We start from the raw sequence: 72,089 nt of genomic DNA, 5'->3' as shown, positions 1-72,089 counted from the left end.
TGGGGTCACTCCAGGCCCCCAGCTTTGGTTTCTGATTTGTTGAGCAGCTGTTTGTGAAGGAACATTTTCATCTCCACCCAAACATACAGTTGAAACTCTTTTTTTTTTTTTTTTTTTTTTTACCAAATCAGCAAGGGCTGCAGAGTGACAACCCCACTTCGTCACCCCTCCACACCTGCTTCCCCAGACCCAACTCTCAGATTCTGACTTCTGGTTAATGGTCACTTGTTCATGTAGGGTGGGTTTCTTAGAACAAAGGCACTATCAGCTCCTAAAGGGTGATTTGAGTCTCTACCTCTCAACCGCGTGCAGCATTAAGAAGCTTCTGCCAGCTTCATCTCAGTTTAAATGATCTTTGGTGTTTCACCACGGCTTCCTACATGGTTTTAGTGTAGCACACTTTCTTCTGGATTTAGCGATGGAACACAGCAACGAGGTCATGATTTGTCCAAATCTCAAGATTCATATTTACGTGATTAGATCTGAGGCTGTCATTATGCTGGTACCATGAATATGGCCCCAGTAATACTTTAGGCTTTGTGCCATGAACAGTCATTTTGGAGTTCAGTTCATTCTCCCCTGTGGCAGGCGAGGAGGAGTGGGAGGTGGAAGGGGAGCAGGTTGTCACAAGCCTGTGAAGTTTCCCGAGACTAACGGGGCACGGAGAAGAGATAATTCTTCCTCTGTCTTTCCCTCCCAGGTAAGGCAGGCTCCAGAGGCTCCCCTTGGGAAAGGGGTATCTGGGGTGCAGTAGACCATCCTGTGCATATAAAGGTCCCACCAGCTACACAGAGAGTGCCCCAGCAGACTCTCTGGGCTGACTTTGGAAGGGCAAACCAAATTTTGCCAGCAGCTGCATTAAGCTGCTTGCACACCCCACTTTATTTTCCATGTAAGCTGGAATAATAGAAGTGGTTCCTTCCTTCTTTCTTTTTACATGTAAAATACTAATAGCTAAGACTTATTGAGTTGCTTATGCATGCCACAGGCTGTGAGATGTTCTGTGTGTTCGCTCATTCAAACCTCACCACCTCTGAGATGTGTCATTATCATCACCCCCAGTGTAACAGGGAGAAAGCTGAGGCCTGCTGAGGAAGGGCAGGGCAGGGACTCCAGCTCAGGCAAGCCCGTCCTGAGCTCATTTCCCTCCCACCGCCGTAAACTGCTCGGACAAAGCCTGCTTATTCTCTGAGTCTTCTTGTCTAAAACAAGACAGTCGATGTTGAAGGGGTCAGCTTCTCATGGCTAAGCTGGCCCTTCCTGAGAGAAGCAGGCAAAGGCAGAGTGGGAAAGGAACCATTTTAAAGCCCCCCCCCCTTTTTCTTTAACCATTTTACCAATTTACCATTGTAACCATTTTTTTAACAGTCCAGTGACATTAAGTACTTTCTCGTTACACAGCCTTCACCACATCCATCTTCCAGAACTCTGTCATCGTCCCAAACTGAAAGTCTGTACTCCTTAAACACGAACTCCACATTCTCCCTCCCACAACCCTGGCAGCCACGATTCCACTTTCTGTCTCTATGAATTTGACTCTCTGGGTTCCTCATATAAGTGAAATCGTACTGTTACTTGTTCTTATGTGACTGGCTGATTTCACTGAGCATGATGTCCTGAGGTTTCATCCATGTTGCAGGATGTGTCAGAATCTCCTTCTTTTCTTTTTCTTTTCTTTATAGACAGAGTCTCACTCTGTCGCCCAGGCTGGAGTGCAATGGCGTGATCTCTGCTCACTGCAACCTCTGCCTCCCGGGTTGAAGTGATTCTCCTGCCTCAGCCTCCCGAGTAGCTGGGACTACAAGTGTGTGCCACCACGCCCAGCTAATTTTTGTATTTTTAGTAGAGACGGCGTTTTGCCATGTTGTCCAGGCTGATTTGGAACTCCTGACCTCAGGGGATCTGCCTGCCACGGCTTCCCAAAGTGCTGGGATTACAGGCGTGAGCCACCGCGCCCAGCCAGAATCTCCTTTTTAAGGCTGAATAATATTCCATTGTATGTGGAGCGCATATTGTTTGTTCCTGCTTTCATTAGTGGACATGTAGGTTACTCCTTCCTTTCACTATTGTGAATAGTGCTGCTGTGAATATGGGTGCACAAGTATCTCTTTGACACCCTGCTTTCAATTCTTTCAGGCGTATCCTCCGAAGTGGAACATACTCACATGGCAATTCTATTCTTAACTTTTTGAGAAACCACCATGTGATTTTCCACAACAGCTGCACCATTTTGCATTCCCACCAATAGGGTACAAAGGTTCCAGTTTCTCCACATCCTTGCCAACACTTGTTGCTTTCTATTTTGTTTTGTTTATTATAATAGCCATCCTAATGGGTGTAAGGGTGGGTCCCATCACTTTTGAGTCCCATGTGGCCCACTAGCGCAGTATGGGGCTTGCATTTGTAAAAATTTCTGTTTTTCAAATTAAAAATTAATAACCTACCATTTTCACTGATTTATGCGTAAAGTCATGGGAGGATGTGATTGTCACATCACAGATGAGGAAACCAAGGCTCAGAGAAATGAGGCGATTTCACTGCCTTTCAGACGTCCAAGATGAAAGAACGTCTAAGAGGCAGTGGTGGGGCCAGTACCAGGACACTCGGGCCACCCTGGCAGGGCGTGTTACTTCCTATGTGCCAGGCAGGGGTCAGCCATTTACTGAGTTGTCCCATCGATTCCTCACACCAGCCTGGGAAACTAGGCATTCACGCCCTCACTTTACAGGCTAGAAACAGAAAGGGAGGTTACGAGGAGGTCAGCCTCTCCCACAGGGAGAGCAGGGCTGGCTGGCTCATCCAGCCCTGGTCCTGGGAGCACTTCCAAGGTTTCCTTCCCAGCTGGGATCCAGCTGCTCACTGAAAGTCAAGCAGGATGAAGAAAATCAAGTGTTACTCACTGAACAGCAGTGAGAAGCGTAAGGGACAAAGGAAGGCCACCGAGTCGGGAATATCCCACTGCTATTAGCCAGGTCTCAGTGGTCTGTCCCAGAGGGAAGAAATGTAACCTCTGAGTCTTGTTTTCTTTGTTTTCAAGCCAAGGAAGCCAATTGCCCACCTCCCAGGTGGTCCAGAGGATTTAATGTAAGTCGCCTAGTACAGGGCCTGGCTCAGGCAAACATTGCTTTCCTTCTCCTTCCCCTTAACAGGGGCTGAGGGGATCCCGGCCGTGTCTGTTCAACCCCAGAGAGAAGCAGCATCCCAGCCTGGGAAGGGAGGAGAAGGGCCACAAAGTGTGGACTCATGAGAGGATGATTTAGGGGCAGCAGCAGTGTTCTCGGTGTCACTTGGCATGCCATCATTAGTCAGCTTCCACCAAGTGCCAGGGCCCTATAAATAGCTGCAAGGGTGACATTGCTAAGGCTTCTGCCTTAGAAACTCTCTGCAAAGGACGCTGGATCACCCAGGAAAGTGTATTTGTATTCTAGGCAGATATAGAAGTTATGCCACTGAAAATAAAGATTTTATGTATTTGTACATATCTATCCTATAAATAAAATTTATATCCACCTTCCAGGGGTCCAGTCCCACCAGCTCAGTCCTCATTTAATCTGTATGGTGGTTATTAACAGTGTCTGGGAATGAACTGTAGGCCTCTCTGAAATATCATCCTTGTCAGTCCCAGGCCTTTTGAGCAGAGCGAGATCTCCTTACTGCGGAATTATGGCGTTCATATTAGCACGCCTGCTAAGAAGTTCTTATGCTGCGATACACACTTCCCTGAAGTGTTTCATGGAAATTAGATTTCGGGAGAACAAAATCACAGAGGGCTCCAAGGCTGCAGAAGGCGGGGATCCCTCTTTGTTACTGGTTTGCCCAGTAATTAATTTCTTCCCCAGCTCAATTTGAAGGAAAAGATTGTGCTCATTAATTTATCGTCCACCTGTTCCTGAGGATTATTTTGATTGCTTTTTAACAGGAGACTTTGTATTCAGTAGGGAGATTTAATATCATCCCAAGAGCTGGCATCTGAGTGCAGCGAGCCATGTTATTCTGAGTGATTTCCACCCAAACAAAAACAAGCGCACTCGGTGACTTTCACAGCAAGGCCCTGAGTCATTTGAACCCTCTGTGCAGAATCTCACGGGGCACCTCCCTTGGTGCACTTTGCCCTGCCTCGCTCCCTTCTGTGGAGTTTAGGAAGATATTTTGGGGTATCTGGCTCATCCCAGATCCCCTGTTTCCCCCACCCCTCTTTTGTACCAAAGACACGTGAGTCATAAACATCTAGAATATTTTGTAAAAGAACCAGGCCAGGCTGGGCATGGTGGCTCATGCCTATAATCTCAGCATTTTAAGAGGCTGAGGTGGGCGGATCACTTGAGGCTAGGAGTTTGAGGCCAGCCTGGGCAACACGGTGAGACCCGTCCCTATTAAAAAAAAAAAAAAAGCCACTTGTGGTGGATGTGGTGGTGCATTCCTGTAGTCCCAGCTACTTGGGAGGCTGAGGCAGAAGGATCACTTGCCCCAGATTCAAGGCTGCAGTGAGCTTTAATTGTGCCACTGCACTCCAGCCTGGGCAAGACCCTGTCTCAAAAAAAAACAAAACAAAAACAAAAAAAAAGTGGGCCAATATCAAGCACAAGTAAAGAAAGCACACAAATACTTTCTGTGGCAAATCCAATTATCTGTATCAAATTCAGAGGGCTTCAACCACCAAATGAAATCTCACCCATCACCTCATTTTAAACTGTTGGCTATTTTTATTTAGACACAGGAATTATAGCTTGATAGCTTTCAGAAAATTATATTTAACCCTCATTTAGATTCAATCTGAATCAATTTAATGAAACGTGAATACTTTTCTAGATTTACAGAGAGAATAAAAAGAAATTTAGACCAGAAAGAAAAACATTTGATGTCTTTTCTATACCCAGGAGATATAATACCAGGCTCTTTTGCTGGTTACTAAGGCTATTTTCCTCAATGGTAATGGAGGAGAAAAGCCTAGAATCCCAGGAAAACATAGGTTGGGATTCAGGAGAGGCATGGGTCCTGCCATCCAATTATTTCCCCCACAGATACCAATGGCCCAGGCGCTGTGCCAGCCCGGGAAGAGCCAGCAGCAAGCAGACCTTATTCCTTCCTCCTGCAGCTTCTAGTCTAGTGAGAGGCTGATGTTAGCTGAATTATCACAACAGATATGAAACTACAAGGTACTACAGGGTGTAAGACAGAATTTTGCCCTAACCTAAGAAAGTAGGGAAAGCTTCAGCAGCAGAAACCAGAAGGACGAATGGTGTGGACTAGAAGAAAGTGGGTGGGGATGACTGCCTCAAGCAGAGAACAACATGTGCAAAGGCACTGTGGCCAGTACAAAGGTGAATGTGGCTAAGATGGAAGGGGGTTTGGGCTCAGTCTGTCAAATTCCTGGAGAGGTGAGTGGGGTTGGACTGTGCGGGATTTTGATTCGGCCAAGTGGTTAATTTGATTTTAACCTTGAACATCTTGTAATCTGGAGCCAGGCTGCCTGGGCGTGAACCCTGGCTCTGCCACACACTCTCTAAGAGAACTTGAGCATGCCCTTTCAACCCCCCTGGGCCTCCGGGCCCTCAAATGTGAAGCAGGGGTAATAATACCACCTCTTCTGATGGTTGGTGTGAGGATTAAATTAGTTAATATATGGAAAGGGCTTACAACAGTCCATGGAACATACTATACATTATTATTTTCTTTCATTATTATCTTTAACTCAGCAGTTCTCACCAAGTCACCTCTAAGTGCTTTTTGGCTCTGATGTTTCAGATTTCTAAGAACCTTTTTTGAAATATTCATAGTACAGTTGACCTTTGAGCAACATGGGTTTGAACTGCCCAGGTCCACTTATATAGGGATTATTTTTCCACCTCTGCTACCTCTGAGACAGCAAGACCAGCTCTTCCTCTCCTTCCTCCTCCTCAGCCTACTCAACATGAACACAATGAGGATGAAGACCTTTACAATGCTCCACTTCCGCTTAATAAAAAATGTATTTTCTCTTCCTTATGATTTTCTTAATAGTATTTTCTTTTCTCTAGATTACTTTATTATAAGAACACAGTATATAACACACAAAACGTACAAAATATGTGTTAATTTACTGTTTATGTTATCAGTAAGGCTTCTGGTCAACAGTACCCCGTTAGTAGTTAAGCTTTTGGGGAGTTAAAATTTATACGTGGATTTTTTACTGCACGGGGTTGGCATCCCCGAGCTCCCGCATTGTACGAGGGTCAACAGTAACTCTCATCCTGGAGAAATGCAAAGGAGACAATGTCACTCATTATGTACAGTGCAGAGTGAAGCCACGGGCTGGGATGAAGGGGCCCAGGGGAAGTGCGTGCAGTAGGAGGAGAGGGAGGTGGAGGGAGCCTCTCAGAATGACCCAAAGTGAGGGAGCAGAAAGGAGAGAAACCAGTAGCAGAGATGGGGAAGAATCAGCCCAACATTACTGGATACTTGTAACTCTAAAACTCAGGAGGATGTAGTGTTGAGGGGGGCAGATGCTGGTGACAACTCCATTGGATGAGGACAGAGGGTTGGGCCATGGCTCTGGGGATCTGGAGTTCACTGTGCTCGGGCCCTTCCAGCAGCTTCATACAAACTAGAAAGAGACACTCTCCTCAGAAGCCTCATGTTCCACTGGTGCGGAATCATTATAATCCAGTGAGGTAATTGGAACTGGACCCCCTACAGCCATCTGTCTGGCCACTGGTGTGGGAAATATACACATGTGCACAGCTCTGCTGTGACCGTCATCCCTTAGCCTTGGTGCTCCCAGCTGGGGGCAACCAACCCACAGACGAACTCTGAGAAAACAGTTTTGGAACCAATTTGACTCAGGGAGATCACGATGGGAGGCGAGGAAGCAGAGGAGAGGTGAATTCAGATCACTCTGTCAAAAACTCAGGCAGGGAAGAAAGAAAGCAGCCGAGTGCTAGTTTGAGACTGAAGCTGGACTGAGGCTGTAGAAATCGTATGCATATTTGTAGACTGAACAACAGGAGCCTGTGGAGAGGTGGAGAAAGAGAATTGAGAGCCAGAGAAGAATGTTCAGTGGTAAGGACTGCAGCCCACAGAGAGGTTCTCAGTTATGGGGCCTCTGCCACCAAGAGAGCTGCAAGACAGCTGTGCAGAGGGGAGGGGTCTCTGCAGAACACGCTCTCATTATTTGCTTTTAGTATGTCTGCCTTGAAATGAAACTCCAAGGATCTGACTGAGACATGGAGAAAGGGCTCTGGGCAAGTAAGTTGAAAAGGAAATCAGAGAGAGTGTGGTCCTCATAAATCTGTCCATCAGCAAACACTTATTCAGTACTTGGGATGCTGTTTTCAAAGTGAGATCCTGAACCATTTGCATGAAAGTCTCTTGGACTCCCAGGGCAGATTCACATTTCTGGACCTCACCTGGAACTTGGTGAAGGCAGAATTTCCCCCATCTCCCTGGATGATTCTCAATCAGCCTGCAATTTGGGATTCACTGATTAGGTAAGGCAGGACACTGCATGGCAGAGGCACAAAGGACCTGGCCTCTGACGGAGAAAACAGTGATTGATACGAAAAGGGAACTTGTGACTCTGTATACTAGAAAATTCAGGAGGGATTCTCAGAGATGGCACTGTTTTCACTGGGTGCCAAGTCTAGTCAACAGAGGGTATCTGGAGGTTAAGGAGACAGCAGTCAGCCAGGAGACCCGGAGGGCCCATGGATGGGGAGCACACAAACTTGACTTTGAGACCTGGGAGGAATTCAGGGAACAGAAAGGGAGGGAGAACAAAGGGCAGAGGTGGAAATTAGAGGGTTCATCTCAAGGAATACTAAAGAGTTTCGCTTGGCATGACAGTTTGTAATGAAAATGGGAGACAAAGTGAAAAAGTGAGTTCATGCTAAATCATGACAGGCTTTGAAGGCCAATTGAAGGAGTGGCTTGATGTATCTTGGCAGGCCTTTTTGAGTGCGCTCTCTGGGCTGGCACAGGGCTGGCTGTTGTCCAGTAGTGGAGACAGATGTATACACAGGTAATTGTTATTCTAAGCATGAGCAAAGGAATTACAGGCCAAGGTGGAGGAAGGAGTTGTGGACCCTCTGTGGGCTTGGGGCAGCTTCCCAGGCAGGGCACAATTCCTATCCCTGAGTTTCCAAATGGAAACAAACACCACACATATAACACTACATGCATGCGCAAAACACACATATACACATACACACAACACACACAACATATACAACGTACACATAAACACAAGTGCCACACATGACACATACAACACACACTACCTACATGCAACACAACATACATATACATACAACACACACACCACACAACACATACACATAACACAACACACATATATACACAACACACAGAACACAGAACACATACACATAACACAACATACATACGCATACAATACACGTAACACAATATACATAAACATAACACAGAACACATACACATAACACAACACATGTATACATACAATACACGTGACATGCAACACACAACATACACAACACACACAGCACACACAACACAATACATATGCCTACCACACACACCTGCACACATAACGCAGGTGAAACACATGCAAACACATGTACACTCAACACACATAACACAAACACACACAACACACATGAACACATAACACATACCACACATACACGCACACATATACACAAACACACATATACATAATACACATACACATGACACACACATGCACACACATATATAACACATAGCGTACACAGCACTCCCAAACACACACACACACACATCCCACACACACATTTTCCCTGTAGGGCCATGCATGGAGTTTGTAGAGAGGAAGGATGCCAACCGAGTGAGTGATGGTGGGTTTCCCATCGCAGCTCTTCCACTATCTTGTGCCCTTCTTGGGCGCTCTGGACAGCCCTGGCCCTCCCCTCCTGGGAGAAGAGGATAGAGCTTGCCCCAGTGGTGTAGATGGCATAGCCCTTGCCATTTCTAGGCTTCTGAGTCAGTGTGTCTATGAGAAGAGTGAAACACGATCCACTGCCAGCCATCTGAGGAGGCTTTGCCTAAAAGTTTGCTCAAACCTGGCTTCCTGGTTTCACGCCTCTGGAGCACCTGTTCCCAGTGCTCTGATGGACAAGGGCTGGCCTCTCCCTGCACAGATATGGGAGGCACGTGACTTCTTTAAAGGGCAGGTTTTCTCTAGGGCACAACACCTTAGTTGGACCTCAGAGTCAGCTGGAAGCCACAGGTAACTTCTTGGCAGCAAGAGATAGTGGCGGAGTGGGAATTCTTCCTGGACTGGAGCAGGGCCATTCCTCACTGGGCACCACGAAACAGGAAGAGGGGGCACTCATGTGCCAGCGTCACATAGGAAACTTCCCCGGGGAGTTGGAGGGGAGCTCTGGCTTGACAGTCAGCATCCTCTCCACCCAATGCTATCTGGAGGTTCCAGCTCTCCATATTAATTCAGCCAACAATTGTGCTATGCTAGCTGCTCCCTTCTATAAATATTTACCAGCAGCCCCTGGGAGCTGTCCCCATCCATATATTTCCCGCCCATTACTGTGGCAACTATTCTCTGTGTGGCGTCATAGAATGCTGTGGTAGGATGCCTTCTTGTAGGATAAATGTACGATGCTAAATGGTTTCAGTGAAGAGGACTTTATGGGAAAGCACGGGAGGCAGAGTGTTGTCTGAGCAAATTCATTTGTCACTTTACCTGGAGGAGGAATGCTTTGCTCAAAGGAGCCTATGAGACAGCTCTGCAGTCCTTCATCTTTGTCCCTCACCACCTTAGCAGATATGACACAAATGCTCTTGTTGCTTTGAAAGAACCAATTTCATTTACTCCTTTCGCTCATTCTTTAAGCAAAGCATGCAAGATGTGGAGCATACATCAGCCTGGTCTCTGCTCGTGGAGCTCAGCCTAGTGAGGGAAGCGGGTTGGTGTCATAAGGGCATGAGCAAGTTGCTTTATGAGTAAATATGTAGAGGTAGTCATCCCTGGAGAAGGTGGGCTTGGATCCAGGCATAGAAGTGGGGAGACATTCTGCCTGAGACTCTCCAAGGAAGGTGGAACACAGCCTCCCTGTGGGACAGGTCAAGGTGAGCTGATGTTGATGTTCTGGTGGTAGGAGAGATACCATGTCTCATCTTTAGAGGATGGGGACTGCGCAGAAGCTCTTCCTCCTGGGAGAGTAGAGCAGGCTGAGCACAAGCAAGAAGTGACCTGTGCAGAGTTATTGCCTGGGCCCCACCACCTGCGTTCTACCCATGGCATGGTCTCACCTGCCTCAAGCATCCTGAGAACCTGTGCCATCTGTCTCAGCTCTTCTCACCATCCAAATCCATGACCACTATGGAGCCGAGAAATGTGCACTCACTAAGGTGTGGGTGAGCAATCCCCCCTTCACCGATCACCGTGAGATAGTTTGCTCTTCTCTGGTTGCAGGGAGCCCATGAGAATACCTAGGCAGCAGGGAAGGGGCTGTAGGGCACTCCTAGAGCCTAGAGTGGCTATCTGTGAACTGTCCTGATCCAAATCACAGTGACAACTCAGCCACATAAAGCTCCAGGTCTCTTCCCAAGTGACCAAGGGAAAGGGTAGGAGAAACTAATAGTTTTTGAGGATTTACTCTGAATTTGGCTCCTTAATAAACATCTCCTCATCACCATTCATTCTTCGATTTATTCTTTTACTTGTTCATTTATTTATTCACTCATTCATTTGACACATTTTTTACTGAGCAGTTACTTTGTGTGCTGGGCACCGATCTAGGCAGTCACCTTCCCTTGAGGTTCCCCCATGGAAGGTTGATATTGTTTGGATCTGGGTCCCTGCCCAAATCTCAAGTTGAATTGTAATCCCCAATGCTGAAGGTGGGGTCTCGTGGCAGGTGTTTGGGTCATGGGGGCAGATCCCGGGCTTGGTGCTGTGTTTGTGATAGTGAATTCTCACGAAATCTGGTCATTTAAAAGTGTGTGGCACCTCCCCCACCCCCATTCTCTCAATTGGTCCCGCTTTCACCGTGTGACTTGCAAGCTCCTGCTTTGCCTTCCACCAAGAGTAAAAACTTCCTGAGGCCTCCCCAGAAGCCATGTTTCCCGTACAGCCTGCAGAACCGTAAGCCAATTAAACCTCTTTTCTTTATAAATTAGTCTCAGGTATTTCTGCATAGCAATGCAAGAACGGGCCAATACAAAGGTCATTCCCATTCTGTGCCTGCCATATTTGCTCAGCATCCAAAGGCCCCCTGGCTTTAGGTGGTCACCACTTACAGACAGTGTTGAATAACCAGACAAAACTTCCTGCCCTCCCCAAACTTATTCTCCAGAGGAGAGAGACAGACAGTAAATCTGTCTACCACTACAGAAGGTCAGTAGTGGTAAGTGTTAGCAGGAAAATAAGCAAGGAATGAAACAGTGAGATGTGGGTGTGATGGGGAGTTTTAGATTGGGTAGCCAAAAGGTGAATTTTGGGAAAAGATGGGAAGTGATGAGGGAGAAAGCCACGGGACCAGCTGGTGGGAGAGCAACTGGGGCAGAGCTAACAGCAGGTGCACAGGCCTGAGGCAGAGAGCACCTGGCATGTGCCTGGAGGAAGCCAGGGTGCCTGGAGTGGAATGAAAGTGCTGGGGATGTGAATGAGTTCAAGGAAGCAATGGGGGTGAGGGGCACAGACTCAAAGGGGATCAATTTCATAGGAATTTAGGCCATTATAAGTGCAGGCATTTTCTCTCTAAGTGAGATGGAGACCCAGTGCAGCGACTACACCCCGGCAGAATCCCTCTCCTGCGGGTTGTGATAGGCTGGGTGTTGCGAGGGCGGCCTGATGGGAAGGGCAGAAGTGGGGAGACCACTTAGGGAGTTCTTGCAATGATCCAAGAGGCTTGCTTCCAGATGGTGGTAGTGGTCGAATTTTGGATATATTCTAAAGGTGGAGTTCTCTGGCCATACAGATGGACCAGATGTGAGGAATGACTCAAAGAGAAGTATCAAGAATGGCTCCACAGGTTTTGCTGAGTCACTGGAAGAGCTGAGTTAACAGAGAAAAGAAAGGCTGCCCAAGTGCTCATTTGAGAAGGGAATATCAGGATCTTAGTTTGGATCTTAGTTTGGATCTTGTGAAGTTTGAGGTGACCGATTGCCATCTAAGGGGAACGGGGAAGCAGGCAGTTTGGGCAACGGGTCAAGAGGTCAGGGAAAGGTCTGTGCAGGAGATGCACATTTGGAAGTCATGAGCATAGAGATCGTTTTGGAAATCATGATTTGGCAAGAGATCATTTAGTGAGTGAGGCTGGACCAAAAGGAGGAAAGGCCCAAGGTCTGAGTCGAGGGCTTGGCAACACCTGGGGTTTGGGGAGACAAGACTGAACCAGCAAAACAGTCTGAGAAGGAATGGCCAGAGAAATGGGAGGGGAGCCCAGCCAGGTGACATCCCTGAGGCCCAGCAAGGGGCCCCACATGCTGATGAGCGCGCAGGGGAAGGTGTTCTGAGGAGCAGCAGAGGGTGTGAGTTACCAGTGACCTTGGGGTGGTAAGGACAAAGGCCTGATGGAGTGAGTTCACTAGAAAGTAGGAGGAGATAAGCAGAGACAGCAGTCATTGCCTCCTCCTTTCAGTAGTTCTGCTGTAAAGGGAGAGGAAAAATGGGGGCAGGAGCTGGAGAGGAAGTGGGGTCAGGAATATGTCCTTAAGACCGAGAGAAATCACATCAGGTTGGCGTCACAGCCACATGGCAGAGATGCAAAGGTGCACGTGCTTGCAACAAGGAAGGGCTCAGAGGATGTACATCTGGATCAGGGTCTCATGTCTACAAGTGGGGAGCTGGGGCCTGAACCAGCACTGCACTGCATTTTTAAAGAATCTTGCTACGACCAGGAAGCCATGGAGTTTTGTTGAAAGAGAGCCTGACCTTCCGCCCTAAGTGACCCCTCTCTTCTAAATCTGTTGGAAGTTCTCCTCCTCTAGGAAGTCCCTCCTGACCATTGCGGCTTGGTGCCAGGCACTCACATATGGAAGTCCTGCAGAGCTGCCACGGGTACCAGCCCATTGGTGTGTATGTGACTTGCACTGAAGTCATCTCTGCAGCTAAGTCTTGATGCGGAGCACCTGGAAGGCAGGGAATATGCTGGCTACTTTGCTGTTTTCTTTATATCTCCTGGAGCTATTTACCCCAGTCTCCTTCCCTTTCCCCTACACACACACACACACATACACACACACACACACACACATATACACACACAAGATGTTTAAAGAGTTATTGGGCTTTAAAACAGAAATCAGCATTCAGAACCTCTGCTTTTATGAGGAAAGGCCTTGAGGGCAGTGGAGAAGGAGGCTGGACTTTAAATCCTTACTTGGGGTTGGCAGAGTAGGTTCCTGGTTATATCGGCTCTTCTTTTCATCATCCAGTTCCTGCAACACAAAGCCTGGAGAGGCATGAGGAAGCCCTTTGCTAGCACATGCTTTATGTGTTTTCTAGTTCAAGAGCAGATTGGTCATCAATCTTGCCTTTTGTTTTATTCCTTTTACTTATCTTCTTTAAGTAATCACTTATGAGTTGTTTGCCCTGAAAGCAATTTCTTATGTGTTTGTTTATCAAAATAACAATAACAAGTTATTCAAGGTCAGAACAACATAAACCACAAACTGCAAATGAGGGCATATTCCCATTTCACAGGTGGCAGAACTGAGGACTGTGAAAGGTGACATGCTCTTGTTGGGTGGTGGACCCCAATGTCAAACAATCAACTAGATCTGAGATGGAAAGCTGGATGTATTCAAAAGCTCCAGGCCAGCCTATATTAAGCGAGGAAAGTTGAGATCCACAGAGATCTATTCCTGCTCTTTTTCCCCAAGTTCCAATTTCTTCTCCAGGGCCTCTAGTTCCCTTTTGTAATTCTTCCTACATACCTGTGATTAACTTTTTTTCTCAATTGAATATTTCAGCTGAAAGGAGGAGGAACACCGTTTGGCTTGATTTTAAAAGGCTCCATGTAGGTGTGCCCCTGTCTAGAAAGTACTTGTAATGTGGAATTATGGACAAGACTCCAGCTTTAAGGCAACTGTTAAACGAACAAGTAATGGAAAGTTGCCTTTCACATCTCACTCATTTTAGACACATTCTAGTTAACTCTGCCAGAAAAATAATTGGCTTAGATTGGGTCGATCCAATTGAGGATCTAAATAACCTTGCTTGAGTGGTATTTATATTTCAGCTTCTGGCGTTGGGTGAAGTTATTATGTGGCTTGAATGCTAATTGTACACTAAGTGAGGACAAAAATAATACCAAGGCCCATCAAATGATATCGCTTCTTCTTAATCTCCTTGTAAATAAGTGCATGGAGAGTTTCTCAAATGTTCATTTTGCACAGGTGGCTCCTCAAAAGTTCATTTCCAGTTGTTTGTTGGGAACTTGCATTATTTCCCTAAAGAAATAGTGTTCTGCTTAGTGGTAAACGCCACTGGTCAGAGTAATAATAATAGTCCAATTCACCTAAGCTCTAATGTAGCTGGGCAAAAGTATTTACAGAACCAGCCAGAGTCCTGGGTCCTGGGTGGCAGATGCTATTTAGGTTAAGAAAAAGAAAGATGAGGAGGAAGAGGATGCCATACTCCCACGCCTTTCCTGGGACACAGACCCCTCCGCGTCAGTGTCCAGACAGAGGTCAGGCTGAGAGTGGGGCCCAGGACAGGGCATTAGCTGGACAGGCTGGTTGGGGCAGAAGCAGAATGGCCCTTAGCACCACGAAGATGGCTTGGCAGGTGCAGTTGACTCCCAGAGTTGCTGGGAGTTGAGAGGAGTAAACAGAATGACAGAGCAGAAGTCCCATTATGAAGACTGGTAGTAGAGGCTGGGCACGGTGGCTCATGCCTGTAATCCCAGCACTTTGGGAGGCTGAGGCAGCCTGATCACCTGAGGTCAAGAGTTCAAGACCAGCCTGACCAATATGGTGAAACCCCTTCTTTCCTAAAAAAAGAAAATACAAAAATTAGCCGGGCTGTGGTGTCGTGCACCTGTAATCCCAGCTAGTCAGGAGGCTGAGGCGGGAGAATCACTTGAACCTGGGAGGCAGTGGTTGCAGTGAGCTGAGATTGCACCACTGCAGTCCAGCCTGGGCAACAGAGGGAGACCCTGTCTCCAAAAAAAAAAAAAAAAAAAAAAAAAAAACTGGTAGTAGAATTAGCATCTGAGAGTTGGCGTAGAAACCGGGGCAAATTCTGAAGCTGATTCTAGTAACTAAAAGAGAGTGAAAAACACATGGGGGGCAGGAGGCAGCCACACAGAAAGTGGGTTTCAAACTGGGAGGGTCAGAGTGGGAGAGGATAGGGCTGAGGGAAGTGGTTGGGGTGCACAAGGGAGAGAGAACCCAGTCTGGAGTCTGTGGGTCAAGACAGTTTAGTTACAACTGTTCCTTCCATGTGAAGTCTTTTCCTTTCCTGTTCCTTAAGGCAACCACATTTTCAGCAGCATTTTGACATCAGTGAGTTTGTCTCTGGCCTCTGCACCCTCTCCCACTTCCTGGTGTCCATCCTCCACTCCTCCGTGACCCTCATCTGAGCCACCCTTAGGCTTTTGCTGCAACTTCTCTCCCATGTCTGTCTGCGCTCCTGCTGAGACTCACTCCCCTTCTCTCTCTGCCCTGCTTGTCAAGCTCCAGGCAGTCCTGCAGATGAGCTGAACATTCTTGAGAAGGAAAGGACTTCTATTGTGTAGAAATGATCAGTCAGCCTGGTTCTTCTTCCAGAAGGGTTTGCATTCTGAGAGGACACTTGTCAGCCAAGAGAAATCTATAACTGGTGAATCTGAAGTCATACAACATGAAAGCAGTGAAGTGGAGTGGGAGGGAGGGAGGAGAGAAGAGGGAGATTTTTAGGCAGTGAGGTGAGCATTAGGCAGATTGATTCTGCCCAAGAATCTTCCCTGAGATGCACCCCTCAGATTTGGGGCTGCTTGCCCAAGCTACAGGTTTTCTAAAAGCTCTAGATTTTCACTGCAATTCCCACTGCTATGGTAGGAACTAGCATACTGGACACTGGGGGACAGGAAAAATGCTAGTAAGATCAGCTAAAATCTACTGAGTACTCCCTGGGTGCCAAGGAGTGCTCTAAGTATTTTAATGCACACTATCTTTTAAGCTTCACAGCAATCTTATGAAGAAGATGCTGTCACTCATCTTTCCTTGTATTACAGATGAGGAAACTGAGGCATGGAGAGGCTGGGTAACTAGAACCAAGCCCTGTTGCTAAATGTGGCAGAGCCAGGATTTGAAGCGTGCCTAGCTGACCCAGCACCTCCATCTTTGACCTTGACTTTCTGCTGCCTATGAAGGCAGAGAAAGAAAGGGCAGCTTACAGGCACATAGCTTTGTAGCCTGGTAGCTTTGCATCTGTGTCTTCCAGTTAAGGGGATCTGAGTTGAGCTAAGGAAGTGAGGATGAGGAAGAAGAAGAACTCGGTAAAGACAAAAGCCAGAAGGGATGCAGCTGGCAGAAGGGAGCAGGCTCAGATGTTAAGCTAGCCAGAGGGGCAAAAAGGGCTGGTCAGGGAGTGGCTAAGAAGACATTTCTACAGGAGAAAGACCAAGGATTCTTCACTGACAGAGCCTGGAAGAAGATGAAGTGGGGAAAGACTTTGCACATGGATGGGATTGAGGTGATGACTTTAACAGGAATGAGGCAGCAGCCAAGGCATGGCGATGTGAGGGAAGGAGGGAGAATGGAGAGGTGGATAGGGCTGACTGCCATACACTTCTCTAGAAAGGTGAGCTTTCTGCAAAGAGGAGAATCGGATGGTCATAGAAGCTGAGCAGGCAAAAGATTCTCTGGTTATGATTATCTGAGAAATCATTCTTAAAATATAAGGCTGTGGGCCATGCACCATGAGCCTGGCTCTGTACGAGGTATTTTACGTGCATCATTCTAATTCTCTCAACCCTTCAAGTTAGATAGTGATGCTTCCATTTTACCAAAGGAGGAAATTAAGCCCGGAATGGTTAAGTGACCTGCCCCAGATCATGCCATTAGTAAATTACAGAGTGGGAATGTAAAACCAAGATGAGTTTGCTGCATTACTTAAGCACAGGCTAAGCTGCTGTGACACAGACATCCAAAGACCAGTGAGTTAGATAAGATGGAAGCTTATTTCTCTTTCGTGTAATAGACTAGAGATCAGAGGCCCATGAAAGTGGAGTGGCTCTGCTCCACAATGTCATGTCGTTTCAGACATCTGAATTTCTTCTGTTGTATGGCTTTGTGACATCTTAAGGTATTGTCCTCATCTGCACAGGTGAAGCTGGGTCCTTAGAATTCCGGTGTTCTTGTGGGAAAAACTCCAAGCAAATGGCCCTATTGTGAATAATATGAGCTTTAATGAGATTGCTGTTGCTGCCATTGGATTGTCTGAGCTTGGTCATCATCTCATATCCAGCTGCAAGGGTGACCAGAGAACCTGCAGTCAGGTGGCTGTGTGCCCCAGTGACACCAGGGCTCACATAGTAAAGGAAGAAGACTGTCAAAGCTTTTGATATTTTGGCCACATAATGTTGTCTCTGCTTTTGCAGATGAGATGCTGTGCTGGACAACGCTGCATTTGGGCTTGGGCTTGGGCTTATGAGAGGACCGTGGGGAGGCAGAGCAATGATGTTGTTAGGATTAAATGGCAACCAGGCTTCTGTTATTTCTGGAAGGTATTTTTCCATGACTCAAAGAGTGGGAGGAGGGGAAAAGTTCCTTGCTGTTGAGATATTTGACTCTTGGAGAAGGTTCAGAAGAGCTACCTTGGGAGTCAGAGGAAGGCTCACATTTTCTAAATATTAACATAACTCAGAATCAACATGGAAAAAATTTAAGTATGCAAAGTACAAGGAAGAAAATCAAAATTACCTGCTGTTTCTCCACCCAGAGAGACCCCTGATTAGTGACCTTTCTCCTAAACAGACAGGCGCGTATACCTTTTATTTTTTGCAACATTTGAATGATGCGAACATACAGTTTTGTGTCTGCTCTTTTTCCTGTCTGGGACCATGAGCAGCTGCCTTTGGCTATGGGGAGAAGAAAAGCTTACTTTCCTCTAATGCTCTGTGTGGCAGCTGTGCATTGACTACTGACTGCAGTGTGAACAGATGAATAGGTGTACAGCACCGGGGGCTCCACCCAGGGCCCTGGGGTGGCCCCACATGGGAGGCCTAAGCAGGCAGAGGTGGGGTGGAGAGTGGTGGGCCGATGGGGGCTCTCCAAGGTCCTCCTCCTCCCCAGGGCCTCCCACACTGCAGAGCTCCAACTCCTTGGAACTGTCACTTCCAACATGTTATTTTCCCATTTCTCTAGATCCTAAGAACCACTGCCTGTTTAAGCCAGCAAAGGAGATGTCTCCTGCGATGCCAGGGCTGGGAAGGGAAGGGACTGAAGATTGCCTGATCTGACTCTTACTCCCCAGCCAGTGGAGGCACAGCGGGTCTGCCGTGGGCTCAGGTGATGTGTAATTGGCAGATGGTCTCTCCGCATTCATGCTCTCCCCACCTGGTACTAGGAATAGGAAAGGCCAACAGCCTGCCTCACCTCAGAGCTGAGGCAGCCTCCATCCCATCGGGTCACCCCTGGTTTCTGCAGTCTTCTCCTGCCACCCATGCAGTCAAGAGGTGCAGAGGCCCCAGGCGTGACGAGCCTGTCTTCATTCTTAGGTGGACAGGTGGCACGTTTCTTTCTCTCCAGAGCCTCAGAACATCTCACAGAGGCATGGCATCATCTCTGTCTTAAAACTTCCCAGACAAGGGGATCAGCCTCTCTTCTAGGGGGAAGCCAGGTTGTCCTCACAGGTGAAAGGCCTTGTCCTTGAGCTGCTGATGAGCAGAGCCTGGGGCGTGTCTGTCCTCCCCTCCCAGCCCAATGAGCCCATGCTGAAGCAAAGGGTGGAAGGAAGCTTGTTCCCAGCTTTAGGCTTAGCGATGTGCTCAGCCTCCTCTTTGGTCTTTGTGTACCTTTGGCGTAGATATTGGAACTTCCCGAGAAGACAGGAGTGAGCTGTGGGGGAAGGAACGACGTCTCCTTCAGGAATCGTTGCCAGCACTTGGGTCATGAAGCCCTTCTCTGTGTCTCCTCCGGCTGGAATACTCATCACGTCCTCTTAGCTGATAACAATAGCTGACTTTAATATGTATAGTGCTTCCTATATATGTGTATGTGTGTATATATATTACTTTTAAAAATGATTTGTTGTATATTTCATAAATGAAGTAAAAATTCATAACAATCCTGAAATAAAGGTCAGTTGGATACATCAAATGAAGTTATTTAATCTATTTACATGGTTTGACATATATGTAAATTAATAGAGCTAAAGAAAAGAATGGCAGGCATGGACCTCTTCAATAACTGCAGGAATCGTTCAGCACCATGCCAAAATATTGAACCAAAAGCTTTCAGTCCTGAAGTTTGTTGTATGAGCTAGAACGTTATCATGATGATCATTCTGAGGCTTGCACAAGGAGAACACAGGTGTGCTGTTGTCGTGTTATCAACAGGAAAAAAATCACTTTGTGTGTGTGTGTGTGTGTGTGTGTGTGTGTGATAGAGTCTTGCTCTGTCGCTCAGGCTGGAGTGCAGTGTTGTGATCTTGGCTCACTGCAACCTCTGCCTTCCGGCTTCAAATGATTCTCATGCCTCAGCCTCCTAAGTAGCTAGGATTACAGGTGTGCACCACCACGCTGGCTAATTTTTTTTGTATTTTCAGTAGAGACAGGGTTTCGCCATGTTGGTCAGGCTGATCTTGAACTCCTGATCTCAAGAGATCCGCCTGCCTCCATCTCCCAAAGTGCTGGGATTACAGGCATGAGCCATGGTGCCCGGCCCCAAGTTGTTTAATCATTTTTAGCTCAGGGGCAGACAAATATTTACTTTCCTACTCAAAATGCATAATAAGGTAAACTGAGTTCATAAATATTAGTGACGGGGTAATAGAGTTTACCAGATGCTCAACTCAGACCATAGAGGGGTCTTCCATATGTAGTGCAAGTGCCAAAAAAGGCAAATGGGGAAAGTTTACAATATCATAATACATTAAACTATTATATATGTATATGCTTGCTGTGTCTATTATGTATGTAGTAATATAGTGCTTGCTATATGATTACTATACTCTTTTATATATCTGCATACTGTGTATATGCTTACTATATATTGCATATCTATGATAAGCACTATGGTAGTTATGTAGTAAGCACTATAATAATGTGTATATGTATGATAAACACTATATATATTATAATATATAGCACTATTCTAAGCACTTTGCAGCTATTCATCTATTCAGTTATCAATCTTCACAACAAACTATGAGTGGGTTCCATTACGATTCCATTTTAAGATGAGGAAATTGAGGCCCTGTGCCAGCTAGTTATATTTGCTCCCACAGATCCATTTGCCCCCCCTCCTCTGGCATGCTCTCCACCCCAGGAGCCAGGTCTAGCTAGACCACACAGACAAGCTTCTGTGTTCTGTACTTTTGGTTGGGTTTAGCCAGTGAGGAGCCTCATCAGGAGAATGGAGGGAGAGAAGGGAGAGTGAGGACGTGTACCCGTTACCCTGGTTTCCTCCCTACAAGATGACGGTAACTGTCTGGGTTCCCCCACCTGAGGACATGGCTGCTTTCAGAACAAGGCTCTGCAGCCTCTCTCTCCCTTTGTTCCTTCTGGCCCAGTGCTGGGGACAGCACTAACACTGCTCGCCCTGTGTCCCTGTACTGGCGCCTGTGTTTTCCCCATGCTCCAACCACATCTTTAAAATGATCGTTTATAAATACCCCCTCCAATGACCCTAATTTGGTGTTCCATCTGTTTCCTACTGAAACTCTGGCTGATACGGCCCCTATGGGATTTAACTCTTGCACAAGATCTTCCAGCCAGGAAGGGACAGAGCTGAGGTCTGAACCCAGGCAGTCTGTCCTGGTGTCTGTGCTTCTAACCACCACCTAAACCTCTCCATGGAAAGAGCACTGGTCAGGAACCCAGGGTGCTGGTTTGTGCTCTTCTGCCAACTGGCTGTGCAGCTTTGAGCAAATAATGAGATCTCAGCTTCTGTTTCTCAGGCATACAATGAGGTGGTTGCAGTTCCTTTTTGTTCTAACACATGGCTTCCCAAATTCCCACTGTAAGTCAGTCTCTTGCAGCCGTGCATTTCCTAGGGCCTTTCGTTGCTATTAGTTGTCGCTGTGAAAGCACAAGTTACATTCAACTCCCCAAAACAACTGAGGACACAATTTGCAGGGGCAGTGTTGTACTAAATAAAGCTGTACTCCATTGTGAAGGTGTTCCGCCTCAGGAAACCGCTCTTTTCTCATTCTAGTTCAAATGTGCGTCCCAATTTGCTTGCCTTGTTTATTTATGTTCCTTCCCTCTGAACTCCATTTAATTAAATAACCAAAAAAAAAAAAAAGCTGTATTCACTGTGAGTTGCCGTCTTCATTCAGAAAAATGCTGAGCACACCAAAAGCCAGCAAAGTTCTTGTTTTTGCAACTCAGTGAAGCCTGCTTTCTTTTTCATAAGCACCAAATGACTGCATGCATGCCAACCACAGAAATTAGGATTTGGTTTTGGTTGGGAAAAACGATCATTGACCTGAATCAAATGTCAGTTTTACTCTAGGTGCAAGAATTTTGTGATTGAAGAATACTGTTCAGGGATAGGTTCTGCCCATCAGTTTCCCAGGGAGCTGGGCACAGTGGGTTTGAGCAAATAGCATGAGGGAGGCTTGAATGGGACTAAAGGGGGCACAGTGTTGGGACACACCACATGGGAGACAGGGAACACAGCTTGGAGAGATCTTGTGGATGCAAACACCACAAAGGAGGATAACTCACATGTAATCCTGCTGCCGCCATCCCCAGCCTAACACCAAGGCAGGGGAAGGCTGAGAGATACAAGATTGATAGCATGTATTTAATGTGAAAAATGTTGGAGGGTCTTAGTGGACCACAAGTTCACAGAGTAGGTGATCCTCGAAGACAAAGAGGTCAAGGTCCAAAAACTTGAAGTTTTCGTCCAAAGTTATAAGGCTTGGGCAAAGCCAAGACTCAAACTCAGACTTTTTTACTGTAAAGTCCATGCTCATTCCTTTACACTGTAGCTTCCCAGACCTGGAGAATCGAAAATATGTGTAGATTCTCAGGCCCCATTCCTGACCTCCTGAATCAGAAAATTCACAAGGATAGCTTAGGAATCAATATTTTTGCTTTGGAATGCATCAAAAGGATACAATGTTGAGATCAGCACCTAAATAATCAGGGAACAGGCAGAGTATATGGGACCCCAGTAGAAACTAGAGTGGCCATTAGTTGATAACGGCCAAAACTGAGTGATGAGCAAATCGGGTTAATTTTGCTATTTTCTCTACTTAATAGGCATTGCGAGAGGGACTCAGTAAAGTGTCTCTAAAAGCGACATAAGTATTATCTTTTTCCCAAACAGCAGAGCTGTCACCATCAAGCGTTATGAAATGTGGGAAGCAAAGGGCTGGAAGAATCTCGAAAAGTCCAATCTCCCCACTGCATGCTGGCATCATCGCCGTAACCACTCTCCTCAAGAAGATCATCTGTTTGGGGCAGGATTTGTTCTTTTCCTGGGCTTACTAAATAACCAGCAGAAGGAAAGTTTGGCACATTGGATGTTTTCTCGGGCTTAGCACAACCAGCTCCACCTGCCCAACAGCACACGAAGAGAGTCAACACTGCAACACCTGACATAGGCAGGGGCCAGCCACCCCGGTGTTGGCAAGCAGCCCACCCAGGAGACAGAACTCCAGGTCTGCGTGACGGTTCACATCATGTGCTGGGCCAGCGGGTGGCAGTGGCAGCAGAGCGCACAAACATGCTGGCTTTGGGGAGGTGCAAACCTAGCACCAAGTCTGATTTGGTCATTGCTGTGGGCACGTTGTCAAATCTCTGGGAGCCTCCGTTTTCTTATCTGTAAAATGAAAATAATAATACAGTTGAGCATCTCTACTCTAGAAATCTGAAATTGAAAATGCTCCAAAATCCAAAACTTTTTGAGCATCAACATGACACCACCAGTGGAAAATTCCAACCTGGCTTCATGTGACAGGTTACAGTCACAACTTTGTTTCATGCAGTAAAGTATTTAAAATATCACATAAAATCACTTTTGGGCTATGTGCTGCATATAAGGTATATCTGAAACATAAATGAATTTCATGTTTGGACTTCAGTCCCATCCCCAAGATATCTCATTATACATATGCAAATATTCCAAAACCTGAAAAAATCCAAAACACTTGTGGACCCAACCATGTCAGATAAGGGATATTCCACCTGTGATACTGCTGGTGTCCTGGCTTGGGAGGATTTCTGGAGGTGGTGCACAGGAAGCATTTAGCAGAGGGTCTCATGCATGAGGAATGGGAGTTATTCTTCTTATGGAATCTGCTCTCTGGCTCTCCGGCCTCCCTGGAGCAGAGGCTGCCCAGTCTCTGTCTGCAGCCCCATCTTCCACTTCAGTGTGCTCCAGTTTCAGTGTGCTCCAGCGGACTCTGGGACCCAGAGCTGCATCTCTTTGCCTAAAGCCTTTCTCTGTAGCCATAGAAGGTCATTCTGCCTCCAGGCAAGGAAGTCCAGGAGGAAAATTAATGACAGAAACAGTCTTTGAATCCTGCATGGAAATACTGAATCCTCTCCCACCCACAAGGTGTGTGTGTTCTGCTGGCTCCCAGCTCCCTGTGGCATTAGGCTCCTATTACCCACAGCCATGGCTGCTGTGATAACACACCCTGTACCGGCCGCATCCCCTCTCCTGTCTCATTTCACTACTCCCCTAATGATGTTTTCCTTCACCTCCCGAAGAAGCAACATGTGCTTGAGTCCTTTCCCAGGGATTGCTTCTGGGGGTAACTCAAACTAAGGCACTGCCCACTACCCGCCACATTCTCCCAATTTCTTCAGCATCTCAGGCTCCTTACTCAAGCTGACTTCAGATCTCATGTCTCCCGCCTCCGGCCCTTTTGGTGGTGGCCGCTGTGTGCCATGGCCAGATATCCAGATATCCAGTGGAGGCCCCTCATCACAGCTGTGGCAGATGTGAACTGCGTGCCCCTGCCTTAGGTGCAGCCTGCGTGGGGTTCCTCCCCACGGTCTAAAGCCTCTGAGGTGCTCCCTGCATTCCTGCAGGTAGGCTGAGTTTCTTGAAGAAATGGGGAATGTGCTTCTTTCCCCCAGCTCTGTCATCTGGATTCTAAAGCAGCCCACTTGGACCCAGCCCAGATGAACCCTACAGTCTCCTGTGGTGCTAGCTGGCTCAATAACATATCTTTAGTTGCCCAATCCACCTCCCAAATAAATCACTGTGCTCAAATCTTTGCCTTGGGATCTGCTTTGGGGGCTCCCCAAACTAAGACAGCTGGTGTTTGAAGCGGTCTTGGTAGCAGAGTTTTGTGGGATTCTGCTCTTGGATCCTTTGCTGCTCAGAGGGCAACAAGGCCCCGGTTTTCGGTGGTAAGTGGGTGGTGATGACCCCTTGGCATGCCTTGTAACTGTTAAGAATGTCTTCACTTGGTGAATAAGCTACTGCAGCTCCACCCAGTAAGCAGCCGGCATGCCAGGGTGGACGCAGGTCTTTGGTACACTGCTCTCTGATGCTGCGGCTAGGAATTCCCACCTACCACATTTCTGCCCTGCCAGTGGCTCCCAGTTAGGCTCTGGGGTGGGGGGCAATGGGAAGCTGGAGGAAAACTGGAGGCTAGACAAGAAATAAGGGACATGCTCCTTCTCGCCTCCTCCCTTCCTCTGGTGTCAGGCTCATCCCAGCAATGATGCATCACCTTTGCACTCACAACACTTGGTTTCAATAGCAACAATTGGTTCCAGTTAATGGCTTTGCCCAAACCGGCTTCATGGCACACCTCAGGGATACAAGCACCAGTTAGCTGGTGCCCTCTACTTAGACAAAACTCTTTCCTGTGTGCCCCCCCAGTACTGGGATGAGAGCTGCTTCCTGCCATTACCATCTCTGTGATACCTCAGTGAGGGTGGCCAGCAGTCCTGGTCTGCCTGAGACTAAAGTTTTTCCCAGAGCACAGTGCTTTAAGTGCTAAAACTAGAACAGTCCTGGGCAAACTGGGATGGTTGTTCACCCTATCTCAATGTGCCCATTTAGACCTGTCTGGTTCCTCAATTCTTGTTACTAAATTTTCTCTGTAAAAATAACTAATGTGGTTTAAAACTCCTGGCTGGGCTGGAGCCTGGTTGATACAGGAAGAAGTGCAGGTGCTAGAGGATGCACCAGCTTGTGCAATAATATCACTAGCATTTGAGAGCTATGGTGGTGACAGCACATACAAGTGCAGTGGAGATGATTGTTAAGTGCATCAATGCCCTGAAGGGAGAAAATAGCCCAGCCTGAGTCAGCTAACAATCAAAACAAGCACAGAATTAGAAGCCAGAAAATCTCTATGACAGCAGGTAACACCTAAAGCCAGTCCTGATGCACTGCCAAGATAGCGCCTTACAGCTTGCAAACAATAATGACCTCCTGTTAATGCCAGAACTGCCTTGGCAGCAAAAAGGGTAGAACGTCTAGCAAGGTAGGCATACAAAAATAGATTTATTATGTAAGACCAGAGAATCTACCAATTAACCAGTCTCTGTAACTGGATGGCACAACCTGCTGAAAACTAAGCTTATGATCTGATAAAAGAATAGCAAAGTCTGAATTTATGGCTCCAGCAAATGTTCTGTGTCAAAGCCAAGGGGCTGATAAGGAGGAAGAGACCTGAGGACCTGAAATGAGGACTTCCAGGTAGATGTGCTTGAGAACCTTCAATCCTCAGATTCCCTGGAACTTTCTCGGCTTGCAGAAGTGGCCCACTTCCCTTGCAGAGAGAAAAAGCCTTCCCTTACCCCAAGACCATACATAGCCCTCACTTGAGGCAGAGGCTTTCTGAGATGATGAGTGCCCTTCTCAAGATTTCCTCCACCAGCCCTCACAGCTTCTAGACCAGGGGTCAGCAGACTTATTTTGTAAAGAGACAGCAAAAAATTTAGGCTTTGTGGTTTGTACAGTATTTGCCATAATGATTCAACTCTTCCATTGTATCACAAAGGCAGCATAGACAATATGTAAACGAATGGGTATTTCAGTAAAACTTTATTTACAAAAACACACAATATTTGACACATGGGCCATAGTTTGCCAATCCCTGTTTAGGCCAATAATTGGTATATACCTCGGAATGTTAGATGAGAGAAGTACTGCCATTGTTTCAGAAAGGGATGTAACATCTAGCTAATGTGTACCAACATGACCCAGGAAGACATGTTTGGGGCTGAATTTTGAGAATGTTGGACTGAAGGAGAGTTTATGGATATGAGGGCTGTCTCCTGTGGCTCAGGATGTAGTGTCCTGGCAAGAATACCTAAAGCCAGTCCTGATGCACTGCCAAGATAGTGCCTTACAGCTTGGAAACAATAATGACCTCTTGTTAATGCCAGAACTGCCTTGGCAGCAGAAAGGGCAGAATGTCTAGCGAGGTAGGCATACAAAAATAGATTTATTATGTAAGACCAGAGAATCTACCAATTAACCAGGCTCTGGGAGAGCCCAGAGGGTTTGCTCTCCATTAGCAATATAAGGAATATGTCGGTTAGGTGGCCATCAACATTGTTGAGAAACTTCCACTGATTGACCTTTCTAGGCTGCTATAGGTCTGGGCTCCCTCTTAGTGTCATTGGGTATGATGGGTGTCAAGAAGGGCACAGCACAGTTGGCAGCACTCACCCATCAAAGGCAAAGTAGACAAATGATTGTAACAGCAGCAAAGTTAGAAGGACAATCTGGGTTCTTATCTGCAGGAATCAGGGAGTAGTAACTAATAGACTGTGGTGTTCCTAGCAGTGAGACTGGAACATATTGTTTGAACTATGTAACTAAAGATCAAAAGCTGATGAGCAGAAGGCTGATGTCAGCTGCTGCAATGAAAAATCTTGATACTTTGCCCAGTTTCCAGACCTGAGCCACTTATCAGACTCAGAGCCTGTATTGAAAGGGAGGCTGGGTACCCCTGAGAAATGACCTTGTATTGCCACATTAAGCATACACAGTAGTGATACCCCCTATCTATTACCAAAAAGATCTATGGGCATTTCTCCTGAGGACTCAGATATTTGAAGAGCTGTGGACACAAGATCTGAGCTAAAGCTGATACGATGGGACCACTGCCATCATAACACCCTCTGTTGATGTGAGGAAAGTCCTGGCTTCAAATCTGTCTCATAGTGAGGCCAATGGATCTATGCCCTAGCTGCTGTTCATTTTCCTGGTCTCTGAGTTCATAATCAAAATAGACATACTTAACAATGGGAGAACCTGTTATAAAATAAGAGCCATGATGCTACGAAATGCCTAGTGGAAGTTCTCAAAAATTCCTCACCCCAGCTAAGATAGAAAATCAGAAATACTGCCTCTTTCTGGATTAGAATGCCACCCTCCAAGGCTCAAGGAAGGCAGACTTTATAATGGTCCCCATCAAATCCCTAAATAATTTACTAGTCCCACCACACAAAAATGAGATGGCGCATTGCAGATGAAGATGGACTACTGACAAATTAACCAAGTGGTAGCCACAGTTACGAGTGCTGGAATAGATCAACACAACATCTATCACCAAGTATAATAATCTGCCAGAAGCATTCTCTCTCTCTCTCTCTCTCTCTCCTTGAGACAAGAGTCTTGCTCTGTATCTCAGGCTGGAGAGTACACTAGCATGATCTTGGCTCACTGCAACCTCCGCCTCCTGGGTTCAAGCAATTCTCATGCCTCAGCCACCAGAGTAGCTGGGATTACAGGCATGTGCCACCATGCCTGGCTAATTTTTTGTATTTTTAGTAGAGACGAGGTTTCAACACATTGGCCAGATTGGTCTCGAACTCCTGACATCAGATGATCTGCCCACCTTGGCCTCCCAAAGTGCTGGGATTACAGGCATGAGCCACCACACCTGGCCATGGCAGATGCATTTTCTTAAATTTCTATTAGGAGAGAGGATCAGAAGCAACTTGCCTTTACTAGTAATAGAAAACAAAATACATTCACAGCATTGGCCTAGAGCTCTGTGAATTTCCTATTGTTTGTCAAAATACAATTCAAAGGACTTTGGTTGTCTAGATATTCTGCAGAACATTCTGTTAGTCCACCATATTGAGGACATCATGGTAAGCAAACCCAGTTAACAGGAAATGGTAAGTATTCTGAATACCCTGGTAGGATTTATATGCATCAGAACATAGGGGATACACTCTAAAATCTTCAGGGACCTGCTACTTTGGCAAAGTTTTTAGAGGTCCAATGATTAGGGGCATTTCAGGATAGCCCCTCCAAGTTGTAAGACAAAGGCATAACACTTTTTAGAACACTTCAGATTTTGAAGATAGCATATACCACACTTAGAAATATTATTCCAACTCATTTACTGGATTTCAGTTTTGAACGGGACCCAGAGAATCTAAAAGCTTTCCTTCCTCAGTGAATTGACACCTTTATCATCATGTAATGTTACTTTTGATCCCTGGTATTAATTCTTTGTTCCAGAGTCTACTTTGTCTGATACTAACAATGTTACTCCAACATTCTTTTGATTGGTGATTTCATAATATATCGTTTTCCATGTTTTTACTTTTAAATTTTTTCTTTATATTAAAAGTATATTTCTTGTAAACAGCATACAGTTTTTTAAAAAAATTCAATATGACAATCTCTGCCTTTTAATTTGGGTGTTTAGACCATTTACATGTGATATATGTATTGATATGGTTTGTATCAGTACAAATATTTCTAATTATAGATTTAAATCTACCATTTTGCTGGTTGTTTTCTATTAGACTCACATGTTTCTCATTGCCTTTTTCTTCTTTTTTTACCTGCTTTTCAGATTGAGCATTCTATGTTTTCATTTTAGCTCTATACTCAGTTTATTAGTTATACTATTCTTTTTATTTTTAGTTGCTTTAGAGTTTACTGTGTACATATTTGATTTATCACAGTCTAACTTCAAATATTATGCCATTTCATTTAAAGTGCAAGAACTTTACAAAGCATACTCCTATATGTTTTATTATTGTTGTCAGAAACCCTAGAGTAGAGTACTTTGTGAGCATTTTTGCTTTAGGCCAGTGATAGGCACACTGATTTGTGATTGTGCCAATTCCAGCCTGCCACTGGTTATTGTAAATAAAGTTTTATTGGAATATAGCCATTTGTTTGCATGGCTGCCTTCAGGCTACAATGGCAGAGTTGAATGGTTGCAATAGAGACCACGGGCCCACAAAGCCTAAGATATCTACTATGTGGTCCTCTATAGAAAGTTTATCAATCCCTGCAAATAGTCAAGTATTTTTTAAGGCAATTAATAATAGGCAAAAATGACTTTTATAGTCACCATTTCTGAAATTCATTTCTTTTATAGATCTAAGTTTCTGACTGGCATCATACTCCTTCTGTCTGAAATACTTCCTTTAATATTTCTTACAGATGAGGGCTGCTAACAATGAGTTCTCTCAGCATTTATTTGCCTGAAAAAAGTCTTTATTTCACCTCCATTTAAAAATGTATATTTGTTAGGTGTGGAAATCTCTACTAACAGAAAATGTCTATCAGGACTTTAAAAGCCTTCCATTGCCTTCTGGCTTCCACTGTTTCTGGCCTCTTCCAACCAACTGGCATTTTAGCTGACTTTGCCTTACCTGCTTGTAAGGTGTCTGTGCTGGTCTCGCCTGCTCTGACACTGATGAGCCTGCCCTCATGCTTCCTGTCTTTGGAGGGGTTTGTCCTTCTTTGGAATTCTAGTTGCTTAGTTGCCCTGTGATGTCAGTCCTCTGATGAATTCAAGGAATGTTATCATTTTGTATTTCATTTGTCATATTCTTGTTGTTAGGGTAGAGGTGAAAAACTTTCTAACTCTCTACACAGAAGTGGAAATCAATCTAAGATTTTTAACAAAATGATTTAAGGCAGTCTTAAAGAGTTTGGTCCCAATACAAACTGAGTTATTTAACTCATTCAAACATTTAAAGTAAGATTTATAAATTTAATATATTTTATTTCCTTGTTTAGGTACTTCAATTACCTGATGGCTAAACCAATCCTTTCCAGATTTCTTAGGTAATTTTCATAAATTTAATGGATTACAATTATAAACAGAATGAATTCAGGTCTTTCTAAATGTTCCCATACCGTTTATAAACTTAAATAATTTCAAATTAAAAATCATGAGTTTAAATCACTTAATTTTAATATGAACCACAAAGTTGGTCTATTACTTGCATAGCCCCAAATCTCTTAAGTACTTCAAGAACATAGATACCAAAAATGAATAAAATACTTACGTCAAGAATTGTAGAGCCTGAGATTTCACTCTGCTTTCCAACTAACAAGTTTCATCGAAGCTGGCAAAAGACATGAGATCCTGGATCAGAGACAAAGAACTTTGTTACGTCAATAGCAGTAGACAGAGTATCAGCATTTACACCAGTTCCCCAAGTCCCAGTTCTCACAGGGTGATGTGAAGAGCCCAGAGACATCTTTACATGCAATGGGTTACAGGAGAGGAACCCCGAGCTTAGAGATCTGGAATCTTTTATAACAGGCAGTAAGTCCACTTGACCTTTGCATTGGAGGGAGACGTTATCTTTATTATATCAGAGAGCAAACCAACCTGCCCTTTGTTCTTGAAGGGCACCATCTCTGTCTTCCAAAGCTGTTCAGAAAAACACCCTCTGCTCACAAGACATGCAGAAATATGAGAGACCATGGAAAATTGTATCTCAACACCTTAACCACGAAATAATGTTACTATGAGTTGATTCCTCTGAAGTATTCTAAATTCAAATCTGGTGTTTGAAGGGTGTTCTCCTACTAAGGAAACAGTTGTCATTTCAAATAACTTTTGGATTATCTTCTCACACAACTTTTGTGGTTGTCTGTCCCAGCTGAGGAGTTTTAAGACCAGTGGATTTCTGGCTGGAATGTTGTCTTGCTTCTTGTTGGTAACCTTGACTGCCAGGCTGATCCAGTTTTATAGTCACTCTGCTAACATTCTCCCAACAGGGTATTCTCCCTGCCTGTGTCACCTACTCTTAATGTTATACAGGATCTCACTCCACTGATCTTCAACTCGGCTGCCACACTCTTTGATTGGGTTCGGCACAACTATTTACTTCTTTGTTCTATTTCAAGTTCTTTTCACATCATCCCTATCTTTTAGACCACAAACCTCGGAGATATGTTTAACTTTACAGTCTCAATTGTTAAGAATATTTGATTCGATTCTTTCATGGGATAAAAGAGGGTAACTTCTCACTTAATTCTCTCTTTCAGTTCTAGAAAGTGCTAAGAGTACCATCTTGGCTGAGGGAAAGAGGTAATTCTTCCTGTGAAGGTCTCTGTCTCAGAGACATAACCGTTATGGCAGCAGCCCAGGTGCTGTGGCTGGGAGTTGGGTGCTTCTGTCCACTCCAGAAGAACTATGGGCCCCTGGAAGGTGCTTCTCCTCAACCTGCTGTGCACATCAGCAGCAGCCCCACCCCTACCCCAAGAGGACCACCTGCCACGGAGGCTGAGTCCAGCCAGGAGTCCAACCAGCACCTGGATGTTTACCTTTACAGCACCAAGGCAGCTCCTAGGGAGAGGCGAGCTCTGACTACACCCAGATCCATTCCCCAAGTTCCTCTTTCTTCCCTCCAGCGGATCATTAATCTCCCAGGACACATGCTGCATGCTAATTGTGCTCATAATGGGAAATGAGTCACAGAGAAGGGTTACCACTGTGGTGACATGGAGCTACCTTTTTATAGGTACATGGTTTTAATGGGAATGTGAGAAGGAATCACTGCCCTAAGGCAGCCTCTGGTTTGACTAGCTTGAAACAACCAAGGTTTCTCCCCATTTCAAATTCTAAATTAATTATAGCCTAAGCTTAGCATCTTAGTCAGCCTTCATTATCCATTCAGTTTGAAGGCCATTACCGACCACAGAGCATCCGGCTCCACCACACAGCGGCACATCTGTACTCTCAAATCATGGAGTAAAACTTGAGCTGCTATCTCATTTCCCTCAGTTAATAGCAAAATAAAGAGTACCCTGGGGGAAGGAGACCTGTCAATGGCAAGATAGTCTCACATCCGGGCTGGCAGGGTTTTACTCTTCTCACAGAACTGCAGGAGGACGGGGCGCCCTCACTGGGAGCTTTATCGGGGACTCCAGCTGAGCCTGAGCTCCAGGGCAATGTGGAGCAGTCCTGAGAAGATGTCTCAGTTTCACAATTACTTCGTTGCCAGAATGCACAGAAAACTGGGGTGCTCTTATTTCTGCTTTATGAGACTCCTTGTTGTGAAAAGGGTCTGGGATTCTACGGACTGGAAAGCAGGTATTGTTGATGGGAACCAGCAGATTTGAGCTGTAGTCCTGTCCCCACTGCTCACTGACTTCATCCTTGGATGAGTCACTCAATCTATTAGTTTACTAATTCCTGAGAGGATGTAATTCTTCCTGCCTTCCCTATATCTCAGGGTTGTTGTTGGAGTCTAACTAAATAATAGGTTAGTAAGTAAGAATGCACTCTGTGAAGTATTGTCTTCCTTATTCTAAGCTGGCGTCCAGAGAGTTGGTTCTGTTTTTAGGACAGGACAGAGCTGGCTTGCTCAGGGGTTGAGAACAAAGCTACCCGGGTTCTTGGTCTGAAACTGTATTCAAGAGCTAGAAAGACTGGTCATGGCATTCCACCTATGGAACCTATGTTGTCTTAGAAGTGGAAGAAAAGGGGAGTCTTCCCTGCCTAGCTGTGAGAGCATAGGTAAGCCACCTAAGTAAGCGAGTTTACCAAGGAAGAGAGTGCAGTGAGAAAGAGAAGACAGCAGGCTTGGGAGCAGGAAAGAAGAGAGATGGAAGCAAAGGACTGAAAGATAAGGGGCATCCAAGACTACATGGGGTTGGCTCTGTCCTCAGGCTGTATCTGGAATCCCAATGCTTCTCACCTCTGCTGCCACCTTGCATAGCCATCGTCTGCAGAGGTTCCTGAGGGTTGTCCTGGCTCTCATCCTCAACATGTCCTACCATTTGTTTTTGACACAGAAGTCAGAGCAAGCAGCATTTAGACAGCCCAGTTCCTCACAGAGCCCTCAGTAGCTCCTTAGTCTACTCAGGGTAAAAGCCAAAGTCTTGACAGAAGCCTGTGAGGCCATCCTCTCAGGACTTACCTTTTGCCACTCTCTCCCCTGTCACCCACCCAGTTATATGAGCTTCCAGGTTGATGCAGGCTGTTCTAGGCTGTTCCAGGCTGCTCCAGTTTGCTGCAGACCATTCCAGGCTGCTTCAGGCTAGTCTAGGCTGTTCCAGGTTGTTCTAGACTGTTCCAGGCTTTTCTAGGCTGTACCAGACTGCTCCAGGCTGTTCTAGGTTGTTCTAGGCTGCTCCAGGCTGTTCTAGGCTTCTCCAGGTTGTTATAAGCTCTTCCAGGCTGCTTCAGGCGCTCCTAGGCTGCTCCAGGCTCTTCTAGGCCGTTCCAGATTGTTATAGGCTGTTCCATGCTGTTTTTACGCTGCTCCTCAGTCAGTGCCTTAGTCAGCAAACCAACTTTGCTTTTCCCCCCAAACCTCTGGTGATACCCCAGGAATCATTCACATCTTTGCTCTGATGTCATTTTCATAATAAGGCTTCTCAGGAAGACCACTGCAAACTCCCCAGCTTTCTACGTACCTATCATTTCCTCTTACTTGTCTTTCCCATAGCACTTAACACCTTCTACAATGCCATATCTTTTATTCATTTATTACATTTATTGTTTATTTTCTGTCAGATTCCTCCTCTTCTCACCCCTCCCAGCCCCTCACTCCCCCACCCTCACCCCTAGAATGGAAATTTTGTGAGGGCGGTGGTTTTTTTCTGTCTGTTTCTTTTCACTGATGTATCCCAGGGACCCAGAACACTGCCGGGCACATGTTAAGTATTTAATAAATATTTGTGGAGAGTGAATAATTTTGTGGAAGGTAAGAGTGGAGACTGTCTCAAGAAAAAGATGGAATTTCACAGTGTCCACACTTCCAAATGCTTCAGAGAGATCAAGGTGAGAACTGAGATTAGATGGTCAACATGCACCTTAAATATAGCAGTATCAGTAGTATATTCGGACTGAACAGATTGTGGGGATGATGAGATGAATAAATGGTATACAAGTGCAGGCAAGATAAATGTTCACAACTCATCTAGGAAATGCAAGAGTGAAGGACCGTGAGTAATTTGAATGCTAACGTCTCCAAGGAGGGAGATGTTACTTATCCAGCGTTGATCTAGCAATGATTTAGTGAGCACTGTTTTACAGGCCACAGCCCAGGGATGTCATCTAAGGTTTTTCTGGGTTAGCAAGGAGCACAGGCTTGGAACTGTTCATCACAACACACACTGTACTATAAACAGTATACTGTAGTAGAGCCATATTCATATTTATATTAAATGTTTTTGGGACATAGACCTCTTTAAGAACCTGATAAAGCTATCCGTTGTTTTCTCCTTAGATAAAAACGTACAGATGCTCATATACGAAAATCCACACAACATTAGGAATTCACAGGTCCTTGAGGCCAGCAGGTGGATCCTTGGGGCTCTCTGTGGAAGAGATTTTCAAAAAAGTATTGTGGGAAGAGGCAAATAAGTAGCAGGTCTGTCCTGGGGGAAGGAGGAAGCCTCTGGAGAAGGGGGTGGCTGAGCCGGGCCTTGGAGGACGAGCAGAACTTGCTTTCTTGACTCCAGCGTGGGCAGGGTAGGACATAGCACGCTGAGCCTATGGACAGGACCTGGGGGATGACAGCTGTTGAGTCTAACTGACTGCAGTCCCTGAGTCTGCACTTTCACTGATGGCTTTAGGCTGAGAGTGGGCTGGGCTCCCCAAGATGGTGTGGATAAGTGACGTGAGGAGGGCTGTGCTCCAGCCAGCATTGCTGAAGAGGAGTCACCATGGAAGTAAATGGTTTTCATAACCTGGCCAGATCTCTCAACGAGAAAGGCCCCTGGGTAGGACCGAGGTAGAGGTGTCTCTCCATGGGAGGAGGTCCCTGCTGTGGGACCACATCTGTTTTGATTTGACTCTCAGGCCATGGATTTATTTAACAGATGTGGCCTTTCGGTGGGTTCAGCATTTTACTCCCCTGGCAGTCACTGATTTAGAGAGGCTCAGCCAACTCTCTGTGTTTGTTTGGCTTTGAGGAATAGAAAACGTGGTTCTTTTTAACATCTCTCCCTTCAGCAGGTGGTTCGGGGGTGGAGGCAGGAATGGCCACAGCCTCACAAATAGCTGCTGGTCTTTTCCCATCTTTGTTCCTCTTTCTCGTTACTCCACTGACAGCCACAGTCCCCTGAGGAGGAGTGAGAAACGTTAGAACCATTGAGTTTCTCTGCTCCAGGCCTGTCAGCATCCAATAAGCCAAAAACTCGACAACTCCGCCTGGTTCTACTTCAGCTGCTGCAAAAAGAGCTGCTGGCAGCGAGGACTACTGGGGCAGAGCTATTCAAGTGAAAGATTTAAATCAGCTGGCAGATACCACTTTCTCCTTTCAGCAAGCAAATTCTGTGTGTGTGTGCACAAGTGCCCATACACTCCTTATAATTTGACTTCTGATCTTCCTATTTTAAATAAGAAGATTCAGGAATTTTCTGATATGTGACATTAACAAATGATTGCAGAAATCATACTCACATTCCCATTGCACTTTACAATTTTTAAAGTACTTTTATAGCTGTGACTTCATAATGGCCCTGTAAAACAAGCAAAGCCGGCATTATAATAACCCAATTTTAGAGATAAGCAAACTGAGATTCCTGGATGTAATTTGTCACTATAATATAACTCATAAAAGCCCAACATATACTATTCTAAAGCTATTTTCATGTCATCTAAGTCATGCAGTTTGAGGAAAGAGTTCATCTTTGCCTATCCAAGTTGAGGTGCTTCATCTTCAAAATCAGAAAGTCCCTTACTATAGAAACTGTCATTGATTTTCAACTGTTCTGAAATAGAAGCTGAGGTCAAACTGCATCCCCAGATTAATCAAGTAAAGAATATTAGTAGCTAATATTTATTTTGAGCTTTTACTATATGCTAGATACTAGTTAATTAACATACTCATTTGATCCTCATAGCAACCCTGTTATATATGTTTTACTAATGAAAGAAAGCTACAAAAAGTTTAAGTAATTTGCCCAAGGACACACAGAATCCATACTTAAACCCAAGGAGTTGAGTTCAGAGTCCAAGAGAGCTCAGTAGTTGGGTTGATCAGACAAACCAATAATTCAGAATAGTGTGACTAAGAATGATCTATCCTGTACTTAGGGGCCAGGCATGGTGGCTATCATCTGTAATTTGAGGCTGAGGCTTGAGGATGACTTGAAGCCAGGAGTTTGCCATCAGCTTAGGCAAAGACAGTGAGACTCCATTTCAGCAAAAAATTTAAAAAATTAGCCAGGCATAGTGGCATGTGCCTGTAGTCTCAGCTACTTAGGCGGCTGAGGCAGATGGATTGCTTGAGCCCAAGAGTTCAAGGCTGCAGTAAGCTATGATTGTGCCACTGCACTCCAGCCTGGGTGACAGTGCAAGACCCTCTCTTTAAAAAAAAAAATCTGTTCTACTCAAGTCTTGTAGACTAATAAAAGGTTTGATTCCCACAAAGTTAAAACAATTTTAAATCTGGACATACCAAATAGCTTCAAAGTGTACAAAGTAAAATTTGACTGAACTAACCACAAGACAATAGACAAATTCACAATTATAATGGAAGATTTTAATTTTCAGCTCTCTCAGTGATTGGCAGAAACAAAAATTAGTAAAGAGATAGAAGTGGCCAAAACAAGGAATAAACTTAACCAAATTAATATGTGTATATGTGTACACACATAAAGCAGTTTACTCAATAGCAACTATGTATAACAATATTCTTCAAAATACAAAAATTTACCATGTGCTAGATTTTTCATACTTTAAGTGTGAACAAATTTTAAAGGACTAAAATAATACAGGGTATGTTTTTTGATGACAAGCTAATTAAGCTATAAATAAATAACAGAAAAGTTAAATAGAAAATTCTCATTAGTTTGGAAATAAATAAATATACTTCTAAATATTCTATGGGTCAAAGAAGAAATCACAATGGAAATACGTGAATTGGATGACATTACATATAGAAGCTAATGAAATGTACTTAAACCATACATGGAAGGAAACAGTAGCTATAAATGCATATATTATAAAAGATAACATTGAAAATTAATAAGCTGATATCACCAGAAGTTATAACATAAACAGCAAATTAAATCCAAGGAAATTAGAAAAATTGAATATTTAGATAAGAAAAAAATTAAAAATACAAAAAATATGTATAAAATAGAGAAGGTCACCAAAGCCGAGTTGGTTCTTTGAAAAGTCTAATAAAATTGAACAAGTTAAAAAAGAAAACCAATATCAAAAATAAAAAGTCATACCTACCTTGAGGGAGGAGCCAAGGTGGCCGAATAGGAACAGCTCCGGTCTACAGCTCCCAGTGTGAGCGACGCAGAAGACGGGTGATTTCTGCATTTCCATCTGAGCAGGGGCAGACTGACACCTCACATGGCCGGGTACTCCAACAGACCTGCAGCTGTGGGTCCTGTCTGTTAGAAGGAAAACTAACAAACAGAAAGGACATCCACACCAAAAACCCATCTGTACATTACCACCATCAAAGACCAAAAGTAGATGAAACCACAACGATGGGGAAAAAACAGAGCAGAAAAACTGGAAACTCTAAAAAGCAGAGCGCCTCTCCTCCTCCAAAGGAATGTAGTTCCTCACCAGCAATGGAACAAAGCTGGATGGAGAATGACTTTGACAAGTTGAGAGAAGAAGGCTTCAGATGATCAAATTGCTCCGAGCTATGGGAGGATATTCAAACCAAAGGCAAAGAAGTTGAAAACTTTGAAAAAAATTTAGAAGAATGTATAACTAGAATAACCAATACAGAGAAGTGCTTAAAGGAGCTGATGGAGCTGAAAACCAAGGCTCGAGAACTACATGAAGAATGCAGAAGCCTCAGGAGCCAATGCGATCAAATGGAAGAAAGGGTATCAGCGATGGAAGATGAAATGAATGAAATGAAGCGAGAAGGGAAGTTTAGAGAAAAAAGAATAAAAAGAAACGAGCAAAGCCTCCAAGAAATATGGGACTATGTGAAAAGACCAAATCTACGTCTGATTGGTGTACCTGAAAGTGACGGGGAGAATGGAACCAAGTTGGAAAACACTCTGCAGGATATTATCCAGGAGAACTTCCCCAATCTAGCAAGGCAGGCCAACATTCAGATTCAGGAAATACAGAAAACGCCACAAAGATACTCCTCGAGAAGAGCAACTCCAAGACACATAATTGTCAGATTCACCAAAGTTGAAATGAAGGAAAAAATGTTAAGGGCAGCCAGAGAGAAATGTCGGGTTACCCTCAAAGGGAGGCCCATCAGACTAACAGCGGATCTCTCGGCAGGAACTCTACAAGCCAGAAGAGAGTGGGGGCCAATATTCAACATTCTTAAAGAAAAGAATTTTCAACCCAGAATTTCATATCCTGCCAAACTAAGCTTCATAAGTGAAGGAGAAATAAAATACTTTACAGACAAGCAAATGCTGAGAGATTTTGTCACCACCAGGCCTGCCCTAAAAGAGCTCCTGAAGGAAGCGCTAAACATGGAAAGGCACAACTGGTACCAGCCACTGCAAAATCATGCCAAAATGTAAAGACCATCGAGACTAGGAAGAGACTGCATCAACTAACGAGCAAAACAACCAGCTAACATCATAATGACAGGATCAAATTCACACATAACAATATTAACTTTAAATTTAAATGGACTTAATGCTCCAATTAAAAGACACAGACCGGCAAATTGGATAAAGAGTCAAGACCCATCAGTGTGCTGTATTCAGGAAACCCATCTCACATGCAGAGACACACATAGGCTCAAAATAAAAGGATGGAGGAAGATCTACCAAGCAAATGGAAAACAAAAAAAGGCAGGAGTTGCAATCCTAGTCTCTGATAAAACAGACTTTAAACCAACAAAGATCAAAAGAGACAAAGAAGGCCATTACATAATGGTAAAGGGATTAATTCAACAAGAAGAGCTAACTATCCTAAATATTTATGCACCCAATACAGGAGCACCCAGATTCATAAAGCAAGTCCTGAGTGACCTACAAAGAGACTTAGACTCCCACGCAATAATAATGGGAGACTTTAACACCCCACTGTCAACATTAGACAGATCAACGAGACAGAAAGTCAACAAGGATACCCAGGAATTGAACTCAGCTCTGCACCAACCAGACCTAATAGACATCTACAGAACTCGCCACCCCAAATCAACAGAACATACATTTTTTTCAACACCACACCACACCTATTCCAAAATTGACCACATACTTGGAAGTAAAGCTCTCCTCAGTAAATGTAAAAGAACAGAAATTATAACAAACTACCTCTCAGATCACAGTGCAATCAAGCTAGAACTCAGGATTAAGAATCTCACTCAAAACTGCTCAACTACATGGAAACTGAACAACCTGCTCCTGAATGACTATTGGGTACATAACGAAATGAAGGCAGAAATAAAGATGTTCTTTGAAACCAACGAGAACCAAGACACAACATACCAGAATCTCTGGGATGCATTCAAAGCAGTGTGTAGAGGGAAATTTATAGCACTAAATGCCCACAAGAGAAAGCAGGAAAGATCTAAAATTGACACCCTAACATCACAATTAAAAGAACTAGAAAAGCAAGAGCAAACACATTCAAAAGGTAGCAGAAGGCAAGAAATAACTAAAATCAGAGCAGAACTGAAGGAAATAGAGACACAAAAAACCCTTCAAAAAATTAATGAATCCAGGAGCTGGTTTTTTGAAAGGATCAACAAAATTGATAGACCGCTAGCAAGATTAATAAAGAAAAAAAGAGAGAAGAATCAAATAGACGCAATAAAAAATGATAAAGGGGATATCACCACTGATCCCACAGAAATACAAACTACCATCAGAGAATACTACAAACACCTCTATGCAAATAAACTAGAAAATCTAGAAGAAATGGATAAATTCCTTGACACATACACTCTCCTAAGACTAAACCAGGAAGAAGTTGAATCTCTGAATAGACCAATAACAGGAGCTGAAATTGTGGCAATAATCAATAGCTTACCAACCAAAAAGAGTCCAGGACCAGATGGATTCATAGCCAAATTCTACCAGAGGTAAAAGGAGGAACTGGTACCATTCCTTCTGAAACTATTCCAATCAATAGAAAAAGAGGGAATCCTCCCTAACTCATTTTATGAGGCCAGCATCATCCTGATACCAAAGCTGGGAAGAGACACAACCAAAAAAGAGAATTCAAAGAGAATAAAATACCTAGGAATCCAACTTACAAGGGACGTGAAGGATCTCTTCAAGGAGAACTACAAACCACTGCTCCAGGAAATAAAAGAGGATACAAACAAATGGAAGAACATTCCATGCTCATGGGTAGGAAGAATCAATATCGTGAAAATGGCCATACTGCCCAAGGCGATTTATAGATTCAATGCCATCCCCATCAAGCTACCAATGACTTTCCTCACAGAATTGGAAAAAACTACTTTAAAGTTCATATGGAACCAAAAAAGAGCCCGCATCGCCAAGTCAATCCTAAGGCAAAAGAACAAAGCTGGAGGCATCACACTACCTGACTTCAAACTATACTACAAGGCTACAGTAACCAAAACAGCATGGTACTGGTAACAAAACAGAGATATAGATCAATGGAACAGAACAGAGCCGTCAGAAATAACGCCGCATATCTACAACTATCTGATCTTTGACAAACCTGAGAAAAACAAGCAATGGGGAAAGGATTCCCAATTTAATAAATGGTGCTGGGAAAACTGGCTAGCCATATGTAGAAAGCTGAAACTGGATCCCTTCCTTACACCTTATACAAAAATCAGTTCAAGATGGATTAAAGACTTAAACATTAGACCTAAAACCATAAAAACCCTAGAAGAAAACCTAGGCATTACCATTCAGGACATAGGCATGGGCAAGGACTTCATGTCTAAAACCCCAAAAGCAATGGCAACAAAAGCCAAAATTGACAAATGGGATCTAATTAAACTAAAGAGCTTCGGCACAGCAAAAGAAACTACCATCAGAGTGAACAGGCAACCTACAAAATGGGAGAAAATTTTTGCAACCTCCTCATCTGACAAAGGCCTAATATCCAGAATCTACAATGAACTCAAACAAATTTACAAGAAAAAAACAAACAACCCCATCAAAAAGTGGGCGAAGGACATGAACAGACACTTCTCAAAAGAAGACATTTATGCAGCCAAAAAACACATGAAAAAATGCTCACCATCACTGGCCATCAGAGAAATGCAAATCAAAACCACAATGAGATACCATCTCACACCAGTTAGAATGGCAATCATTAAAAAGTCAGAAAACAACAGGTGCTGGAGAGGATGTGGAGAAATAGGAACACTTTTACACTGTTGGTGGGACTGTAAACTAGTTCAACCCTTGTGGAAGTCAGTGTGGTGATTCCTCAGGGATCTAGAACTAGAAATTCCATTTGACCCAGCCATGCCATTACTGGGTATATACCCAAAGGACTATAAATCATGCTGCTATAAAGACACATGCACACGTATGTTTATTGGCATTATTCACAATAGCAAAGACTTGGAACCAACCCAAATGTCCAACAATGATAGACTGGATTAAGAAAATGTGGCACATATACACCATGGAATACTATGCAGCCATAAAAAATGATGAGTTCATGTCCTTTGTAGGGACATGGATGAAATTGGAAATCATTATTCTCAGTAAACTATTGCAAGAACAAAAAACCAAACACTGCATATTCTCACTCATAGGTGGGAATTGAACAATGAGAACACATGGACACAGGAAGGGGAACATCATACTCTGGGGACTGTTGTGGGGTGTGGGGAGGGGGGAGGGATAGCATTGGGAGATATACCTAATGCTAGATGACGAGTTAATGGGTGCAGCGCACCAGCATGGCACATGTATACATATGTAACTAACCTGCGCATTGCTCACATGTACCCTAAAACCTAAAGTATAATAATAATAAATAAATAAATAAATAAAAAGGCAACATTACTGCTGATTCTAAGTTATTAAAAATTAAAAGATAACATTAGAATATTATGAACAGCTTTATGCCAAAAGTTTAAAATTTAGAGGAAATGAACAAATTAATGAAAAATAAAACTTATCAAAGATGAAGAAGACAATTTTAATGTTCCTGTATCTACTAGAGAAATTGATTTTTTGAATGAAAAACCTTCCATCTTCCCTAGGAGATCTATTTCTATTCAGTTTGTAGAAAGCCACAAGAGAATGTCACTCCTACCATGACAATGGAAAAAAGGCAGGTAAATCTGCAAAATAATAACTTTTTTGAGTCCATCAAAGAGCTGAGTTTTCCAGGAAAAGAGGTAGAATGGATTCCGAAGAGTGATGAGCCCCTTTAAGGAGAGATAGTTCGAACAAACGGTTTCACCTTCAGCAGAATCCAAAAGCTGCCATCATAAAAGTGGATAAGAAGACAGCAGGAACTTTTAACAAATTCATAAAGGCCAAGTGTAGACTATCATGACAGTTCAGAATAGTCTGGAGTTCCATACTCAATGGGAAGTCTGTACTCAAGCTCTTATCCATGAGTCTCCACTGGATACACACAAGAAATATAGGGGGCAGGGCAGAAAACTAGAGACAGCCACATTTAGTGGTGCAGGCATGCCAGAAGTAATCAGCTGCTACTGGGGGGCAGAAACAAAACCCTGTCCATTTCCCAGATCCTTGTCTCATAAGAGGTATAAGCCTTAAGTTGCTAGAAGAGGAAACCCTCCCATTTCTGGAGAACAGGCAGAGATTCACCACTTCTCGGGGAGGGGTAGAAGCACACCTATCTGCCTCTGGAGGAAGAGTAGAAAACTCTCATAGCACTTGGTCCAAAAGACCCAACCAGATGCAAGGCACGGTTTGGCTGTCCTGAGGTGGGGAAGATAGAATGGTAACAATGAGACACTTCCATTCCCAAGGTGGTCCAAATGCACAGGGCCTGCTAAAGACAGAAGCTGGATGAGGAGAATCAAGAACACCCCCTGCCTCCACCATGAGCCTCGTACCAAGTTACACACAAGGTCAGTCTACTACTGGGGAAGAAGCAAGAAAAAGACCCTTCTGTGGTCACTGAAAGCTAAGAGAGAAACAGGAACATTTGGAAAAATCCACTAGCACCATAGATACCACAATATGAAGAAAACCACCAGCTCTCCACTGGAGGAGACAGAAGTCTGGGTGCCCCTAAGGTGACTATAGCAACAACCTAGCTGAACAACTGACTAGATTAACTGACACACACACACACACACACATACACACACACACACACTGATGGACTGACAGGAAAAGAAGTGATCCATTTTCAGGCATAAACATTATTTATCTTTGTTTCTACTGTTTTTCTTAATAAAATATTCTTCATTTGATGAAAAGTTATAAAACATACAAAAGCTAAACAAATGAACAAATAGAAAGACTTTATTGTTAAGAGATAAATCAATCAACAGAAACAGACTAAGAAATGACCCAGATGTTAAAGAATTATCAGATAGAACTTTGTCATAGCTATAACTGATAAATTAAAAGATCTGTTGGGAAAGGTGGACAACTTGCATGAACAGATGGGGAACTTTAGCAGAGAGGTGGAAATGATTTTTAAAAAATCAAATGCAAATGCTAGAAATGTTTAAAAGAAACCCATGATATCAAAGATGAATTCCTTTTGCAGACTTAAAGGGAAGCTGGACATCATTGTTGAGGAAAGAACCGTGAACTTGAAGATAGGTCAATGATTAAAACAGGACAAAAAGAAAAAAAAAAGAGTTAAAAAACCCAGAACAGTAAGAGCTGTGAGACAGTTATAAAATGGAATAAAAATACATCATTAGAATTCTAGAAGGAGAGGAGATAGAGAAACAGATATAAGAAGTAGTTGAAGAGATAATGACTGAGAGTTTTTAAAAACTAATAAAAAATGACAAAGCAAAGGTATACAAAATTCAAAGCATCTCAAGGAGGATGTCACACATGCACACACATACACACAGTATAGTCAAACTTCTGAAAACCAAAGATATAGGGAAAATCTTGAAAGCAGTCAAAGGAAAAAGCAACATTAAATACAGTGGAACAAAGATGTGAATATCAAGCAGACTTTGGTCAGAAAGTAGACAAACCAGAAGACAATGCAGCTACTTCTTTAAGGTACTGAAAGAAAAAAGTCAACTTAGAACTCTATATCCAGTGAATATGTCTTTGAAAAATGAAGGCAGAATAAAAATTTTTTTCAGACAAAAAAGCTAATAGAACTCATTGCCTGGAGACTTGGACAATAAGAAATATTGAGAGAAGTCCTTGAGGCAGCAGAAAGATACCAGACGGAAATGAAGAGCTCTAGCAATACACAAAGAAATGTCGAGCTTTAGAAATAGTAAAAATAAAGGTAAATATGAAACAGTTTTTCTTACTTTGTATTATTTTATAAGAAATATATTTTGAAAATAAAATATTCTGTCTGAAGCAAAATAGTAACAGTGAATTCTGGAGTTTATAACATATGCAATAGTATGGCAAAAACAGCTTAAAGTATGGGAGGGAGAAAATAGAACTATAATGTTACCAGGTTCTTATGCTATATCCAAAGTGTCCTAATATTATTTGAAGTAGGCTTTGATAAGTTAATGTAAATATGGCAACCCCTAGAGTAAGAACTAAATAAATTAGAAAAGAGGTATAACTAATAAGCCAATGGTAAATATAAAGTGGAATTATGCAATATAATTTAAAGACAAAATAGCAGGAAAACAGAAAAAAAAGAATTAAAACAGGACAGTATAAACAAGACAGTTGATTTAAATCCAATCATATCAATAATTACATTAAATATAGATAGACTTAATGCCCCAAATTAAAAGGCAGAGATTGTCCAACTGAATATGGAAAAACAAAATCCAATGATATACTGTCTACAAGAAACCAATTAAATAGAAAGAAATATGTAGTCTAAAAGCAAAAGGATGGGAAAAGATATGCCATGCAAACTCTGATCAAAAAAAGTAGAAGTGGCTATATTAGTATTAGAAAAATTAGATTTTAGAACAATGAATATTACCATGGCTAGAAAGAGACATTACATAATAATATTATATGTTTATCAAAAAGACATAATCCTGGATATGCACACAAAAACGGAACTTGAGAAACCTGACAGAAGTGAAAATCATATTTGGAGACTTTAATACTACTCTCTACCTAATTAAAAGAACGAGTAAACATAAAGTTAATAAGGATATAGCAAAGCTGAACAAGACTATCAACAGTTTGAGCTAAGTGACATTTACTGAATGCTCCTTCTGACAATAGCAGAATACACATTCTTTTCAAGTATACGTGGAACACTCACCAAGATGAATTATATTCTGTGTCACAGAATAAATCTTATACATTTAAAATTATAGAAATCTAATGAATTATCTTCTTTGACAAGAACACAATTAAATGAGAAATCGTAATAAAAATCCTGAAAATATATCTGAAAATCCCTAAATATTTGGCAATTAAACAACACAGTTCAGAATAACACACGAGTCAAAGGGGCACTCAAATGGGGAAATAAGAAAAAAATTTGAGTTGAACAAAAATGAAGACAAAACATATCAAAACTTGCGGGACACAGATAAAGCCACACTAAGAGGGAAATCTATAGCATTAAATAGTTACATTTGAACAAAGGTTTCAAATCAATGATCTAATCGTCTACCTTAAGAAACTTGAAAATGAAGAGTAAATTATCCAAGCAAACAGAAGGAAGGAAATAAGAAAAGAAGAAATAAATGAATTTTCGAAACAGACAAATAATAGTGAAAATCAGTGAAACCAAACTTGATTATTTAAAAAAATAATAATATTGCTAAATCTCTAGACAGACTTATCAAGAACAAAAAATGTATATATAGAGAGAGGACACAAATTACCAATATCAAAGCAAATCCAATGAAAATCCTAGCAGAAGTTTTTTCTTTGGTAGAAATTAACAAGGTGATTATAAAATATATTTGGAATACAGAAGTTTTGAAAAAGAACAACAAAGTTAGGGGACCCTCATATCTGATTTCAATTTTTACTGTGAAGCTATAGTAATCAAGAGAGTGTGATTTTGGAATAAAGATAGACATATCGGTCAATATAAATGAACAGGGTGTCTAGAAATAGATCCATACATATATAGTCCATTGAATTTTGACAACGCATCAGGGTAATTAAATGGAGAAACATGTCTTTTTGACATACTTAAAAAAATGAACATTTACCTCACAACATATACAAAAATTAATTCAAAATCATAGACTTAAATGGAAAAGCTAAAGCTATAAAATTTCTAGAAGAAAATATAGGAAAACAATTATGACATTGGGTTAGGCAACATATTTTTAGATAAAACACTAAGAGCATGAACCATAAAAAAGAAAATTGGTAAATTAGACTTCAAAATGTTAAAATGTTTGCTCTTTAAAAGGCATGGTTAAGAAAATGAAAAGATAAGCCATAGACTGGGAGGAAATATTTGCATAATGCATATCTGATAAAGAACTATATTCAAAATAAATAAACAACTCAATTCAATTATAAGAAAGCAATTCCATTTAAAAAAAACAACAGGCAAAAGATGTGAATAGATATTTTACCAGAGAAGAAATATGTGTAGCCAATTTGCATATGAAAAGATACTCATCATTATACCTTGCTAGAAAAATGCATATTAAAATCCCCAAACTAAAATGAAAAAAAAACAAACACAATACCAAGTGTTGGTACCGGATGCAGAGCACCAGGAACTTTCATACATTGCTGGTGAGAATGCAAAATAGCATAGCCACTTTGGAGAAACGTTTGGCTGTGTTTTATAAAATTAAACATACCCTGCCCAAATAATGCAGCAATCCCATTCCTAGGTATTTGCTACTGCTAGCTGCTTGCTCCTGGGCATGTCCACATAAGGATCTGCACATGAATGTTTGTAGTCACCTTTTTATAGTAGCCCAATCCAGGAGCAGCCCAAAAGTCCATGTCCTGCTGAATGGACAAACAAATTGTATACATTCATTTACCCGACTATTACTCAGCAATAAAATAAACTACTGACACATGCAACAGCTAGACGAATCCCATAAGTATTATACTCAGTGAAAGAAGCCAAACTCAAAAGGCTACAGACTATGGTTCTATGGATATGACACTCTAGAAAAGGCAAAATGACAAGGACAGAAAACAGCAGCAATTGCCAGAGACTGCTATTAAAGGAAGAGAACTGACTAAATAAAAACATAGGGGACTTTCTGGGCAGGTGGAAATGTTTTAGATACTGATTCACAACTGTATACATTTGTCAAAACTCATTGAATTGTATACTTAAAAAGAGCGTGTTTTACCTTTTGTAAATTATACCTCAAAAATATTACTTTAAAAAATACTTTAAAATATCATTTCCACAAAGAAAACTAGAGTCCCAGATGACTTCACTACCAAATTGTACCACATATTTAAAGAAAAATAATGCTTACCTACAGAGGATAAAAACTCCCAAAGAATAGAAAAAGAGTGAACTTCTATTAACTTATTTCTTCAGACCAATGTAACCCTGATTCCAAAGTCCACAATGACAGTATTAAAAAAGGAAATTTGTAGACCAATCTCACTCATGAATTGTGCAACAATCCCAAATAAAATATTAGCAAACCCAAACCAGCAACACATTAAAAAAGATAACATATCATAATCAAGTTGGGTTTATTCCAAGAATGCAAAACTAGCTTAATATTTGAAAATCAATCACTGTGAATCACAATTTGACAGAATAAAGAAGTAAAATCATACAATTATTTTATATCCATTTATAATTTTTAGAAACTCTAAGCAAAACCAACAAATGAAGGCAAATTTCTTAACCAGTTAAGATTATCTCTTAAGAACTTACAAAAGCATATAATTCTTAATGGTGACATACTGAAAGCTTTCCCTCTGAGGTCAGGATAAGGATGCCTGGTATACCACTTATATTTAAAATTTTATTGGTGGTTCAAACCAGTACAATAAAGCAATGAAAATAAATACAAAGTATAAGGATTGGAAGGCAAAAATTACAACTGTATTTCTTGCAATAATACAATTGTGTATGCAGACGAATTATTTAAATCTATAGATTATTGCAATAAATTCTGATTTATATTTATCTGATACAAGATAAATATAAAATATTTTAAAAATAATTATACTCCTATAGCAGCAACAAACATAAAATAAACTTAAAAATAGATATTGTATGCAACAGCATATAAAATCGAATGAGACTAAATCTAATGACGACGTTCAAGGCAATGAAATAATATTGAGAGAAACTAAAGAAGACCTAAATAAATGGAGGAATTGAAATATATCAAGAATTAAAAAGAGGCAAAAGGTATGGAGAAAGTTTGATAAAGATATTATCTTCAACTTAATTGATAGAGTCAGTAAAATTCAAATTAAAATCCACTCAGATTTCTATGGGTGTGTGTTTATATGGAAATTGACAAACTTATTTTAAAATTCATAGGGAAATGCAATTGCCAAGACATCTAAAGATGTACAATGTGGAGGACTTACTTATTCTATAAAATACCAAGACTTATTCATAAAACTAGAATGTGTGGTATTAGTGTAAGGATAGAGAAACCAATGGAAAGTATCGATCCGTGCATTTATTCAGGAATAGCACTGCAGACCAATTGGGAAATGGTGATCTTCAATAAATGATGCTACATCATTTATTTTTCAAGTGAGGAAAAAATGCAACTTGATCCCCCCTCCTACCTTACACCACATACAAGAATAAATTCCAAGTGGATTATAGATTTAAGTGTGGAAGGTAAAACAATAAAGCTCCGTGAATATACATAGGAGGATTTCTTGGTGACCTTGAAGCAGATAAGGAATTTTGAAAACAGAACAGAGACACCACTAATCATAAAGGAAAGGACTGATGAATGGTACTACGTTAAAATTAAGCATGTGCTGGTCATCAACTTCAGTGTGAGCATAGTGGGAGGAATCGTTAATACAACCTGTGTCATCCTGATATAAGCAGTGTCCTTTGTTTGCAGTGTCTGTAATTCGGAGCCCACAAGGAAACTCAAAGTAAGAAAAATTTCTCAGACCTCAAAGACAAAGAAACGAAAGGAGGTCAAATTTTTAAGACATTTATGCCATGTGCAAAACTCCACTTTACATGGTCTCCTTTCTGGGCACTCTTTTATAGACCCCTCCTCATCAAACTTGCTCAAGTTCTTCTGCACTGTAGCAGTAGACCATGGGTCTCCCAAGGTAGCAAAATATTTTATAGCAGCCTTAAAAGTTTGAGACACAGAGGGCGAAAGTCATTTACAACTGAAGAAACCATGACAAGTGCTCAGTGTCACAATTCGGTAACACTCCACAAAGCTTAAGTGCTCAATCATTGAAGTTGTGAGGCACAAAATGGAGTGTCAAATTGAGCCAGGGTTTAGATCAATGAAGTTATTACCTAAGCAACATTTTGAACATAAGAGAGGATGTACAGACTTCATCAGTGAAGTCCTGGAATTTTCTCTAAGGGCTAACTTCAGAAAGAGCAAATGGAATATTGATGCTACCTTGCCAAACACAATTTCCAGGTAACTTTATTCTCTGCTCCTCCTTTTTTCTCTTTTTCTTTCCTACTAACTTCCTTTTCTCTCTCTTTTACATTCGATTTCTAATTTTCTCCCTACTTTGTCTCTTTCTGTCTCTTGATTCCTACTTCTTTTTATCTCTATATTTCCAGCTCTTTCTCTTTATAGTACCCAATTTCTTATTTTCTAACTCTTTTTATAGCCATTCTCTGTCTTTCCTTTTGTCTTGATAATCTTTCTCCTTTTGCCTTTCATTCATTTCCTCTCTCTTACTAGCACTGTTGTTGTGGATCTCCTCCGGTCCCTCTCTCACCCTCTCTCTCCCAATTCCTGTTTTATTAGATTCCTGGGTAAAAGAGAGGTAGCATCAGAGCTGCCATCCACCTCATTCTCGTTTTTCTCACCTTTGCAGACACATTAGCCCATAAAATCTCGTAATTCCCTCCAGATCCTTTCTCACAGATGCATGCCTGCCAGGATAAAGGGAGGGTTTGGGGATGGGTGTGGAGGACGACATCTTATCAACACCCAGGGGAACTAGCATCAGCAGCAACAAGAGAGATGTTATTGTCAGGCTGTGAACACTCCCATGGTACTTCAGGGCTGTTAGATTTTGTACATAATAACAGCTATGAGCTCACTGAGGTTTATTGACTTCTGAACTGCTGCATCCCTACGACACACGCTCCAAGCAGAATTCTGAGATGAGGCAAGGGGGAAGGAATAAGAAGGGGATGAAATCAAGCTTTCACTGTGTCTTAAATCCCTGGGCCAGGGCAAACTTGCTGCTGCGTGCATCTGTTTCCTTCTTACAAATTCCATATCATAACCTATGTTATTTTTTTCTTACACATTCATGTACCTTTCTCTTATTAATAGAAAAAAAATAGCACAGAATCCAATTGCAGTGTGGTTCATTAAAACAATTTTAAAAATCACTTAAGCAATTAGCCAACAAGAGATCTTTTGAGTGAACGGTGTGCCTGAACGATTTATGAGTTAGCAAAGTCTTGATTGAATTAATTAATCAGGAGTTAATATTTTAGCTGCCAGCCCCAGCCTGGATGATTGCTGCTGTCATTTGAAATCACTGATGGTTTGCTCGGATAGTCAGACATGATGTATCGTCTTGGTCAGAGACCCATCCTGCTCATTAGAGTGAGATGCTCCTAAAAACAGGCTCAGAATCCATCTGTGTTAGAGCAGAGTAATCCATGAGGATAGCAAGCTAAAACCCAGGATAGGAAAGAGTTTAGGGCAGACCATTAGGGACCACAGAACAGAAAAGGGATGGAGGAAAGGCAGCGTAAGTGAGGGAGGAAGGAAAGACCGACAAGCAACAATGGTTGCCATCTTGATGAACGCTGTCTGCCAGGCACTTCCATGTGCTATCTCAATCACAGATCTCAAAGCTCCTGAAGAGTGACTATTGATATTCCCATCCTATAGATGAAGAAATGTATTTTCCCAGGAGCTAAGAGAGGATGTTCCTCATGCCAGCTACTTTATGTGTCTTATCTCTGTTAATTATCACTCCCCTCCTTGAAGGGTTTTACAAATGGGAAAATGGAATAACTTGGGAGTTGAAAAACTTGATTAGGGTCAAAAAACTGGACAATGGCAGCGCTTGGCTGCACACATCTGCACTTCACCACAGCATGGTCCTCTTCACATCCTTAGGAATGCAAGACAGAGGCCAGTGGAGGGAAAACCTGGCCTATCTCATGGTCTACCAAGTATCAGCCATGACTTGCAGCCACAAGGCGATTGCTCAAATCCAGCCTTCTATCATTGGCTTCCCAGAGGCTTAGCTGCAGGGAGGAAGCTAAATTTAAATTCTGCTTCTAGAATTTTCTGTCTCTGAGGCTTTCAGCAAGCCTCTTAAGCTCCTTGAGCTTTAGTCTTCTCAAGGGAGTAGCTTGCAGACTGTAGTAGGAGTTAAGAGGAAGGATAGGTAAAGTATGCCCTGAACCAGGAGTTCATTTTATTCTTATAGCTATTACGTGCTGAATTTCATTGCCCCCAATTCATATGATGAAGTCCTAAACCCCAGTATCTGGGAATGTGACTGTATTTGGGGACAGGGTCTTTGAAGAGGTAATTAAGCTAAAATGAGGTTATTTAGGGTGGGCCTGTTATGTTCTGGATGTTTCTGTCCCCCCAAAATTTACATGTTGAAACTGAATTCCTGATGTGGATAGTATTAAAAGGTGGGAACTTTAGAAGGTGATTAGGTATGAGGGCTCTGCTCTCATGAATTGGATTAGTGCCCTTTAAAAGAGGTTCCAGGGACCTGTTTTCCCCTTCCACCATGTGTGGAAGCAGCAAGAAGAAGGTGCTATCTGTAAAGCAGAGAGTGAGCCTGCACCAAACACCACACCTGCTGGTGCCTTGAACTTGGACTTCCCAGCCTCTAAAACTGTAAGAAATAAATTCCTGTTGTTTATAAGCTGGCCAGTTTATGGTTTTTGTTGTTGTTGTTGTTGTTGTTGTTGTTATAGCAGCTCTATAAGGGCTTAACCCAATATGATTGGTATCCTTATATGAAGAGAGATTAGGACACAGACACACACAGAAAGAATTCCAGGTGAGGACACATGGAGAAGGAGTCATCAGCAAGTCAAAGGAAAAGGCCTCAGGAGAAACCAACACTGCTGACACCTTGCTCTCACAATTCTAGCCTCCAGAATTGTGAGAAAATAAATTTGCTTTTAAAGCCATTCTGTCACTAGTACTTTATTATGGCAACCTGACCAAACTAATACAAGTAGCAAAACAGAACTGGAGAAGTCACCCAGTTTCCCCAATATCTTTTCAGTTTTCACTTTTGTATGTAGACAGCCTGCAGAAAGCTTATATCTCATGGCCATGTTTATAGTGGTCCCAGTTACTTTCCAGTATGCCCCCCTTTTTGGTTGACTGTCTTTTCCACTAGAATATAGGTTCCATAAAGATGGGTTTTGTTGGTATCTCCAGAGCTACTCAAGTGCCTGACCATGGCAAGCATTTACCAAATGGATGGACAAGTTAATTAGTTGGTAATTCACCTCTTCAAAGTATTCAGAGAAAGAAGTGGAAAACACAGTCCCACCTCTCAGAGATGGTTTTGAGAATTAGGCTTCTACTAGTAAGTCACTTTCTGATTTCTAGAAGTGAAGTACCCATCTCCCCAATATTTTGTGGAAAGTGATAAAAAGAGCTGTCCTCTCTGCAAAGCATGTCATCTTTTCACACACATCTGTGTGCTCTGGACTTTTTGTTTCAATTTTTCTCCCTCTAAAAGTGATCCATGTAAGTCCATGGTGTTACTGTGCATGTCATTTTCACACCATCCTCCCCATGTGAGAGTCCAAAGCTGCCTTAGTTGTCTTCTGAAGATTGATGATCAACATTCATTGAGAATGAAAATCGAGGAAGAACAATGCCCACGCAATCCTCTTTTACTTATCAATTTCTCTTTCTTTGAATAAATATATAGGAGGTTGTCCATAAGAGTGTGAGAAATTTATATTTCAAAATAGATTATAAGGTCATATAAGTAGAGCTTTCTCCTTTTTTTTTTTTTTCTTTTTGAGATGGAGTCTCGCTCTGTCACCAGGCTGGAGTACAGAGGTGTGATCTCGGCTCACTGCAACCTCTGCCTCCCGGGTTCAAATGATTCTCCTGCTTCAACTGGGACTACATGCGCATGCCACCACACCCAGCTAATTTTTGTGTTTTTAGTAGAGATGGGGTTTCACCGTTTTGGCCAGGATGGTCTTGATCTCTTGACCTCATGATCTGGCTACCTTGGCCTCCCAAAGTGTTGGGATTACAGGTGTGAGCCACCGTGCCTGGCTGACATTTCTCCCTCTTTTAAGAAAAATATAGAAAATTGTCCATAAGAATACAAGAAATATGTTAAAATGTATTATGAGGTCATATAAGTAGTGGCAGAGAGGAGATTGGTCTTCTTAATTATAGGATGATATATATTTCTGAGCTCTTAGGAGTCTCAATTTTAGGGTTATAGCAGTTTCTGGGATACATGATTAAACAGAGAAAAAAATGCTCCCTTCTCACTCTGTTGGCATAATCCTTCACCACTGATGGTGGTCTGCATTGGCCATGGAGAATTATGCCCCCACCTGTCTCCTGCCTAGATTCTGAGACTCTTCAGAGAAGGAGCCAGGTTTATTCACCTTTAGAAACCTACTACCTACCTTAGCACTCAGCACTTGGGAGGGTTCATACATTGATTGCTGAATTGAAATGAGACAAAAGTGAAAGGTGCCCAGATAGAGGAAATTTTCTGGGGCTCTTTCTAAGGGAAGGAGTGAAGGGGAGACCTAAACATACTGCCAAGTGGAAAGTGGACAAAAGGGGCCCTGCCCAGGTTCCAGTCAGTGGTCAGCGATTGAATTGGCTCACGTGGTGTAATCTGAGGACTCCTTTACCTTATACTTTATTTTGCTTTAGTGCAATTTCACAGCTCATACTTAAGGTACGTGTGTGGAAAGCTTCATAGATGTCAGACTTCCTCTGCTGTGTGCTTTGGCTCCCAGATAAAAAGAAAAATATGAAGAGAACTAAGAGAACGACAACTTTATTAGCCACAGTGATAAATGAATCTTTCCTTATAGTGCCATATCCCCTCCCCCAAGGTGCCATGGATATAGTATAATAAAAATACATGATACGAATGCCAAAATAAAAATTTAATAAGGCCACAGTAATAAAATGGCAAAGATGCATGAAATGGTGCAGGAGTGGACAGGATTGTTTATAAATATGGGTAAAAATGGTTGTGGTGAATAGTTTCTTCCCTGTGTGTGTGTACATGCGTGAACATGCGTGAGTATGGATGTGTGTGGAATGGGAGAGCATGGAGTGGGGAGGGTGTTGGGAGGGTCTTACGAGTGCTCAGATTTTCAGGTCTTTTAAAGATGGTAATTGGGGAACTAAAGGAGAATACTAACAGGTCACAGAGATAAGATGCCTCACCCCTGTTAGAGGCTAAGCCATAGCTACCTGAGTCTAGTTGCACCTGGGGCCACATAACCTATTTGAAAGGCTCTTACTTCCTTTCCTGACAAGAGCCATTTCTGACCTTTCTTCCGTTAAAAACTCTTCTCTGTTCACCACTGTGGTTTCCAGATGGAAGTGGGTAGAAATGGTAGCAGGAGTCCATGGGGAATATAAGTTGTTGTTCCAACCTTTCAGAAAAGGTGAAAATATTTATTAAGAGTCTCAAAAATGTACACATTGTTCATTTCAGCCATTTTCCTACTAACCTAGGAAAACAATCCAAATATAAACCAATAATTTTGTACAAGATTTTCACCCAAAAAATCACTTATTAAATAGGAAAATTATCAGCAACCTAAAGTTCAAACAAGGGAATAATAATTACAGTCAACCACTGTATAAAATACTGTGGGTCCTCCAAAAGGATACTCACAAAAATTTCACACTAAAAAAATGTGAACTTCCTAGGAGATAGTGTGATTTAAGAAGGATGATTTTTTTTAAACTCCTTATTATACAATGACAAGTATGGAAAAAAGCAAAGAAAAAAATCAAAAAGGAAATAATCAAAATGTGAGCAGCAGTGGCCTCTGGTTGATGAGGGTGCTAGGATTTTTTTCTGCTTTTTCAAATTTTATTGGACAGTTCTATTTTTCTACAATAGGCTTTTGTTATTTTGTAATCTGACAAAAAAAATACAGATAAAATGGAGTAAGTACTCATGGGCAGCTGGTTGTTAGAAGGGGCTTCTCTTAGGCTTCATTCAGGGCCCTGGAATTGTGTGGTTCTGGTTGGAGCCCTGCCGATGGTGGGGCTATCCAGGCCATGGCAGACATTGTTTCTGCCCTTGTCTCCAGTGCCTTTAAAAAATCTGAAAGGTACACACAACAGAAATTGTACAGCTCAATAAACTCACACAAAGCAAGCAGCAATGTAGCCTGATTCAGGTCAAAAAAAAGAACACTCTAGCAGCCCAGCACCCTCATGCCCTTTCTGAATCACACTGCATCCCCCTCCGGAGCTAACCACTCTCATGATTTTCAGCACTATTTTAAAATTTCCTATTTGTTAAACTGTGTGATAGAATCATCCATTTTTACTCTTCTGTGTTTGACTTCTTTTGCTCAACATTATGATTATGAGATTTCTTCGTGTCGTTGCATGTAGCTGCAGTTTTCTCTGTTTCACTGCTGGAGTATGAATGCAGATTGTGGTATGACTACTCATCGATTCTATTGTTATTCACCTAGCCTACTGTTGATGGACATTTTGGTTATTTCCTGTTTGGGGCTATGATAAATAGTATGCTATTATGAACATTTTTGTGCAGTCTCTTGCTGTACCTGTGCATGCATTTCTGTTGAGTTTATAACTAGGGAGTGGAAATGCCAGGTCAGAGGCTACGCATGGATTCAACTACTATAGGAATGACAATTTGTTTTCCAAAGTTGTAACAACTTACACTCCCACACACAGTAGATAGGGATGCCTAATGTTCCACATCCTCATGAACATTTAGTATTATCTCTCTTTAATGTTAGTCATTCTGGAGGGTGATTAGTAGTATAATATTGTACATTTCAGTTGCATTTCATTGATTGCCAGTGAGGTTGAAGCTGATAAGCTCCTGGAAAAACTAATGAAGGCAAAAAAAGAGAAAAAGCACAAATAACCAATATCAGGAATGAAAAAGAGCCCTCACTACAGATACCTAAGAAATCAAACAGACTGTGTCTGCTCAATACCAAGAGATTCAGGAAAATTCTCTCTCTGCTTTTCAGGAATATTTGATCTAGTTCTTTTAGCCTCTTCCTTCATGATAGATTCAGAATTTGGCAAATTTTTGGATGGAAAAACTAAGTGTGTCTAATGTTTACACTCCAGGATCACAGGATTTCCAAAAGCTCTTACAGTTTCTCTTCTCCTCCCTGCTCCCACCCTTTGCCCACCCTCAGTGGCCTTGTCAAGGGAAAGCACTGATTCGCAGCCTCTAGCTTAGGCACAGAATCAACCAGTGCCCCAAAGAGAAAAGCTAGTGGCTTATCTTTAGCTCACTTCTGAAAGTTTCTCCTCTTTCTGGAATTTCAGCGGCTTTGGACTTCCCTGCTTCCAAAGCTCTCTTAAAAATATGATTTATTCTCAGCAAGAATATTGGCCTGCCACTAATTGCTCTGTCTACCTAGAGGTGGTCTGATTGAGTACTTCTCTTTTTTGTTATTTCAGTTTTCCCCTCCATTAGTATTCTTTCTGTGATTATGTACAGATTATAGCAGGCATCCTTGACTTATGAAAATTTAAAGTTAAATGACATGTATACCCTATTTGTGGACATTGCAAAAATACCCATGAATATTTGACTTTATTAAATGAACAATTTTAATTTAAAACAATTTAATTTCTCTTCTCCTTTCCTGACTTCTTTGCTACTCTTTCCATGTTCTTTGCTACTCTTTCCATATTTTATTTTCCTATGTATTTGAAATGTCAATAATATCTTTATTATCATTACTATTTTATGCAATTAATATTCATTTAGATTTGTCTACACGCTTATGATTTTCACTATTCTCCTTCTTTTTTCCATTATCTCTGGCCTTCTGCCTGGGATCACTTTCTTTTGTCTTACAGAATGCCACTGAACGCTTCCTTTGGTGCAGGGCTGGTGATGAATTCAGGGATGTTGTTTGTCTGAAAATGTTTTTAATTTGGCTTCATTCTTGAAGGATACTTTCTCTGGGTACAGAATTCTAAATAGTCAATTTATTTTTTCTGCATTTTAAAAGATATCACAATGTCTTCTGGACCTCATTGTTTCATTGGGAAATCAGCTGTAAGCATTATTGGTGCCCTTCTGAAGGCAATATATATTTTTTTCTGCTTCTGGCTGCTTTTAACATGTAGTTTTTTCCTTCTGATTTTCAATTCTCTTTTCAATTTCTATTTATAGGTTTTTTTTTTCATTTATCCTGTTTGGTGTTCTATAGGGTTCTTAAAACAGTGACTTTATGTCTTTAATCAGTTTGGAAAATAATGTCATTAATTTTTTCAAATACTGCTTTTGTACTATTTCCTGTCTATTCTACTTTTGAAAATCTATTATGATTTTCTCTGTCCTCTATGTTTTCTGTGACTCTTATGTTCTGGTTTTCCCAGAATAGCCATGGTTTATGCCTATTGACATTGTGTATCACTCTATTTAGCGTATGTTTATATTCAATAAAGTATTTTTATAAATAATTACATTAAAATGAGCCAGGATGTATTTAGAAGGTCTCTATATGTCAGCCGCCATGAACATTGATAATATGAGAGATTTATGTGAAATTATCAGAATTTTCACTCTACTAGGTCAAATCTGAAATAAGAATAGCTACAAGCCATCTATTTTTTTGAACCTTTCCAGATATGATTCAATAAACTCTTTCCTTTTAAAGACAATATGCAAGGAGTTTTGGTGGGGAAAAAATGTGCTCTGTACCAATGAGGTAGAGACAGGTAACTTCTTTTGGTCTCTAACAGTGATGGCAGAAGTATTTGATATTGCAATCCTAGTTGATTACTGGTCATCAACCAAGTGGGCTTTTCCCCATGCTGTGGCCTGTGCAGGGTGTACAGCTGCCAGGTCCCAGCCAACGGAGTCAATGGGAATGTGGAAAATTATAGATTAAACACATATGATCTATATGTAGGAAACAGAGACTGAACAGGTCTTCTGTAAAGCAAAACATCATAGTCTGAATGCTCTTGCCACTGTGGTTTTGTTGTTATTGCATGGAGTAAGTTTAGAACTCTTCATTTTATTATTTGGTAGTGCTTTTTAATGTTACAATAACCCTTTAATCAGAAATGAGCTAAAACAATAGGAAGTATATGTTTAATCAAAAAATTAAGTAACAAATTTCCATTTCTCAAGACAGTCGATGATCAGTATGTAAGTTATACAAAATGCTTGTCAACATTTAACATCAACCATAAGGGCTGTATCACTGACCGCATGGAACCAAGAAGATCTATGTCAGGTGAAAAGGCATCAGCATCTATTTCAAAAGTTAGGCCGGGCGCGGTGGCTCACTCCTGTAATCCCAGCACTTTGGGAGGCCAAGGCAGGTGGATCGCCTGAGGTCAGGAGTTTGAGACCAGCCTGTCCAACATGGTGAAACCTTGTCTCTACTGAAAATACAAAAAAATTAGCCGGGCATGGTGGTGCAGGCCTGTAGTCCCAGTTACTTGGGAGGCTGAGGCAGGAGAATCACTGGAACCCAGGAAGGGAAGGTTGCAGTGAGCCAAGATTGCACCACTGCACTCCAGCCTGGGTGACAGAACGGGACTCTGTCTCAAAAAAAAAAAAAAAAAAAAAAAGAGTTAATAGTTATTTTAGTTCCTTTAAGGTTACTTTAAGAAAATTGTGTTTCAAAATGACAATTTAATAAAGGCAGGAGCAAAAGGTTTGGTTACATATTACTTTATGAAGAAAGACTTTTATTTAGATCAAATAACTGGTGTTCTAAATTAATTTTACTTACAATCCAAGTTTTCTTGATCATATTTGAAAGTAAAATGATAGTGATTTGTGATGTTTTGGAAGAAGAGAAATTTTGCAAACCGATAATAATACCAGCGTTATAATGGTGTCATCAGATTCTTCAAACAGAAAATAATTACAACAATGATGTAATTTTTCTTTTTTTCTGAGACAGAGTCTCGCTCTGTCACCCAGGCTGGAGTACAGTAGTACAAACTTGGCTCACTGCAACCTCTGCCTCCCAGGTTCAAGTGATTCTCCTGCCTCAGCCTCCCGAGTAGCTGGGACTACAGACGCCCGCCACCACGCCCAGAAAATTTTTGTGTTTTTTAGTAGAGATGGGGTTTCACCATATTGGTCAGGCTAGTCTCAAACTGCCGACCTCAGGTGATCCACCCACCTCGGCCTCTTAAAGTGCTGGGATTACAGGCGTGAGCCACGGCGCCCAGCGGCAATGATGTAATTTTTCATATACTTTCAAAGTAAAGCTTCTGGAAGTTCACTCTGTCAATGATGAAACACTTGACATTATTGCAAATGCTATTGTAAATTCAATATAAAGCCTCAATATTAAAAATAAAGGGATTTGGCCAGGCGCGGTGGCTCAGGCCTGTAATCCCAGCACTTTGGGAGGCCGAGGCGGGCGGATCAAGAGGTCAGGAGATCGAGACCATCCTGGCTAACACGGTGAAACCCCATCTCTACTAAAAATACAAAAAATTAGCCGGGCGTAGTGGCGGGCGCCTGTAGACCCAGCTCCTCGGGAGGCTGAGGCAGGAGAATGGCGTGAACCCGGGAGGCGGAGCTTTCAGCGAGCCGAGATCGCGCCACTGCAGTCCCTCCTGGGCGATAGAGTGAGACTCCGTCTCAAAAAATAAAATAAAATAAAATAAAATAAATAAATAAATAAATGGATTTGTTTTTGAAGTGATAAGAGAGATACATGTTTTTATGAAGCACAGCATTGTTTTAGAGACAATTATGTTGCCAATAAAGAAACTGGTAGAAATCATATTTGGCACTTGTTTTGGTTCACACATATTTTTTGATTCTATGTATCCAAAAAGGCTATGATGTCTTGTCAATGAAATAGAAGTGATAGTCATAAAATTTTTTTTAAAAAGAGTATACGGTATAGTTAGAGTAATTGAACCACAAAATTTAATGTAGAAAGCTGATATGGATAACAAAATTCCTTCATCAGGGAAGTCTGAACATTATTGGCCAATATTAATCAGATATTTGAAATACATAAACCCTTGATAAATTAATTTGTAAATTAACCTAAGTGTTTAAAAATGGTAGTGGGTGAAGTCATTTGTAAATAAGTCCTCTAAATTTGGGGTGCTTTCTTCCCCCAAATCAATTGGAAATCTTTACTCCCAGGAATCAATGCATAGAGCATCAAAAAATGTCTTAGAACTTTTTACACGTCCAGAGAATCGTATTCATTCAAAATAAGACTTGCAAATAAGCGGATAATAAATTTACCTATGAAAATGAGGGAAGCCATAAATGAATTAGAAGAACAGTGTACAAGATTTACTTTTTAAATTCTATAATTAAGCTTTGGAATATTTTAAGTAGTTTGATGAAGTTCTTATTTTCAACTCGATAAATTTTATTTTACTGGAATGAAATGAAATTGAGAAAGGCTATAATTTTTATAGCACCTAAATTTTCACTGAACATTTAAAAATTATGACAGGGTAACATACTTGACAAATTTGGTCTTGTAAAAATTTTGTCAAAGAAAGGCACTCTGAATAGAGGTAGAAAGACAGCACCTGTGTGAATGTTGAGTCTGAAACACTTACATATTCAAGGAAAAAATGATTGCTAGTGAGGATATCCTTTCTTTAGCAGAATGTGATCTGAGCTTACCAGGTACCTCAGCACCTGTAGGGAGAGTACTTTCTTAATTAAAAACTTCATGGTCTACAGCAAAGTGTCAAAGATGTCAATAACTTCAAATTAATTAACCTTCATATGCAACTTTGAAAATCACGGACAATTTTGTGAAAGAAGTTTAAAATAGTAAGAGAACACAGAAGAAAACTCAAAAAAATCTTTCAGAAAAGTAACCGTGACAAAGTATTAGATGCAGATATGGTTAATAATCATAACCAACAATACCGATTAAAGTGTGTGAATATGTGTCAAGAATAATTCTTTTGCTTGTATTATCTTTAGCGTTCAAATCGGTATAAAGAAGTTATTCTTGAATTTGCTTCAATGTACATGAATATATGCTATTTTTATATTTATTTATTTATTTATTTTTGAGACGGAGTCTCGCTCTGTCACCAGGCTGGAGTGCTGTGGCACGATCTCGGCTCACTGCAACCTCCGACTCCCTGGTTCAAGCGGTTCTCCTGCCTCAGCCTCCTGAGTAGTTGGGATTACAGGCACGTGCCACCACGCCCAGCTAATTTTTGTATTTTTTTTTTTAGTAGAGACAGAGTTTCACCATATTGGCCAGGATGATCTCGATCTCCTGACCTCATGATCCACCCACCTCAGCCTCCCAAAGTGCTGGGATTACAGGTGTAAGCCACCACTCCTGGCTGCTATTTTTAATTTTTAGGAAGATTTTCTTGTAAAATAGTTTTTAATATAGAACTACCCTGTAGATCCAACAATATAAGAAACTAATTTTCAGTCAGTAAATCAATAATTTTAATCATTTTAATTTACTCTCAAAATTGTATTGATTTAACTGTAAATTATATAAATTACATGGTCACGTATCCATATGTCTCTTCTGCATTTTAAAATTTCTTTTCTGAGGAAGGGTCTTGCTATGTTGCCCAGGCTGGTCTTGAACTTCTAGGCTCAAGCAAGCCTCCCCATGTAGTTGGGATCATAGGGACATACCACCATGGCTTCTTCTGCATTTTCTATCCTCAGTCTCTGGTGTCCTGAGCTCTATACCAATTCTTACCCTCTCTCCCCATGAACAAATTGCTTTACAGAATGTTTCAGGTATCAACTCATTCAGACAATTTTGTATTATAGAATATACAGCTTTATGCAATTTTTTCAACTTTCTGAGTGTGTGAATTCAATATATTCCTCATTCATTCACTCATTCATCACTTTCCCACATTCCAGGTGCTGAGGGCGCTGAGAAACATGAGACAAGGCTTCCGCCTTTGAGAAACTCACTCAGTAGGCATGTTTGGGGGAGACGAAGGCACCCTTCCATTGTTCTCAAATCTGAGGTCCTCTTTCTACAGGTCAGGTGGCCCTGCAGACTGCAAGACAAGTGAAGCCCGATGACGACAACGTGCATTCCCTGGATCACCTGTCTGTCAAAAAGAAAAGAAAAATAAAACAATTACAGGCAGACCCTCATCCACACGTTTAGTTCTCCAGGATCACTGAGGTGGTGGAGCTGCAAAATCTCACAGGCCCAGGGCCCACAGGCCTGGGATGGGTGTTGCTCCATGGGTAGGTGCTTCCTGCTCTGCCCACCTCACCCCAGCCAGCTGCTACTGCTGCCTCTCCACCCACCCCTGGGTGCTGTAGCCTGCAAGGTCCTTGTCTCTTACTGCCTAAATGCTGTGCTTACCCTTTTGGATAGCAGCACAGCGTCATCTCTGGATACCAAGAAGCCAAAGTCAAGGTCATTCTATCTACCTGTGCTCTGGGCTCGGGTTATTTCTTGCAAGTCTGGAGTTATAATTCCCACAGTACAGGGTTCATGCAGCAGACAAACAGTACACACTCCATTCCCAGAAAATGCCCTTCCTCACCCTTACCATCGTAACCACACAGCTTCTGTGCCCTCCAACCCAGCCCATCCCACCAGACTGATACTCCTCAGACTGCCTCTCTCTGCTACACTCAGCTTCTTCCTAGGACAGGTCTCTTTTCTTCCTTTTCCAACAGCCTGGGTTGTTTCACAAACCCTCTTTGGTTCCTGTGTCTCCCCTGCCCCCACACCCTGCTCTCCTTTTTTAAAGTCTGCTGTTCTGCATTGTTTAATAAAGATGCCAGTCAATATCACAATGGGAAGCATATTAAAAAAAACCCACAGTGCTAGCTACTAAAAAATGTAAATTAAATGCATAAAAGTCTGTGTTAGGAATTTTTAAAGAAAACAGAAGAAAGAAAAGGAAATAGTAGAGAATCAAGGCCAAACAGACCTAATGCTGACAATGAAGAACATTCTATACAAAAATGTAGTAGAAAGGTGGGACTGACGGAAGAGGAGAATATGCCTGTCATTTCTCAGCTGGGGAAACGATGTTTTGTGGCACCTCTCCTGGTCTCTGCCTACCCTCCCCTGGGAGAAAAGACTGGTAGAGAACACGTTTGAGATACACATTTTCCAAAGGTTGGTGAGGCCTGGCGTGAGTTGTATAACTCCCTGGGCATCAAAGTAACCTCAGCCCCAGGGCAGAAGCCACTGTCCTAATGTGCTAATTCTTCCATCAGTGCAGTTCGCAGGATGCTGTGCCAAGTGCACTGGATCATCAATGCCAAGTTGAAGCCCCAAGTCAGCTCCAAGGCTCCTCAGGGACCTTGGAATTGTGTCCTGTTTTTAATCCTTTTTGCTTATTCATGTTTTGTGACTTCTGCACCATGGACATAACTTACCTGTAAAAATTTTTGAAGTTATTTTTGAAGGAGAGACATTCTTTGATTTTATTTATCATGTACTTAAATACTACTAACCCTATGTCTGGCCATAGTCTAAGCACATTTCACACACGAACTCAACCTTCACATTTCACAGGCAAAGTCAATCTTCACTCTTAAGGAGCCATTATTTTTGCCCCCATTTTACAGAAGAGGAAAATGAGGCACAGGGAGATGAAATGATTTGCCCATGGTCACTCAGCTAGTAAGTCAGACTATGAATAGAGCTGTCTGGCTTCAGAGTCTTTGCTTCTAAACTCTAAGTCACGCTGCCTTCCATGTGAAAAGACTGATAACACTGGCTAAAAAGTTAATGGAGTAAAAAGATTTTCAAGAGATTGTAACAAATGAGTGAATTAGAGCCAAAGCAGAAAGAGCACGTGGAGCATTTTATATCACAGCACGCTGGTGAAAAACAGTCTGGAATGGCACGGGGCATCTCCTGCTATCAGGTGTGGTCAGGAGAAGACACAGCAGCCCACAGGCTGTTGGACACCAAGAGAGAAAACATTTGGTGCAAATTGGCAAAAGTGATGAACAGTAGAGAACACGGCCGAGTGAAATACTGTTTCTCAAAGAAAAGGACAATAGAAGGACCCCATCAGGATATGGGCCTCAAAACAGTTGTGGATGTGTCCTGTGAAGAGCTGGGAGGGCCAGTAATGAGAAAACAGGATGGAGAAGAGGATAGAAAAGAAGAGAATATAATGAAGATTTAATTTTGGCGTTCATGAGGAATAAATGCAACCAAGTCTGAAAATGTGTGCTTTGATCTGGAAGTTGTTTATAATCTCATTCAACTTCTGAGTATCGTCAGGATTCGACTCTGTAAGAATGATTGAGTTTGCAGCAGCAAAGCTCCTCCAGCTACTGAAGTGACGAAACAGGAGAATATGTCCTTCATTAACTCTTCCCAGGGAGAATGGTACCTGGGTACTGTTAATAGCACCGGGAAGGCCCGCCTGGTAAATGAATTAGACACCACTGAGCATTTGCTAGGACAAATTTCTTTTTTTTCTTTTCTTTTCTTTTTTTTTTTTTTTTGAGATGGAGTCTTGCTCTGTCACCCAGGCTGGAGTACAGTGGCGTGATCTCAGCTCACTGCAACCTCCACCTCCTGGGTTCAAGCAATTCTCCTGCCTCAGCCTCCCAAGCGCATGCCCCCATGCCCGGACGATTTTTGTATTTTTAGTAGAGACGGGGTTTCACCATGTTGGCCAGGCTGGTCTTGAACTCCTGACCTCGTGATCCATCCACCTCAGCCTCCCAAAGTGCTGGGATTACAGGCGTGAGCCACCACACCCGGACCAGAACAAATTTCTTTTGCCATGGCTTCCACCAAACGTTTTTCATGGCCCCTGTATCCCTCCCTTTCCTCCCTAGTCTTAGGGTCACTACAGAACATGAGTCATTAAGTCTTTTCCAGTAGGAAGTTAAGGGAATAATCGATTCTTCATTTCCACTCATTGAGGCAATACTATGTTATATTATAAGGACTAAATGCGGACATTTGCAAGCCTTTTGGAATGCCTTCATCTCATGCTCCCTTTTTGGTTGTTAGCAGTTTTTCCTGGAATTTTTGCTTCCCTTGTCCTTGCCAACTTCCATTTATTCCTTTTTGTTCTTTGTCATGTTATAGCTGAGTTTGGGGACTTACGTTATTCACATATATTTTTAAATCAATATGTGGTTTTCTGCTCTAAACAATATCAAAAAATAGATTTTTCTTTTGGCAAGAGAACAAAATGTGATTTAGTACTGGTGCTTGATAAACTACATACGTTTGGCCATAAAGGATAACATCTATGATGTTCTTGACTAATAATTTGTCTCAAGTGGAATTCACAGCTTTTGATAAATTAATAATCTTGTTTGACAGATTAATTATATTGCCACCCCTGAGCTCACAGAAAAACAGGTTTATCCAAATGCTTCCAGTATCCTTTGTGGTTCTTACAAACCAACAATTTCCTTCTTTCCTTTTTCTGGAAGAAAAAGCAAACTCTTGGGGCAGGCAATATATATCTCTGACTTTTGGATCCTAGCAGCCCTTACACTTAGGAGGAACTGAGTGGCAATGCAGGTGACAGACACAAGACTGGGTTATAAGGATTAGCATCTCAGATTGTTGGGGAAATATCTGTGTATCTAATCCTTGGTTAGGAGACCACGGGTGCTCCCATGCCAAACCCCCAGAAGAAGAGGCAAAAAAATAAAGAGCAGAAGAAAACAGAGACAAGACCATCATAACTTTCAGACAAATGCTCTGTGGCTTCCTGGGTTAGTTCAACATCAAAAGATGGTACTGGGAGGATGTCTGGACCTTCACCATATTGGATAGCAAGAAAGCAAATGCATGCCCAACCAGACAGTCCAGAGGCCTTCCACACTCCTCTATTGTCACAGAACTGCGGTAAGTGCCACTACCATCCCCAAACCACTCACCGCCAAGTACCACCACAGTCTAGAAACCCAGAGGAATAAAACACATGAAAAGAGCTGCCAGCTTTGCTGGAAGACATGCTTAACCTAGCTACGGGGGTTACGATGAGTATTCAAGAAATCCAGCATAGTTGGATTTAATTAATACCTTCATTTAACTCAATTTGAAAACATCTTACTGGGCTCCAACTATGTGCCAGGCACTGAAGGTCTAGGGGAAGGAGATGAACTACGCAGGTTGTTGCCTCACATCCTCCACAAGTGTAGCGTCACTGCGGGGGTTTATACTCGCATGCTGTTTGTCTGCCCCCTCCCTTCCCCTTGAGGGAAGGCCACAGGAACTGGGCAGCAGCCTTCAGAGTCTTCCCTGAGATTTCAGAAGGGCAAGGTCTCACATCCTTTTGAGTCCCAAGCAGTAATAATGTCTACCTGGAGCTGCCGGGAGACAACTTTCAAGAGCAAGAGCGTGAGAGAATGAGACAGCGAGGAAGAGAGAAAGAGTAGAACCACACACACGTACACAGAGAGAGAGAGAGACTAGGAATAGAGACACACACACACACAGGGTTGGTGGGGGGTGTGGAGAGAGGGAAAGAGAGAGGAGAAAGAAGGACTATTTGGGCCTCTGGATTAAGCTTTTCCGAGCCAGATACACACTCTGGATTTGCCAGTAACTTGAGCTGGTGTAACATAAGTTTGTGAAAAAGCCACACACATAGTCCTGACTGCTGTAGTTATTGAATTTCGAGAGACAGACAAGACCACTGTGAACTCATGAGTGGAGCTCATGAGAAGTACTCTGGGCTTTCCAGGGAAGAAAGGAGGAACGTGAAGATCTCATCTGCAGGGAAAAGCAAAGGAAAATGTAAAGAACAGCAAGCTAAGAAAGGAAGGATGAGCACCAGGAGCTCTGGATGTATGCTGACTGCAACGCTTTTTTTTTTTTTTTTTTTTTTTACAGAGTCTCACTCTGTTGCCCAGGCTGGAGTGCAATGGCATGATCTCAGCTCACTGCAACCTCTGCCTCCCTGGTTCAAGCAATTCTCCTGCCTCAGCCTTTTGAGTAGCTGGGATTACAGGCATCCACCACCAGGCTCAGCTAATTTTTGTATTTTTAGTAGAGACGGGATTTCATCATGTTGTCCAGGCTGGTCTCGAACTCCCGAACTTGTGATCCACCCACCGCAGACTCCCAAAGTGCTGGGATTATAGGCGTGAGCTACCATGCCCGGCTGACTGTGGTGCTTTCTTTTTCTTTTTTAGGAGAAAAGGCATATAAAGTTATTAACATGCACAGGGGTAGGGTGTGAATCACAAAGTGATGACTTCACTTATGCAGTGGGGTACAGATGCTTATATACCCTTCTTCTTAAAGGAAAGAGAGATGGGGAAGTGTGGATGATTTTAGGCGGCTAGTAAATGACTTTTAGGGGAATTCAATGGGCTTTAAAATCATACAGTGGCCTGGAACGCAGTCTGCTGGGCCCACAGACCAGATGATAATTTGTGACAAGTCTGTGCTGGTATGTTGACAGACTGCAGTCTTTCTTCCTGCAATGTGAGTCCAGCTTATGAAAACTCAGAGAAGGAACCAGAGCTTATGAAAACTCAGAGGAGGGACAGGTCTGGACTTTAGGCACAAAGAGACTTTCAGAGAACATCTTCATCTTATGCTTTGAGAGAGACAGACGATTGAGAAGCAGGAGGTGGTACATGCCAGGGAGACCTTGTGGCTGCTTCTTCATGTCGGCCATACATGGGGGTAATAGTTTCTGAGCCCCATTTCAATCTTAGTATTCTGCTTCAATGAATTATCTTGCATGTGAATCACTGCACACATATTCAACTCTGTTTGTAAAGTAAATGTTTTGTTTAGAAATAAAAATTGAATGAGTTAGCAAAACTATGATCCTTTAGACCCAGTGAAATATTTGGAGCTGTTTTCCTGTTCAATTTTGATTTTTCATCAATCTAGAGCTAGATTCATCTATGTTTAACACCAGTTTTTCAGTGATATATGTGTTTGTGTTTATTTGTCATTTAACTTCCAGGATACTAGGGTAGAAATAAAGATACAGCAAAAGGAACATGCCTGTAGTCCTTCCCTGAGAGGCAGGAGTACAGTGAAAAGGAGGAGTACAGTGAAAAGACTTGGCCGTGGCACACAACATGCCCCAACTCTTGGGGTCACCCACGTGGTGTTGAGGCTCGGTAACTCCAAATTTGGGATATCTTTACTATCCTTCTAATAGTCTACTCTTCTTCTATTAGCCTCTCATCCTATTATTCTATTATTGTGTTTTGTCCAGACCCCAGACACTGAAGATATCCTTCTTTTAAAATTTTTGATACATTGTATTTGTACATATTTATGGGTGCATGTGTAATGTGAAATTACATGCATAGAATGTGTAACGGTCCAGTCAGAGCATTTAGGGTATCTATCACCTGAGTATTTATCATTTCTCTGTGTTGGGTTATATTTCAAGCCTTCTCTTCCAGCTATTTTGAAAACTGCAATATGTTGTTGTTAACTCTAGTCACCCCACTCTGCTATCAAACATTAGAACATTCCTCCCAACTCTGTAATCATATCTATTAATCAACCTCTCTTCATCCTCTCTCTCTCACCCCTACAACCTTCCCCGCCTCTGGTATCTATCATGTCACTTTCTACCTCCATGTGATCAACATTTTTAGCTCCTAAATATGGGCGAGAATGCACAATATTTGTCTTTCTTTGTCTCGCTTATTTCACTTCACATAATGATGAAGATGCTTTGGCGCCTTATGCCAAGATCCCCAAATCCCACCCTGAGATGTCAGTGTGTTGATGCCGACCCCCAAGTGAGGCTTTCCAGCCCATCCTTTTACCTCAGAATACATCTGACATTACAGAAATTCAGACGTAAGTTCTGACTCAGACCCCCAAGTTCTGGTGGCATTGAAAAACCAGATGAGGACTTTGTATACACGTGGCCATGCCTTACTATCCATTTAGTCAAAAACGCACACTGGTGGTTTAATTGAATTGACCTTTTGGTTATATGACAAAGTTAATTGGGGTTACAGACAATCCAATTATACATATTGACACAGCCTATAATGAACTCTATTGTCTGTGGTGGTAAGGAGAATTTCAAATAAGTTACCTAACTTTTCTTGGCTCCATTTTTTTTTCTAGATCTGGAGAGGCAAACAAAAAATATCCGGCACAATCAGAAGAGTATACAAGGATGTTCCAAGTAGCATTTTGTGTAATGGCAAAACATTGTTAATAACCTAAATCTGTATCAAAATGATTGAATGAAATATAGTACATTCAGATGCAGCATTAAAAAAGATACAGTTTATACACTGTCCACCATTCATATCTTTGGGTTCCAAATTTGTGGATTCAATTAACATAGCTCAAAAATATTTTTAAAAAGCAATGCAACAATAAAATAATACAAGTATAAAAACAATACAGTATAATGACTATTTACATACCATTTAGATTGTATTAGGCATTATAAGTCATCTAGATATGATTTAAAGTAGATGGGAGGGTATGCGTAGGTTATATGCAAATACTATGCCATTTTATATAAGGGACTTAATCCGTGGATTTTGGTATGTATGGGGAGTCCTGGAACCAATTCCCCACAGATACCGAGAGATGATTGTATTGGCATGGAAAGCTGTCCATGATATACCTGTGAAGTGGGAAGAGAACTAGGTTGTATGACAAGTACATCAGAATTTCATTTTCTATGTATATGTGTACATATACATTACAAACGCATAGAAGGATGCACCCAGTGGTTAATGAGGCTATCTATGGTTACGTGTGAGGATGGAGAGAGGAGACTAATTACAAGAGCATTTTAACCCTGTATTTACATGTATTTCTGTATTGCTTTATTTTTGTTCTATAGCCAGCATGTGTTATTTTTATAATTAAGAAATCCAATAAATATATTTCCATTTTAGAAAAAAACATAACTTTATTTGGTTTTTGTGAAAATAATATACATAAAGCCCTTATCAAAGGTCTGGACCATAGAAAGTGTTCATTCATGGTACTATATTACTGTTTCTACTATAAAACACTTGACAACTCTTTCCTGCAGGTTTCATTTCCTAAGCTTCATCATGTCTTCATATAAATGCTACCTTTTTAGTGAAGCATTCCCTGAGCTTCCCATCTCAATTGTCATCCTGTTCCACTACAAACACACATACACACTCATTCTCTACCCTATTTGCCTTTTGCCTTTACACCACTGCTGTCTTATATGCTATATTATTTACTTGTTTGCAGTGTACGCTCTTTCCTCCCACTATAATGTCAGCTGTAAGAAGGCAGCGGACATTAGTCAACTTTGCTGTAGTCAACTTTGTTTACAGATGTATTCCTAGCACCAAAGATAGGTTGGCATACAGGAGGCCGTCAACAAATATTTATGAAATGAACAAATGAATAACGATGCCAATCTTAAAGTGTTATTGCAACTTTGGGATAGGCTTATGTATGCAGATTTCATGGACCACAGAAGCAGCAGAACTTAGTGATTCTTAAATGTATGGCTCTGACACCAAACTGCCCACATGGGTTCATGAGTCTGCTTATTACAAGTTGAATTATCCTGCGGAAGTTACTTAATCTCTCTAAGTTTTGGATTCCTTATCTATAAAGCGAAGATAAAAAGTAAAACAGTGATTTCTGTTTCTCACTAAGATGGATTAACAGAGACCAGGTTTACCCTTCCAAAAAAGGAATATATATACCAATCGCCATCAGGCACCAGAGGGCAGTCATCCCTGAGAGACAGGAAACAAATGAGGGAAACCCTAAAATTGCCGCAGTTTACAGCCTGGAGAGGTTGATAGGGTGTGGCACATGAAGGTAGAACCCAAGCAGAGCTTGGTGGATTTCCTGAATCAAGGAGCAGAAGTTGAGAGTAGGAGCCCACAGTGGCCAGAGTTACAGGACAGAGTACCAAAGAGGAGAGAGAGCCACACGGAGGGAGAGCTCTGGAGTCCTGCAGAGGCTGCCCCACAAGTATTCAGCAGAGCACTGATCATGCAAGGGAAAAACACCTGAGAAGACTGGGGAGAGCAGTGCCCATGCTCACGTGGGGTAGGGAACAGTGTTTATTCCCACCCATCAAACTGGAAACCTTATGATTCACAGGGCATCAGATAGAGAATGCAGTCTGGCCTTTTTGTGGAGAAAATAGGCCTAGACTGAGCACCACTCCAGTCCTGCCTAACAAATATTAAAAGCAAGACCTGAAAGGATTCTACTATTTCCAGGTAACTTACCTGTATTCCAGAACACCTCTTAGAAATATTTCTAGAAATCCAAATTTATCCAGCACCCAACAAGGTCAAATTTATGATGTCTATCATCCAGTAAAAGATTATCAGATATGCACAAAAGCAAGAAAATATGATCCACAGTAAAGAGAAAAATCAATCAAAACTAATCCAGAACTGACAGATTTTAGAAACAGCAGGCAAGGACATTAAAACAGTTATTATAATTCTATTCCACATGTTCAAAGTTAAGTAGAGACATAAAAGATATTAAAAATAATCAAATCAAATTT

At 42.0% G+C, this 72,089-nt stretch overlaps 1 long non-coding RNA gene across 4 annotated transcripts; it reads right to left on the bottom strand.

Annotated features, from left to right (window-relative positions):
- Nucleotides 1–21,904: 21,904 nt before the first annotated feature.
- LOC100936160 (uncharacterized) lies at nt 21,905–31,759 on the bottom strand. 4 transcript variants are annotated; one of them, XR_008528018.2, is made up of 6 exons: nt 31,636–31,743; nt 30,695–30,755; nt 30,366–30,445; nt 29,724–29,855; nt 23,307–23,585; nt 21,905–22,941 (listed from the first exon to the last, which is right to left on the bottom strand). It is a non-coding gene; the product is annotated as an uncharacterized LOC100936160 (long non-coding RNA). The 4 variants fall into 4 exon arrangements; XR_002911976.2 differs by lacking the exon at nt 30,695–30,755 and having other exon boundaries at nt 31,636–31,759; XR_008528019.1 differs by lacking the exon at nt 29,724–29,855 and having other exon boundaries at nt 31,636–31,730.
- Nucleotides 31,760–72,089: the final 40,330 nt, after the last annotated feature.

This window comes from Pongo abelii, chromosome 1 (assembly GCF_028885655.2).
Source record: "Pongo abelii isolate AG06213 chromosome 1, NHGRI_mPonAbe1-v2.0_pri, whole genome shotgun sequence".
NCBI classification, from domain to species: domain Eukaryota; kingdom Metazoa; phylum Chordata; class Mammalia; order Primates; family Hominidae; genus Pongo; species Pongo abelii.
The sequence above is the reverse complement of the archived record's forward strand: the minus strand, read 5'-3'. Positions and strand labels throughout refer to the sequence as shown.